This window comes from Ovis canadensis, chromosome 24 (genome assembly GCF_042477335.2).
Source record: "Ovis canadensis isolate MfBH-ARS-UI-01 breed Bighorn chromosome 24, ARS-UI_OviCan_v2, whole genome shotgun sequence".
In the NCBI taxonomy this organism is placed as follows: domain Eukaryota; kingdom Metazoa; phylum Chordata; class Mammalia; order Artiodactyla; family Bovidae; genus Ovis; species Ovis canadensis.
Window position 1 is genome coordinate 33,147,675 of NC_091268.1, and position 60,948 is coordinate 33,208,622.

The 60,948-nt window shown below is 45.9% G+C and overlaps 2 protein-coding genes across 17 annotated transcripts; both read right to left on the minus strand.

Moving 5' to 3' along the window:
- Positions 1-20,408: 20,408 nt before the first annotated feature.
- GP2 (glycoprotein 2) lies at positions 20,409-40,831 on the minus strand. Of its 14 annotated transcripts, none has more exons than XM_069570255.1 (12): positions 40,001-40,831; positions 36,900-36,999; positions 35,561-35,736; positions 32,628-33,068; positions 32,031-32,141; positions 30,631-30,845; positions 29,987-30,135; positions 28,588-28,833; positions 27,554-27,716; positions 25,821-25,905; positions 24,306-24,350; positions 20,409-20,906 (listed from the first exon to the last, which is right to left on the minus strand). In XM_069570255.1, exons 3-12 carry the CDS (start codon positions 35,646-35,648, stop codon positions 20,848-20,850), a joined length of 1,602 nt encoding a protein of 533 aa, XP_069426356.1. In that variant the 5' UTR covers positions 35,649-35,736; positions 36,900-36,999; positions 40,001-40,831; the 3' UTR covers positions 20,409-20,847. The 14 variants fall into 14 exon arrangements, with proteins under 14 accessions (XP_069426356.1, XP_069426365.1, XP_069426352.1 ...); XM_069570264.1 differs by having other exon boundaries at positions 35,561-35,756; positions 40,001-40,830; XM_069570251.1 differs by having other exon boundaries at positions 36,900-37,047; positions 40,001-40,830.
- A 1,307-nt stretch (positions 40,832-42,138) lies between these two features.
- On the minus strand, positions 42,139-59,216 carry UMOD (uromodulin). 3 transcript variants are annotated; one of them, XM_069570248.1, is made up of 12 exons: positions 58,960-59,216; positions 58,134-58,876; positions 56,498-56,691; positions 54,586-55,362; positions 54,383-54,490; positions 52,475-52,683; positions 51,364-51,512; positions 48,569-48,814; positions 45,615-45,777; positions 44,931-45,012; positions 43,725-43,766; positions 42,139-42,667 (listed from the first exon to the last, which is right to left on the minus strand). In XM_069570248.1, exons 3-12 carry the CDS (start codon positions 56,589-56,591, stop codon positions 42,606-42,608), a joined length of 1,932 nt encoding a protein of 643 aa, XP_069426349.1. In that variant the 5' UTR covers positions 56,592-56,691; positions 58,134-58,876; positions 58,960-59,216; the 3' UTR covers positions 42,139-42,605. The 3 variants fall into 3 exon arrangements, with proteins under 3 accessions (XP_069426349.1, XP_069426351.1, XP_069426350.1); XM_069570250.1 differs by lacking the exon at positions 58,960-59,216 and adding an exon at positions 57,664-57,703 and having other exon boundaries at positions 57,968-58,141; XM_069570249.1 differs by lacking the exon at positions 58,960-59,216 and having other exon boundaries at positions 57,968-58,142.
- Between the last annotated feature and the right edge of the window lie 1,732 nt (positions 59,217-60,948).

A 60,948-nucleotide genomic window follows, 5' to 3' on the forward strand; every position in this document is an offset into this window, starting at 1 on the left:
AAGTAGGAGTGACTTCTGGCAGTGGCCAACTTCTCAGCTTTGGAGTGGCAAAGACTCAGCTTCCTCCACTAAAAAAAGAAAAGCATGCTCATCCATCTAAACCAGTTATTATGAAGATAAAAGGGGATACCAATAGTCGCTCACACTGATGAGCCCTGGCTGAGTACCAGGCTCCAGGCTAGGAACCTCACGTGAGTAACTCAATCCCATGAAGAGGCCATATTCACTGTCCTCACTTACAGACAAGGAGCTAGTTCTGTAAGAGATGATGTGACTTACCAAGGTCACCATCTCAGCGGAGTCCTGTAGGCAGCCAGTCTTTGAGCCCAGTGAGACCACCACCACAGTTCTTGCATTCAAATTCTGTACTTTTTGTCCCCAGTATTGAGAAAGCAGCAAGCCAACTGTCTGGCTCACAGTAGGTGGCAGATATATATCACATCCTACCTTGACAGTTAATTAATTAAATCATTTATTATGTGCCCAACATATCTCAGGTGTTAGAAATACAATGAATGATAAATTTCACACAATCCTTGTCCTTGAAAAGTTTAAGAAGCTGTAGCAGGAGACAGGCATGCAGATACAGGCAGTGTGGTGCTGGGGTTTGAGCCCAGGCCCTGGAGCCGCTAAGTCTGAGTGCAAATACGACCTGTCGAAGGTATCAGCAGGCACTCCAAACTTGTGACTACACCTTTCTGGATCCTTATCTCCTCACTCATACGATAGGGCTTTCAATGGAACCTTCCTAGATTTATGAGACATGAAAGAGAAGGTACACTCAACCCAGCACAACACCTAGGATAAATTCATACCCCATAAAAGGGTTAAGTCAGTATGTTTATTATCAGCTCAGTTACATGAGAGCCTGGGGGAGGAGGTGGTCCATAGTCTGGAGGAATCAGGAAAGTCTTCCTCAAGGTGGTGAGATTTGCCGAATCTTGGAGGAACAGCTGTGTGCCAGGCAGTCCTGGAGGGGCAGGTCATTTGAGGCAAAGGATTAAGCCTTGGGATGATGACAGTCTGGGGGTGTGTGAGGAAGGGCAAACGGTGTGAATAACAACAGCAGCATTTATGGAGTATCTACTGTGTGCCTGCTGCTGCTTTACGTCAGTGATTCTTTCTCCTGGCTGCACATTAGAAAGACCTATGGAAGCTTGTGCTTGATCTATTTTAATATGAATGCTGGGCCCTTTTTTCTGAAGACTTTTATTTAAATGGTCTCAGGTGCCCAGCCATCAGCATGCTTGAAAAGCTCCTCAGGTGATCCAGGATTGTGAAGCTCTGGCCTAGGTGTTTTAGAAATTTAATCTCCATGACAGCTCCATCAAGTTGGTACCAAGACTCAGAGATATGAAACAGTTCAAAGTTGTAAAGTTAAAGCAAGGCAGGTCTGACTCTAGGACTCTCATAAACATTAGGGTGACGATGGATAGGAAGTATTAGGGGAATGTTAGGGGGAAGTGGAGACAGCAAGATGGAGGGGCTGGTGGGTGGATGGGTGGGTAATAAGTGCCATGTGGTAGCTATGCTAATTGTCAGCTTTGTGTCCCCATCTCCTTTGGCATCAGGTGGGGTGCCATCTTCCCACAAACATCTGCATGTATTTCCAGGGATCAGAGCCTGGGCCACCTCATTCCTATCCCCAGCCCTTGCTGAGTGAGTTGGGCACTCAAATGTTAACCTCTGTATGCACCACCATGGGGGAATATTATTAAAGTGTGTGGTTTCATTCACTAGGTCTGGTGAAGCCTGAGATTCTGCAGTTCCAACAAAGTCCCTGGTAAAGCAAGTGCTGCTGATCTGCAGACCACACTCTGCATAGCAAGTGGATAAAAAAGCAAGTATAACTGCCTGTTCTGTCTGTGAGAGCCCATGTACCCCTGAACTTGGAGAGAACTCTCTCCTTTCTGTGCTAGGAGTGACTTCTGCACCTCCCCCCCCAACCCCCATCCCACAGAAGCCTCCCCAGGCTGAGATATGATTTGCTTTACTTGTACTTCCCATAAGTTATACACATTATTATCCTGGTAGTGGTTCCCAACCTTTAGAATGCTATAGACTCATTTGGAAGACCTGTGAAAGTATAGCTCAATGGCCCTCATCCCAGAGTTTCTGCTTCAGTAGATCTGTGGTGGGGGTCTGAGAATTTGCAGTTTCAAGTTCCCAGGTGATGTTGATACTGCTTGTCTAGGGGCCAGTTGAGAATGGCTGTATCACAGTAATATCTCTAGGATGGCATTTGCTTATTATGTGCATGTGGTTAGACGCACTGGACTATCCCTATGTACGTGGCATCTGGTATGGAGCTAGGACCCCTGGCTTCGAATCCTGGCTGTGCCACTGGCTCTGTCAGTGACCATATCCATTATGGATTAAGTTAGCTCTGTATAATGGAAAATCCAGATAACAATGGCTTGTACAAAATGGGGGCCTATTTTTGCCTCAAGTGACAAAAAATGCAAAGTGATCCAGGGCTAGGTTCTGGATGTCATCAATATTCCAGACCCCTAACTTTCTGCTCTACTCTTGCTTTTGGCTTCTGTCTCTAAGATTGCCTCTTGGACACAAAATAGTCTCCTTAGCTCTGGCCTTCATCCTTGTGTTACAGAAGAAGAAAGGGGGAAAAGACAAAGGGGATATCTGTTGTCAGACCCTCTTTTAAGAAGATGTTCTAGAAGCCATATCAACAATGTCCATTTACATCGCATTGGTCAGAACCATTACATGACCATATCCCCCTGAAAATGAGGCTGATAAATATAGTATTTATTTGCTTATTTATTCATTTCTGGGCTTATCACCATTGCTACCAAAATCTGGGTTCTGCTTATAAGGACAAAGAAGCAATACCTGATATTGCTCAGGTAACTAGCAATTCCAACTACAGTAACCCCTGGCAAGTGACTTTCACATTTGGGCTCCATCTCTGTAAATTTAAAATGAGATTGCTCTTTCATTTATCATCTTAATGATTCAAAATGATCAAAGAAATTCATTTCAACTCCAAGGTTATTGGATTTCATGATTCTGAACCTAAACTTATTAATACTTATCAGTGATGTTCAGGGGAAAGGAAAGAGGCCCGGGTATTACCCTCATGAAGTCCTCCAAGTGTCCTCAGTCTGATGAAATGCCAGAACATATCCTGTGCCTGTCCATCCATTCACTTACATTACCTATTAAAAGTATTTTCAGGTACCTACCATTTGCTTAGTATTAAGGGTACAGCAGTGAATAAGACAGGTGGTCCCTGTCCTCCTTGTTCTCTTAGAGTTTGCAGCTTAGCTAAGAAGATGTCTATGAAAGTGTAAGTCGGTCAGTCATGTCCAACTCTTTGTAGACCCATGGACTGTAGCCTGCCAGGCTGCTCTGTCCATAGAATTCTTCAAGCAAGAATACTAGAGTGGGTTGCCATTTCCTTCTCCAGGGGGTCTTCCTGACACAGTGTTCAAATCCAGGTCTGCTGTGTTGCAGGCAGATTCTTTATCTTCTGAGCCACCAGGGAAGCCCCCAGCTAAGAAGATAGATATTAACAAATAATGCTGAAAATGTTCACCAAAGTACTATAATGAAAGTGGATGTAACACATGAGTGCCTTAAAGAAGATGCAGGTGGTGCAACTTCAAAGGGGGAGGCAAAGAAAATTTCCCCAAGAGTTTATTTTGAAAGTGAAACCTTAGATAGAAGGAGCCAGCAACGCAAAAAGTCAGAGGAAGGGCATCCCAGTAACAGAGAAAACAGCAAGTTCAGACACAACCGCTGAGGCAGGAAAGAGCTGGGCTCATTCTAGGAAATGAAAGATGGTCAGGGTGTCCAAACGTCATCAGTGAGGAGGAGGCTGACACAGAATGAAGATGGAGTGGTCAGCAGAACCACAGCTTATAGGTCCACCTAGGCCCTGGGAAGGAATTTGGAGTTTATTCTAAGGGCAATGGGAAGTCATTAGCATATTTTAGATAGAGGTTGAGTCAAGGCTGATCAGATATACATCTTTACAGCATTCCTTTGGCTGTTGTATGAATAATGGATTGAGGGGGTGCAAAGTGGAAGTGAAGAGACTTCTAGAAAGCTGCTATGTCTATCTGAATAGGAACTGATGGGGGTAGTGATGAAAAGTGGTCTCTCTGAGAGTTATCTGGTATATTCATCCATCCATCCATCCACCAACCCATCCACCCACCTATGTATTCAACCAATATATATAAAGTTTCTTTAAGTGTCAGGTTCTACACTAAGGGTGTGGAAGATGGTTCTTGGGTGGATAAGATGGTTCATTCTCTGTAGGAGTTCACAAGTTAGAGGAGTAGAGACAGACACATAAACAACCATCACAGTTTGGAACAGGCCATAACAGCAGTGAGTTCCAAGAGGTGTAGGAAGAGACTCTTATCAGTGGTGATCTGTTTGCCTACTGCCAACAGGAGGTGAAAAGCCACAGTATGATTCACCCCTCTGGCTGCTGAGAGTGAAGACTTTTCTAGGCCAGAGTAAAATAAACATATACCGGGGTAAAAGCAAGACAAGGGGAAGTTTAGGGGATAGATAAAAACCCCAGAGGCTATTGAAAGTATACCCACCCAGAAAGTATGGAGACATCCCAAGAATCTATCCTATGGGGTCTTTCTGTACGCTTTTGAAGCCTCCTTGTTGACAGCCCATTGGTAATTTATTGGCTGGACTACACAGGTTGTCAGGGAGAGCCTTCAAAACAAATCCTTCAAACCAGGATGCCAAGGCTCTGGGAGCAGAGAAGCCTTGGGGCTGAAAACATATGGGTTCAGACAGGCACAATGGTTGAATGACGCAGGCTTTACCACCCAACTGCCTGGGTTGAAATCTTACCACTGCAGTCTGCTAGCTGTGTGACTTGGCAGTTGTTTAATGTCTCTGTGACTTAGTTTCCCATCTTACAGGAGAATACAATTGTACTTTCCTTGTTAGGGTTAAAGGACTTAATATTGTTATGATGCTTGGGGCAGTGCCTGCAACATGATAAACACTGTGTGTTTGTTGTTAAGGAGCTTGTCCCTGTCTTAGTTTTTTCAGTTTAGGGCTGAGATCTGGGAACTGCATACCAGGACGTAACCATAGAATGTGCTGATTATCAAGTGTTGTGTTGTGTCTGGGGGGAAATACACATCCTTCGAAATGGTTGTCCCAATGACATTATTTCTTGTTTCTAATAGCTTGTCACTCATGCCCATGACTGTCCATCTGCCTGAACTATGCTCCAGTGGGCAGAAAGTATACTGTAGTGGAACAAACTTGGGTTTGGGAGTCAGACTTGTTTCAGATTGCTCAGCTCTGTGCAAGTAATTTAACCTCTCTGAGCTTCAGCTGGTTTAACTTCAAAATGGTCAAGAGTGCTGAGCTTGAGGAATCCTGGAATAAAGTAGTTGAAGTTTAATGACTGGCCTATAGTAATTGGAGCAGAGAAGCTGAGAGGACAGAAGCAGTGAGGATCAGAAAGGCAAATAACATAACGATTGATAGGGTGGACCCTGAAATATTACCTCCTTGGGTTCAAATCTTCTAATTTTCTTTTCTGTTCCATTTGGGTCTGGAAATCCCTGTGCCCAAAGTTTTGGCTCCCCAGCTGGGTCAACGCTGACACTTTCTCCTTTGATCATTGCTCCTGAACCTTCAGAGCATCTTTTTAGGCTCTTGTCCCACAACAAAGGAAGGGTTAGCACCCTCCCTTAGATGTTGTTACTGGGGCCTAAAAGAGTAACGTGGAACTTGGGCCAACCTGGTGCATTTTGCTACAAAGTCCACCCAAAAAAGACACCCAGTCTTGAAAGAGGGAGAAGTAGATTAATGCTTATATATGGGGGTTTTCATCCCTTTGTCTAATTTTTCTTGAATACAGGGAACATGTTGCAAAGGTGACACAGTCAGAATTTGGGGATCCCTGTGATCCAAGAAACAGAATGAGTGTTGGACCATTCAAGATTTACAACTAGTGATTCCAACCAACTTCCTTGCTGTTCTGTGCCCAAGTAACCCTGGACTCCAGTCCGCTCTCTGCCGCTTTCTAGTTGCACGATCTTGGACAAGTCTCTTAACCCTATATGTAAATGAGCTTAATTAATAACACCTGCTGGGAGGGATTGGGGGCAGGAGGAGAAGGGGACGACCGAGGATGAGATGGCTGGATGGCATCACTGACTCGATGGACGTGAGTCTGAGTGAACTCCGGGAGCTGGTGATGAACAGGGAGGCCTGGCGTGCTGTGATTCATGGGGTCACAAAGAGTCGGACACGACTGAGCGACTGAACTGAACTGAACTGAACCTCACAGGGTTGTGGTGAGGAGCTGATTTGCTTGCCTTTGTCGAAATGCAAAGCCCAATGCCTTGAACTCAGTAGAAACTCAATAAATGTCATGTCCTTTCCAGCAACCACAGGTACAATCTCCAGACTTATCTATTGACAATAGCACATGATGGACATCTTTGTTTAATTCATCCCCAGATTCTCCTTGCCCCAGACACATAAGCATAGCATTTTAATATGACCCTTAACAGCTTTAAGTTTTTGTTTGGCTTGACTGCAGATAGGGCTGGGGTTGCAGAGGAGCCAGTGGTTATGAGAGTCTTATTCAGACAGATCTACATGGTAAAATATTTCCAAATTCAAATACCAGCTGAGCAGTGGGGGCATTCTGGACAGCTAGGCTCAGATAAACCTTAGTTGGAACACACTTCTGCTGTCTGTTTTCTTCTCAATCCTGTCCTCCATCTCTCAACTCTTCTCCCCAGAAACAGACCTTGGGAGTCAGGCAAATCTGAATTTGAATATTGTCTCTGGAAACTACTATCAGATATCAATGAATCTAAGATTACTTTGATTATAAAAGACACCATCATTATATATATTACCAAGAATAAAAGAATCGTACCTAGAAACTATGTCATGCCATCAATTATAGAAACTTCAGATATCATAAGATGTGCTTTTTAGAGTCATTTCCCCCTATCTAAGTAACAAGGTGAGGAAACTAACACTTAGTAAGCACCTGCCAGATGCCATCCGCTTATACACGGTACACAATCTCGCTGCATCCTCATAGCAACCCTGGGAAATGGGTATTATCATCAGCATCTCCACTTTACGGAATAAGAAATTGAGGCTCAGAAAAGTTTTCTGGCTTTTCCAAAGTCACATAGCTATGAATGACCTTGGGATGCCAAAATATGTTGTCTTATTTGGGCTGCCTTTTAGTGAGTTCTCCATCACTAAAGGCAATCAAATATAGGGTGCGTGCTGCACACTCAGTCATGTCTGACTCTTTGCAACCCCATAGACTGTAGCGCACCAGGCTCCTCTTTATATGGAATTTTCCAGACAGGAATACGGAGTGGGTTGCCATTTCCTACTCCAGGGGATCTTCTCGATCCAGGGATTGAACCCATGTCTCCTGCGTCTCCTTTATTTGCAGGCAGATTCTTTACCACTGAGCCACCTGGGAAGCCCCCCAAATACAGGGTTGATGACCACAATATCAGTATTAGAGAGGAGATCTAATCAACAAATGACTGGCACAGCCACCCATATACTTGTACAATACAAGCATGAATCCCTATTTTACAAAAGGAAATAAGGGCCTCAGTTTTAATGACTAATGCAAGGTTGTCATAATGCTTGTAAATTAATGAGTTGAAACTTGAATTCGGGCCTGTCTAGCTCCAGATTTCTTCTTTCACTAAATTCAGAGTCTACTGGGAGGAGGAGAGGAGTTGATACAAACAGTAAATAAGTAGATAAGTAAATAACCAGAATTGTTATAAACATAATTGTTAGAACTGTAAAGGAATAAACCAAGCACTGTGATAGGGAGGAAATGGGTGTGGGAAGAGATCTCTTTCAGTCGGGTGATGATCAGGAAAGGACTCCCAGAAGAGACGGAAAAATTGAACCTGCAAAGCATTCCTGGATTGAGGGTTAAATCTGTAATGCATAGTATTTGGCACCCAGGAAGTTCCCAGTAATTGGTAGCTATTATTAAGAAAAGTTGAATACTTTCTCAGAGATCATTGTGGAATCAAAAGGGCGTTGTGTGCTTTCTCCTGCTTCCAAAATCTAGATCCTTTCTCTGATGCAACACGGGCGAGGAAGGGGAAAGCAAGGAAGGGGCTGTGAGGGGCTTGGCAAAAGGGGCCTCGGCGGCTGAAGGCTGCAGCGCCCACCGGTGGCCGGCTGATTCGGTGCTGGCAGCTTCAGAGCAGAGCGGAGAACGCCAACCGGTGAAGAGTCACCTCTGCTAGCCGAGCAGAAGCAGGGTGACCTTGGGTCAGTCACGTCTCCTATCTAGGCATCTGTTTGCTCAGCTGTAAAATGATGGTTTGGGTCTGCAGAGTGAAGATCCCTTCCGGCTCTAATTCTGACCGCCTCCCTCCTTCTTTGGACATGTTCCCACAGTGCCCTCTACTGGCCATTCTGTAGAGAACAGGCAGTGCGCACCTCCCGGAAGATAGGAGGTACCCCTGGGCCTGTGGAGATCTCCCCTTGCTAATGCCTACCCCTCAACCCCCCGGGGGATTTAGAATCCTTAGCAGGTACATATGGATCGGCACATCGAAATAAGAAGAGTAAGGAAATCTGACTTCCTGGAATCAGAATTTCGGAGAGAGAAACGTGGTCGTCTTTTTCTTTTTGCAAAGAGACTGTTTATTGCAACCACAGCAGTATTAGCTAATATTTGCTTACTGCTGGCTATTTACCAGGCCGGGCTGGTCACAGCGCATGAAGTGGTGAGCATAACAGTCACAGGCTTAAAAGGGGGCACATCAGTAATGAGACCTACAGGGTGAGTGAGCACTTGTCCATCCTTCACCTGGAAAGATCATGACAGGCCAAGAGGACGCGTGTGCAAAGGCCCCGAGGAAGGCAAGGGCCTTGCTGTGCTCAAGGAATGAAAGAAAATAGAGTCAATAGTCACTAGATACTAGAGGATAAAGAATCTTGGGATGTTTTAAAAAATAATTTAAAAGAAGCATGTAGGATATAAGTACAGTCAGCTTGAAAAATGGCCCTAGTTGTTATTACTGTAGTTGAATATACATACTTCATCAGAAATGGGTACGTGTGTTCACCAAAAGCCCTGAGCAAGAAGCAGCACACTTCACGACAGCTGAAAACCGGAAACAACTGACAAGCTTGTCAATAGTAGAAGTGATGAATAATTTAGGTTGCATTCTTTCAATAGAATAATGTCAATCAAACTATAACTAAACACAACAACATGGATTAAGTTCACAAAGATAACACTGACTATAAGAAGCCAGGCTCAAAAGAGACATTGTAGGACTCCTCTTAGATAAAGTTAAAAATCAGACAGAGCTACTCTGTGGTGCTGGAAGCTGGGACAGGTGCTGCATTTGGGAGATGCAGTAACTGGAGAGGCAGGAAGGGGGCTTCTAATTTTGAACTGGGTAGTGCTTACATTGGAGTGCTCGCTTTGTTAAAATTCATCCAGCCATGTACATGAGATATGCATGAAATGTGTATTGTTGTTCAGTCACTCAGTCGTGTCCGATCCTTTGGGACCCCATGGACTGCAGCACGCCAGACCTCCCTGTCCTTCACCATCTCCCGGAGCTTACTCAAACTCATGTCCATCGAGTCGGTGATGCCATCCAACCATCTTGTCTTCTGTCATCCCCCTCTCCTCCTGCCTTCAGTCTTTCCCAGCATCAGGGTCTTTTCTAATGAGTCATATCTTCACATAAGGTGGCTAAAGTATTGGATTTTCAGCTTCAACATCAGTCCTTCCAGTGAACACCCAGGACTGATCTGCTTTAAGATGGACTGGTTGGATCTCCTTGTAGTCCAGGGGACTCTCAAGAATCTTCTCCAACACCACTGTCCAAAAACATCAGTTCTTCAGCACTCAGCCTTCTTTATGGTCCAACTCTCACATCCATACATGACTACTGGAAAAACCATAGCTTTGACTATATGGACTTTTGTTGGCAAAGTGATGTCGCTGCTTTTGAATATACTGTCTAGGTTTGTCATAACTTTTCTTCCAAGGTAAGTGTTAGTTGCTCAGTCGTGTCTGACTCTATGCAACTCCAAGGACTGTAGCCCACCAGGCTCCCCTGTCCATGGAATTCTCCAGGCAAGAATACTGGAGTCGGTTGCCTTTCCATTCTCCATTTCTTCCAAGGAGCAAGAGCCTTTTAATTTAATGGCTGCAGTCACCATCTGCAGTGATTTTGAAGCCCAAGAAAATAAAGTCTGTCACTGTTTCCATTGTTTCCCCATCTATTTGCCGTGAAGCGATGGGACCGGATGCCGTGATCTTAGCTATGTGTATTATACACCAGTAAAAGCATTCTGTGGCTACAAAGTGACATCACCTTTTCAATCACAGTTGCGTTACTATTGTTCACAATGCAACACAGCCACAACTATTTTGAGGACAATAAAAGGCTTTTTGTGCCATTTTTCCACCTGAGAAGTTTCAGCTGGAAGGGACACTTGGCAAAGTAAACCAGTTCCAGTGAGTCCCTGAAAAGCAAAGAAAGACTAACACAAGGGCTGGCCTACTGGACTCTTCAGAAAGAGCTTGAAGGAATCAAGGCAGGGAGCAGTCTCTGAGTTCTGAACCGCCCTCCCGCCTAGCATTTCAGGACCAGAGAAATCTTCTCCCAGGTTCCGAGGCAAATAGAGGCCAAGGACAAGTTTACCACTGAGAATGTGTCTTGAGTCAGCCCCAGGCTAGACAGAGACGGCTGTGCTGGGACTAGAATGTGTGACGGCCACGGCCTGTCAATGGCAGAGTCAAAGATCATTAAGTGCAGCAGAGGAGATATCATTCTTTTCACTTCCTGACGGCCTGAGGGAAGTGATGCGGCATTCTTGAACTCACATCAGCAGATATCAGTCTAAAATCTGAATTTCCGGATTCTTGCCCCAGTGCATTTTGGGTCTCACCTTAGCTGCGGACACAAGCAGGGGTAGGATTAGATCGTCTGTAAAGCTCCTCAGGCCTCCCAGGTCCAAAGAGCCTTCTGAATTCCTACTGAGTGGGAAAGGATTTCAAGGATGTCTCAGGAAAAGTGGTTTTTATGTCATTCAGCTTACAGTTAGTTATCAGTGGCTGCCAGAACACAGCCATACACATGTACATACACGTGTGCATACACCTACAAGTACACGAAAAAGCGTGTGCATGTGTGCGTCTGTGCTCGTCACCTCAGTCATGTCTGACTCCTTGCGACCCTCTGGACTGTAACCTGCCAGGCTCCTGTCTTTGGGATTCTCCAGTGGGTTGCCATGCCCTTGGCCAAGGGATCTTCCCGACCCGGGGATCGAACCCATGTCCCTTGTGTCTTCTGCATTGCAGGCAGATTCTTTACCCACCGAGCCACCTGGGAAGCCCGCGTACTGGCATGCACACACACCCATATGCGTGTGTGCATTTTGCCATAGTTCCGAGGTAGGTTGTTAACTGTCATTGCAGAGCATCAAGGCTCATGTGGGGAGGCCAGCGTGGCATGGAAGCAAGAGCACATATTTTACACTTCAGCAACCCTGAGTTCCAGCCTTGGAGTCTGTCATTTCCTCACTGTGCAACCTTGAACAGGTTACCAGTGTTTCAGAATCTCAGCTTCCTCCTCTGTAATAGGTGAAATGTGAACCGCTGACCCACTGAGCACACACACACAAATGACGGGTGTGTGCTATCCATGTGATGATGAGTCCCTTAAATCTCCCAATACCTCAATTTCTTCCTCTGTTAAGTGGGCATAATAGCACCTATCTCAAAGGATTATTGTGAGGATTAAGTTAGGTACTAAATGTAAAATGCGCAGCACACTGGTTTGTGTGGAGTCCTGCCCCAAGGCCACAGGTGTGAGGTCTTGCACCAAGGCCACAGAAGCAGAGCCCAGAATCAAGGTCACTTTTGAAGCTGACTGAACCCCACTGTAATCACTGTCAAAAGCCCCCTTGATCATCACCAGCAAGCTTCCTGACCCCAAATCAGGCAAAAATGCCCACCCTGGTACTCTCTGTAGTGCTCTAACCATTCACCAAATACCAGCCTGCCAGCAGGACTGTTCTTTGTCTTGTGGCTATAAAAATTAGCAACTAACCCGTGAAAAGCATCCACTCTCTCTGGTCTGTCAGGAGGTTGGCCCACTGCATTTGCAGTGACTTCATTATGTCTGCTCCTGCCCTTAATAAACTCACTCCCTTCTGAACTTCTCTGTGTCAGGAAATTCTTTTTCCCCCTGTGCTCAGACTGCCTCAACAGTTTGTACGTATTCAGTCCAGTTCAGCCACTCAGTCATGTCCAACGCTTTGCGACCCCGTGGACTATAGCACACCAGGCTTCTCCGTCCATCAGCAAATCCTGGAGCCTACTCAAACTCATGTCCATCCCATCAGTGATGCCATCCAATCATCTCATCCTCTGTCATCCCCTTCTCCTCCCGCCTTCAATCTTTCCCAGCATCAGGGTCTTTTCAAATGAGTCAGTTCTTCACATCAGGTGGCCAAAGTATTGGAGGTTCAGCTTCAGCATCAGTCCTTCCAGTGAATATTCAGGACTAATTTCCTGTAAGATTGACTGGTTATATCTCTTTGCAGTCCAAGGGACTCTTAAGAGTCTTCTCCAACACCACAGTTCAAATGCATCAATTCTTCGGTGTTCAGCTTTCTTTATAGTCCAGCTCTCACATCCATACACGACTACTGGAAAAGCCATAGCTTTGACTAGATGGATCTTTGTTGGTAAAGTAATGTCTCTGCTTTTTAATATGCTTTCTAGTTTTGGTCATAGCTTTTCTTCCAAGAAACAAGCATCTTATAATTTCATGGCTGCAGTCACCATCTGCAGTGATTTTGGAGCCCAAAAAATAAAGCCTATCACTGTTTCCATTGTTTCCCCACCCATTTGCCATGATCCAGATGCCATGATCTTCGTTTCCTGAATGTTGAGCTTTAAGCCAACTTTTTCACTCTCCTCTTTCACTTTCATCAAGAGGCTCTTTAGTTCTTCACTTTCTGCCATAAGGGTGGTGTCATCTGCATATCTGAGGTTATTGATATTTCTCCCAGCAATCTTGATTCCAGCTTGTGCTTCATCCAGCCCAGCATTTTGCATATAAGTTAAATAAGCAAGGTGAGAATATACAGCCTTGATATACTCCTTTCCCAATTTGGAACCTGTCTGTTGTTCCATGTCTGGTTCTAACTGTTGCTTCTTGACCTGAATACAGATTTCTCAGGAGGCAGGTCAGGTGGTCTGGTGTTCCCATCTCTTGAAGAATTTTCCACAGTTTGTGGTGACCCACACAGTTAAAGGTTTTGGCATAGTCAATAAAGCAAAAGTATATGTTTTTCTGGAACTCTCTTACTTTTTCCCATGATCCAGCAGATGTTGGCAATTTGATCTCTGGTTCCTCTTCCTTTTCTAAATCCAGCTTGAACATCTGGAAGCCTGGCTTGGAGAATTTTGAGCATTATTAGTTAGCATGTGAGATGAGGGCAATTGTGCAGTAGTTTGAACATTTTTTGCCATTGCCTTTCTTTGGGATTGGAATGAAAACTGACCTTTTCCAGCACTGTTTCCAGGCCACTGCTGAGTTTTCCAGATTTGCTGGCATATTGAATGCAGCACTTTCACAGCATCATCTTTTAGGATTTGAAATAGCTCAACTGGAACTCCATCACCTCCACTCACTTTGTTTGTAATGATGCTTCCTAAAGCCCACTTGACTTCACATTCCAGGATGTCTGACTCTAGATGAGTGATCATACCATCATGATTATCTGGGTCATGATGATCTTTTTTGTATAATTCTTCTGTGTACTCTTGCCACCTCTTCTTAATATCTTCTGCTTCTGTTAGGTCCATACCATTTCTGTCCTTTATTGTGCTCATCTTTTCATGAAATGTTCCCTTGGTATCTCTAATTTTCTTGATGAGATCTTGTACATATTAAGTTCTCATAAAGTATTACCCCATGTCTGAGGGAGGGGGTACTCCCTTCCACACGCTCCCAAGAGTCCTATTTCTGGCAAGCACAAAGATTATGAAAAACAATCTATTTTGGTCCCATCTAGAAGCTAGGAGTACAAACAGAGACATGAGATACAGCTTATTACCCCACAGTGGGGAAATAGCCACGGTGAGGATGATCAGTCATGTTGGTAGTGCTGCAGTCATCATCTGTATGGTTGCAAAGTGACTTCATGGCTTGTATCTTCTTTGATTCTCTGGCAATCTTGAAAATCCCATTTTTACATTTAAGGAGTGGGAGCACTTACATGGGTTGTTTGGGACCCAGAGTCTGAGTGTGCTGCCCTTTAAAGTCGTAGCTCTTCTCAGTGAGTTTGGAAGCAGGTGTGTGCACTGAAATAAAGTATGTACAAACCAGGCCCCTCTGCCTCCTTGCCAACTCAATTCACATGCAAAGTATTGTATGAAGCAAGGCTAATTTTTCTTGAATACAAGAGCTCCCGGAATCCGGTATTGTGGCTGGAGTGCACAATGGACTCTTTCTCTAACACTTGTCTGTTTGAAAGTCCCTCTCTGTGATTTTCTAAGATTTGTTTCCTGATTAGCTGCTAAGAGGGACAGAATTCACCACTCCAAAATATGATTCTTGGACATAAGGATCATTTTGAGCTGTTATTTTTAAGAAATGGCAGACACAGGAGACACTCTGAAACCTGAGTAGAAGTTATCTTTTTAATAAGGTGTTAGAATTTATCTAATGTCTTACAAGAGATGTTCACATCTATGAGGGAAAATTCCATCTGTAAGGGTGTCTCCTTCTCTGTACCAGGAAGAGAAAGATGACTCTAAACCTCTAGAAACCTCTAACAAAAGACCGGCAAAGATTTAAATCTGTATAACAACTTTGCAAAACCACTTGGCCCTTATTTTCCTGGTGACTGTCCATAACTGGCCTCCTCCCCACTCATCTCCCCCAAATTGTCTTTCACCTCTTGTTGGAGATGGTATTTAAGGTGATGGCTTGGACCATTTCAGGGAGTTACACACTTTTCCTGGGCATCTCTCATGTATATAGGAGGTAGGCATGTTATTGGAGAAGGCAATAGCACCCCACTCCAGTACTCTTGCCTGGGAAATCCCATAGACAGAGGAGCCTAGTAGGCTGCAGTCCATGGGGTTGCAAAGAGTCGGAAATGACTGAGCAACTTCACTTTCACTTTTCACTTTCATACACTGGAGAAGGAAATGGCAACCCACTCCAGTGTTCTTGCCTGGAGAATCCCAGGGAGGGGGGAGCCTGGTGGGCTGCCGTCTATGGGGTCACACAGAGTTGGACATGACTGAAGTGACGCAGCAGCAGCAGCAGCAGCAGACATGTTATTAAGTTTCTGTTTGCTCTTCTCCTGTTAGTCTTTCTTTTGTTACAGTGTGTGTGTGTGTGTGTGTGCACGCACATGGAGGATGTGTCTCAACCTCCACCTGTAGGGCTGGTGGTGGTGGTTTAGTCACTAAGTTGTGTCCGACTCTTGCAATCCCATGGACTGTAGCCTGCCAGGCTGATCTGTCCATGGGATTCTCCAGGCCAGAATACTGGAGTGGGTTGCCATTTCCTTCTCCAGGGGATCTTCCTGACCCAAGAGTAGAAGCCAGGTCTAATAAATTGCAGGCAGATTCTTTACCAACTGAGCTACAAGGGAAGCCCTGTAAGGGTAGAGGGAATGCTATTTTTCCACCCAACTGCTGTGTGCATTCAGTTCTGGGCTTAGTCTCCCTAGCATTTATGGGCTTGGTTTTTGTGGGGGTTTGTGTGTATTTACCCCGCTGCTGCTAATTAGTAATCCCTCTTCAGCCCTCTCAGTTTGCTCTCCACCAATAACCACTTTATCAGTTTCATTATAACCCCTCTCAATAAGAAAAAGAGGAAGAAAATACTCAGATTCCCAATCAACTTCCCCTGAAGCAAGAGAAGATGGGAACTAAAGGGAGAGAAAATGGATCTGCAGTGAAACTGGCTGACCCTGGGATGGGGGTGCACGTTTGGAGTTGAACCCAGAATTCCTATTCACATTCTGAGTTGGTTCTTCCATCATAATTATCCAAGTGAGAAGTTCTTCTTTATTTTTGATATAAGCTATTTCTTCCCCTCCTGGAAGATGACAGCATAATGCAGCCTGTGTCTTCATTTATCCAGCCAGTAATGTACGGATATGGCAAAGCCTCTGCCTTCAAAAAACCAGCAGTCCAGGGTGGGGGATGTGGGTGAAGAGTGTAAATAGATCACTTTAGAGGCAGATAACGCACATGAGCATGAGGTTCTGTAGAGAAGGGCTCACAGGGTGGAGTGTGATCAGATCTAGACTGGGAAGCAGGGTCAGGAAGGCTTCTCAGAAGAAATGACCCTAAAGCTGATTAGGATCACAGGATCACATCCCCAGAATGTGAAGGGTCTCCAGGCAGTGAGACCGGCACATGCGAAGGCAGCGCAGGTGAAGTGAAATAGGTCAGAGAACTGGGAAATTCAGAGCAGGCAGAACAAGGGTGTAGGGCAGATGCATCTAAGGCTGGAGAGACAGGCAGGGTTCAGACTGTGGAGGACTTTTCCAGCTAGGAGGCCGATCCCATCCCATAGAAGGTAAAGAGCTGGCGAAGGGGTTGCAAGAGAGAAGTAAAGTTGCTTTAAATGCTGGCTCACTGCAGAGTAGAGAGTGGATGAGGAGGGGTGAGACTGGAGACAGACCACTTGAGGAACTATTAATAGAGGTGAGAGGGGACAGTAACTCAGAGAAGATCTGGGTCAAAGGAGCTGAAGAAAAGTGACTGAATGTAGTAGTGTTTTAGAAGGGAGAATCTACCGTGATGAGAAGGAAAAGAAAAGGGTGATTTCCGGTGGAAGTAGAAGGAGAGGGTGAGAAGAGATTATGAAATGACTTAGGTTGGGTGGAATGTATCCTTTAGGGTCCTCATTCCAATTTCCTTCAGGTGACCCATTTTCAGAGGACCACTTTCTCCCTGCCGCCTCACACCCAGCTGGTTACAATATATCTTCTAGGATCCCTTATAGGATTAAGAATGGATGTGCTCCTTTCTCTTTTGGGGACCTCAGTTTCCACCTGGAAAATAAAGGAACTAAAAATCTTCTGAGATGGGCTCCTTCCCTCTTCTCCCAGGGTAAGTCGAGTCTTCCTTTCTCTCGATGTTGCAGCAGCGTCTGCGCCAGTCTCACACTGCTTGGCTTTAGCCTGTAGTTTGCATGCCTGGCTTCCCCAAGTTGACTCTCAGGTCCTAGAGGGCAGGGCTGCCCTGTTCTCTGCATCCTCAATCGCTGCTACGGGAGATGCTCCCACCCTCAAGGATGGAGACACCGGTGTTCCTGATATGGGTCAAGCTCCTTCTCACTGTCTCTATCATCCTTCTACTCCAGAACTTCCAGATGCTGAGTCTAGAGTCTATTTTCACTGGGTCTTGGGATGGACTTCTTATCTCAGTGCCCAGCTGGGCAGGACTGGGGATGGAGGAGAGGAAAATGAATGAGAGAGGAGATGTGGTTAGAATCCTGGCTCCTGGGGAGCTGGATTCAGGTCCTGTGTGCTGTAGGTACGCATGCATATGCTTATGTATCTATAAGTGTTTGTATGGGCATGTATATAGCATAAGGTCTGTTTCTGGTTTTATTTATTTTTCTGTACTGCGGTGTATGTGTCTGCATCTACAAGGCCACACATAAGTCAGTGTGCGCCTTAGCATCTGTGTGTCCATTAATTTTCATGCCTGTGTATGTGTGAGGGTCTCTGTGTGAGCAAATGTATATGTCTGTCCACATGTGAGTGTTGCTGTGTACGTAGGTGTTCCCATGTGTCTGTATGTGAGTGGGTGCATATACATATGTGGTGATACGCATAGGGGTATATGAGTATGTCTGTGTATGCATATGTGTGTGTGTGTGTGTGTGTGTGCTCTGTGTATAGAGGCAGCATGCAGTGTCTAGTTAAAAGCAAATGCTCCAAATTCAGGCTACCTGGGTTCAAGCCCTGAATACAGCATTTAAAAGCTATAAGCTCTTGAGTAATTCCTTATTCCTTGGTTTACTCATCTCTAAACTAGGGGCAATAAAAGTATGTATCTTCAGTATCTAATGTGAGGGTGGAATGATACAGTGTCCACAGGGCATCTAGAATGATGCAGAGGATACGGTAAACTGTTAGCTGTTACTAAGTTATTCATGGCAATAAATATGTAAGTGATTGAGCTTGAGGGCCCAGGTCAAGTCCTCTGTGTATGAGATGCGTCTTTGAGCACAGAAAGTTGACATGTATACAGTTTCAAGTGCATGTTGGCATGGGTGTGAGGACTAGGCCTGAGGGTCAGTGGTAAGTGTGTGTGTGAGTGTGATACGCATGCGTGTGCCTCTGTGAATGTTTGCATTCCACCAGCTTTTGAATGTCTTAGGGGCAAGGACTGTGTTTCTTTATTATTTTACCCAGGCCCTTAGACTTGGGACATAGCAATTGCTCAGCAGATTAGTGTTGATTGAATGAATGACATAGACTGAATATTCAGTGACTGTTAACTCGTTCAGCATGCCCATTCATAGAAAACAAAAGGTTGTAAGTACATCGGTGATTGGCAGACAGACGGAAAGGGAAAGAGAGAATAGGATCTAGACGGATAGATAGATAGGAGACAGACAGATAGGATTGAGTCTAGTTAAGTAGAATCCCATGTAATTTAAACTGGAAGAGATATTAGAGGTTGTATGTCCCAGGGAATTTCAAAATTTTGCCCCTGGTAACCCTGTGGGTTATCATGGAGTTTCTTTGAGGGGTTGAGGAGGCAAGCACAGAATGGAAGAGGTAAACCTGGCATCAGAAAGAGTCTATTAACTTCTCTATATTGGATGCTCAGGCAGACTTGTATTAAAAAAAAAAAAATGCTCCCCTGTAAATGTTGTGACTCTTGTTATAGCCAAGCCCCTTTTCCCTACAGAAGGGAGATGAGCCTCAGAGAGGGGAAAATTTAGGACCTCCGACCTCCTTTGAGGTCCATTGCTAGCACGCCACCTTCCTTGGCATGTAGTAGCTGTGAATCCTCCAACTTATTGGGAAAAAGAAAGCAATTTCTCCTGGGAATCCCCCTTTCAAAGAAGCCACTATCACAGTGGTCTTTTGGTATATCTGTCCAGGCAACACCCCCATTTATCTGAGACTTGCCCCCTCAGGTCAGCCCTAGGGGCTCTGTTTGTCCTAGATGAGCCCACTCACATGGCCTCAACAAGCCAGGGAAAGCACTCAGACCCACGCAGGGAACTCACCACTCCCTAGGTACAGTTTGGATGTGGGACACCAGAATGCCAGTTGGTCTCTGTGGTCCCTGAAGTGATGTGAAGCTGCAGTGTCCATATGTAGTCAACGATGATGAATGGATGGGAAAACTTAATTTCACAGAGAGGGGAAAATGAAGGGGACACACAAAAATAAGCAGATGTAAAGGCGGTGTGCTTTCAGGAAGACTGACAGGTGGAAAGAGACAAACCTGTTTCTCGTGGTTCTCCTTGTGCAGTCAGGCTGTATCTTTTGTCCTTGGTCTTTGTGCTCCTATATTCTTACAATTAATTCCCCTTTGGTCTGAGTCTGTTGGAGTGGGGTTTTGTTTCCTGCAATCACGTTGTCTCTGACCAATGTGGCGCTTTGCAAAGTCTCCTCCTGGCAGATGAATAGGCTCTGCCCCAGTCAATTATGGGCTTCCAGGTGGCGCAGTGGTAAAGAATCCACCTGCCAATGCAGGAGACGCAAGAGATGCAGGTTTAGGCCCTGGGTTGGGAAGATCCTCTGGACTAGGAAATGGTAACTCACTCCAGTGTTCTTGCCTGGAAAATTCCATGGACAGAGAAACCTGGCAGCTACAATCCATGGGGTCTCAAAGAGTCAGACATGACTGTGCACACACTCCTGCTGATCTCCTAGCATTGATCCTGTCACTTTCCCTGAAGCCAGCTTGGAGGGGCCTCATGCATAGCATTCTCTATCTGAGGCATCTTTGTGGAGTCTTCCTGAAGGTTTATTCAAGGTTTCCAGAAAGGGGTTTTACTCACCCTCCAGGCTCTGCTGCTACATCCTCAGGGCAGAATTGATGCATTATTTTACACTGGGACTCCCTGCTGAACCCTTCAGAGCAAGGGCATCACTATTTACCACTAGAGGTGTGCTCTTGGGAGACAACATCTCTGCACCCAAACTGAGCAGTTCTTCTAGCATCCAGGTCCCAGGGGTAGGAGTTTGTATAGTTCTAGTATGTCAAAGCAGGTCTGCAGTGTGGTGGGGTCAGGGAGCAATGGGGACTAGTCTTCTCTGGTGCAAGGTCTCCAAAAGTGGTCACATTACATGTTTCATAGAAATTGTTGAAACCATGATGGAAGTAACCAGAGGAAGTGGGGTGAAAGCAAACATCAGTCTGTTCAATTTATTGGCAGTCAGAATGGAGGTGCTTCCGAAGATCGTGGAGGGTGCCTCTTTTACAAGCTCTGCCCCTGCTCCTTCTGCTCATTGACATAGCCCCTCTTCCCTGAAGCTGTGAACATGTGTTATACTTGTAGACACACAAGCACCCAGCACGTTTGCTTTCAAGAGCCTGCTAATGAATGAGAAAAGTCAGTCCAGGCCAGGTGTCAGAGCCCCCCCCCACCATGAGAAAAAGAGGAATACAAAGCACTGAGAGTGTTAAACAAGGGAAAGCTCTTCTTTTTCTCCAGAACTAGCCAGGCCTGGAGACAACATGATTTGTTTGAAGACAGAACCAGCAGAGCTGCAGGGTGACTGGAAGCCATCGCCAGAGGGAAGAACACAAGCTTCAAGGCCAGATGCCCAGCCGAGCTCTCAGAACAGCCCAGCCAGGAGGACAGGCAGGAGAACCATGGGCCAGGCCACCAGGAATCCTGAAACACAAGAGAGGACTGTCGGGTGCTGGGCTCTGGAACTCAGCAGCCAACGTGAGGTGGCGTCCCTATCTTCTGCTGGATAAGGATGACAAACACAGAGTATCCTTAATATCTATTTTAGATTTCTGCCCCTGGGAGGTGGCAAAGGGCCATGTCTTAGAGGCAAAGCTGACTCACCACCACCAAACACTGCATTTCCCTGTGGGCACATAGGAAGTTACTTTTTCCTCCATGCATTGCAGTAGGTAGGGCCATATGACTGGATCTGACCAATAGAATGTGGGTAGAAGTCACATGTGCCACTTTCAGGCCTGGTTCTTAAAGCCTCCTACATAATTTTCCATGCTGCCTCACCCAGCATCTAGGGACCAGATGCAGAGCCTCCAAGAGAGGACTTTCAGGGAACAGCAGAGTTGCCAGAATTTACCAGAAGGTAAGAACTCCAGTTTCTAATGACTGTAAAGGGCACTGAGCTGCATCTTCCAGTGATTTTATGGGAAATAAACTGTTGCATAAAAGCACGGAAAGCTGTGGATCACTTGTCACAGTAGCTAGCATTACTCACTCTGATAGTGAAGAGGCAGAAAGACACTGAAGGCAGAAAGAGGCTAAAAAAGCATTACCTCTGAAGCCTGACTACTTAGTTTAGAATTCTAGCTCTGCAACTAGCTATGCAGGCCCAGGTGAGTTATTGAACCTCTCTGTGCCTGAATGTCCCTGTGTGCAGAATAGGATCATTACTAACAGCTATTACTGCATGAGATTTTTGTAAGGCGAGTGAGTGAACTCATAGCAAGCATTTAGAACAGTGCCTGACACATGGTAAACACCATGTAAGTATTGGTTTTGAAAATCGGACTCTAAGATCTGGGAGGTTGGAATCATATCTCTTCTGAACATTACTGTATACTCAGGGTTAAAGAAGGGCTTGTCTCCTGGATCATAGCTGTCTCATATTAGAGGATCTTGGAGAGGCATGTGCAAGCCCCTTCTACCCAACACCAGATTATAGTGGCTCCTCAAGCCCTAAATTTCAAAATAACTTTCTGATGTCCTTAGGAGGGAGAGGGAGATGAATATCACAATTTTCAGATACATATCATTATATGAAAACCAGTTTATAATTATGAAACGTAGGTTGATGTTCAGTTAATTCTAAAAACGTCATAAATGGCTGTGGGAGAGAGCAAACTATGAAACCCATAGGCGCACTCTTGCAGTAGTCTGCCACCGCGTCATGTTGGAGTGATTCCTCCATTTTCAAAAGTCTCCAGAAACCAGTACCCACTAAGAAATTAGTCAATTTAGAAAAGTCCATTGAGAAGCCAGGCGGTTCCAGGCACTATGCTAACCTGAAGGACTGGAAGAAATTAATGAGATTGAGGTCCCTGCTCTCAAGCTGCTTGCAGTCTGAGCTCTAACCACCCTCTCTAATGAGTATTGCTTTTCCGAGCATTGTCTGAATGTTAGCACTGAGGTTATTTGGAAACATTTAGACTGTTATCTAGTTGGAGATTTGAGGATGGGCAGAACTTTCTAATGTCTGGGTTCACCAGTATAGGCCATTTGGGGGGATAGTGAAATCTTAATAGCATTGCTTTACCTTTGGACCAAAATATGTTTCTTAGATTTGTCTCCCTACAGAACTCCATTCATTCATCAAAACCACATTCAGATGTTAACATCAGCTGAAATTCTCTTCTGATCTTATTCAATACAATTAATTACTCTTCTGCACTATCTACTTGCTTGTGATTTATTTGCTTATATGAGTATTTAATTTCACAATTGTTGTTCATTTTTCCTACAGGGCTTGTGCTGCTAATATTTGCATACCTGGCTCCTTTTTCTCATTTAGTTCAAATATTACCTCCTTCAAAAAATTTTCTGACTATTTTTCCATTCTGATATTCATTCTTCCTTCCTATCTTGTTAACAGATCCATCAAACGTTGGTTGGGTGTGTGACCGTCCAGGATAAAGACTGTATTTCCCAACTTCCTTTGCAGCCAGATGTGGCCATGTGACTCAGCACTGATCAATGAGATGTAAGTGAAGATATAAGGTGTCAGCTTCCAGGATTGTTCCTTAAAAGTCATGGACTTCTTCCAAGTTCCCTCCATCCTGGCCTAGATATAAAGATTGGTGTTCTGTCTGCCATCTTGGACCATGAATATGATGGTAACATCCTAAACATGGTAGAGGGGTGAGATGGAAGGAGCCTGGATTCTTTTTTTTTTTAAGAACACAATCTGCGTGGCATGAGTAGTTCCCATCATAAGGTAGCAAAATAATTGCTAAAAAATTTCTTCAGTTAGTGACCCAAGAGAAAGTTACTATTGAGGAGGGGAATTCTCTGTCCAGTGCAATGATTCAGGCCTTTAAGTACAGGGGAAATGGACTTGGTTAATGATTACTGCTTTATCAGTCAGGTCAGTTCAGTTCAGTTCAGTCGCTCAGTCGTGTCCAACTCTTTGCAACCCCATGAATCACAGCACGCCAGGCCTCCCTGTCCATAGTAATGCCCTATTGCAGAAAAGTGAGAAATGGAGGGGTTTTAATAGTTAGGGCCAAGTGAAAGAGCTGGAGTGTCTCTTTGGTAGGTAACTTGTAAGAGGCCCTTATCTCCAGCATTAGAAGAGTGGATACCCCTGAGGAGCAAATTTGGACTCATGGTAGTTGCCAGGTTTAAAAGATGGTTGAATGCTCTGTTTGGGCAGCTTTGTAACAATGTCAGAGCCCTGGTTGGAAAAACCTGGGGACTGAGGAACATGGGGTGGAATCATCTGGATAGAGGCTCCTAAGGATTGTGATTCTTCTGATAGCCTTGAACCAATGCCTTCAGAGCCTTGCTCTCTTTATTAGGAGCTAGCCTTCCCCCACCCAAGAAGACAGTCTGGATTCTTGAAGACCCCATGATACTGGCCTGTTAGTCCTGGATTGCTTGTCTTATTGACTTCATTTGTGTGTGAGAGAAATAAACTTCTGCATTATTGAAGGCAGTATTACCCATGCTAATAATTTTCTATCACATCATTCTCTTCTATTTCTAAATTGCCTTGTGAGCTTTTTTATCATCTATTTTGAAACTGGAACACAATCTCCATTAGGACAGGCACCTGACCTGTACCATTCACCATTATAACCTTAGTGCCAATAACAATGCCTAACCCCAGCTGGTGCTCAATAAACATTTTTTTTTTTTGTCTAATGATGGCCCTCCTGCTGCACTGTGAGCATCTCTAGAGCCAGTCTAGGGTTTGATTCATTTCAGGGTTCACAGATCTTGGCACAGTTCATGGGGCCTGTCACACAGAGGAGACTAAATAAATATGCACTGAATTAAAATGAAGGAGAGTTGGGAGAGCTGTGGGAAAGGCAAGAGAAAATAATGTACCTGCAGTGTTGGGTGTTCCACTCATGACACCAAGAGGCTGGGCACCTAGAGACAAGATCAGAAGGTGAGGATTTCCACAGTCATGCTCCACTGGCTGCGGCACTGTAGCCAGAGTTGCTCCAAGACCTCCTGGATCTGGTCATCACAGTCACTGGCAATCCACATTGTGGAAACATCTATTATTTAGCAAGTACCTTTCTAAACACATTTCATGCATTTGAAACTTAATCCTCCTGAGAGATTTGTGAAGAGTGTTCTCATCCCCATTTGACAGATGAGAAGACTGAGGCTCAGCAATGTCTGCTAATAAGTGGAAGAGTTTCGATTCGAACCCCAGTCTACCTGATTGCAAAGTGGAGTTCTCAATCCCTCCTCCCTCCTCCCCAATGTACTCTGTGACAACACATGAGCTTCTAGTGGAAGATTCAATACAAGAACAAGATAACTAGAGGCAGGGTCTTCTTCATGAGACAGCCTCAGTTTACTTATCTGGAGAATGATAGTGGTAATAGCGCTTATGTCCCTAGACTATTGTGAACATTCCATGTGATAATGCATATAAATATGGTGCCAGGTAGGAGGTATTATTATTGTTACTATTATTAATATTATTGTTGCATGCGTGCTAAGTCGCTTCAGTCATGTCCGACTCTTTGCAACCCTATGGACCGTAGCCCACCAAGCTCCTCTGTCCATGGGAGTCTCCAGGCAAGAATACTGGAGTGGGTTGCCGTGCCCTCCTCCCAGGGGATCTTCCTGTTATAGGAATGGAACCAGAGTCTTTTATGTCTCCTGCATTGGCAGGTGGGTTCTTTCCCACTAGGGTCACCTGGGAAACCCATTATTAATGTTACTTACTGCACCTTAATTTCTCTAGGACAGAAAAAATGCTTTAAGTTTTTTGACTTCTTGATTCTGTCAATTCAGTGCAAGTAAAAGCTATGAGAAAACTGCTAGCCTGCGGGATAGACATAGGAAAATCTAAGGAGCGTTTGGAAAGCTTCTCCTACGTCATGCCCCTGAACACCATAACTGGATTGTGAGAAACATGGTCATTCTCCAGAAACCTAAGCTGGTTTAGCACTTAGACCTCATCTCAAAGGGATCGAGTTATGAGCGCCTGGCAGGAGGGAAAAGACAAAAGACACATGCTTGGGAATCAGCCTGAGCTGGGTTCAATGCTAACTCCAGCTGCTCATGAGTAGGTGATCTTGGGGGAGTCACTTAATCTCTCTGAGCTTCAGTTTCTCACCTGTAAAATGGATGCAGTCGGGGAGGATTGAGTCAGTGGGTTCTGAGACCTTAGCCTGATCTCTAGTACATAGGAAGTCCAGCACAAGTGGCAAATGCTACTATCATTACCCAACACATCTCCTGCAAAGATGCACTTACCACTGGGTTTCCTGAGGAAGCAGAAAAGGACCTGGGCTGTTAAGTTGGTGACCCCAGGCTCCTGAGGTTAACTGTCAGCACTTGGCCAGCTGGAGCTATCACCATGACTTGGCTACTTCTTACCTTTGCGAGTGATGGGTCCCAGGTCTAGAACTCGGGCTGGGTCGATAGCCACTCCTTCACTGCGGAGTTGACTTCTTGAGCAAGACTGTGGGGATGGAGAATTCTCATTATATCAAAATGTAAAGGCATGTTCCTATCCAAATTGCTCCTGCCTTGAGGAGCTCTGGCCCAGGAATGGGCCCCCACCCACAATATGATCCTGACTCTGATGCTGTGGTTTTCTCAGTCTAGAGAATTCTCAGTCATGTCAAATGAACTTGGGTTTGAATCTCCTCTCTTTTCTTTCAGTTGTCTAACTTGGGATAAATGATGACACCTGTCTACTATTATTAAATCATATCTTCTAGGCTGTGAAGGTTAAAAGGAAATATGCGTGCAACACACAGGCACACAGCAAGCACTCAAGAAATGCCAACTCTTAGTAGGCAGTGTTGAATCTGGGTTAAGAGCATGGGCATGTAAGTCACTCCTCAGCCAGGGCATACTCAGCCCTGGTACTTTCTAGCTCTGTGGCCCTTAGGCAAGTAACCTCTCTGAGCTCAGTTTCTTCACCTGGAAGATGCGGTTAATAAAAGAATCTACTTTAAAGTGTGCTGTGAGAATTAAATTGGATAAGGCATATAAAAGTTTTAGAATGGTGCTTGACACAGGCTTAAAACTCAACATTCAAAAAACCAAGATCATGGCATCCGGTCCCATCATTTCATGGCAAATAGATGGGGAAACAATGAAAACAGTGACAGACTTTATTTTCTTGGCCTCCAAAATCACTGCAGATGGTGACTGTAGCCATGAAATTAAAAGGCGTTTGCTCCTTAGAAGAAAAGTTATGACCAACCTAGACAGTATATTAAAAAGCAGAGACATTACTTTGTCAATAAAGGTCCATCTAGTCAAAGCTATGGTTTTTCCAGTAGTCATGTATGGATGTGAGAGTTGGACTGTAAAGAAAGCACAGAAGAATTGATGCTTTTGAACCGTGGTGTTGGAGAAGACTCTTGAGAGTCCCTTGGACTGCAAAGAGATCCAACCAGTCCAGCCTAAAGGAAATCAGTCTTGAATATTCATTGGAAGGACTGATGCTGAAGCTGAAACCCCAATACTTTGGCCACCTGATGCAAAAAACTGACTCATTGGAAAAGACCCTGATGCTGGGAAAGATTGAAGATGGGAAGAGAAGGGGATGATAGAGGATGAGATGGTTGGATGGCACCACCAACTCGATGGACATGAGTTTGAGCAAGCTCTGGGAGTTGGTGATGGACAGGGAGGCCTGCTGTGCTGCAGTCCATGGGGTTGCAAAGAATCGGACATGACTGAGCAACTGAACTGGATTGAACTGACACAGAGTAAGCACTGAAAGAAGTCAACTATTAGTAAAATCGTTCAAAATGTTCTGTACCAAGGAAACATAGTAGACAGGCTCTTTCATCTAATATGCTTCCTGGGGATACTATAATTGCTTACACATGGGCTTTTGGAGACTCAAGTTACATCCATTCATCCTTTCTTTCCTCTCTTTCTCTGTTTCTCCTTCCCTCCCTTCCATTAATTCATCCATCCATCCATCTTTCCATCTCATCATTTATCTGATTTTCTTTCTCTCCCTTTCTCCCTTCTTCTCTCCTTCCCACCCTCCCCTCTTTCAATCCATACAGAATTCCAATAAACGTGTATGGAGGTACCAGGCCCCATGTCAGGCACTGAATAATTTAGCCCAAAGATATACTCACCGGTTGGCACTCTTCTTTAATGAAATCACAGAGAGAAACCTCACAATGCAGGAAAACTAGGTCATAATTTCCAGCAAACATGAACATCTGAACTGAGAACCGGCTTTCTGCTGACACCCCATTCTCTTCCACGGAGATAGTGGAATCACGTTGATTTGGGCAGCTGGGAGGGTGACAGGGACAAGGATCTAACTTCTAGGAAAACTCAGGGGGTCTGAGGCTCTTACTGCATTTCTAATCTGCATCCAGTGTAAAAACAGCACTGGAGAGAATTAAAGAGCCCCCTCACCCCCCCCCCCACCATGGTTCATTCCAACCTATAGCATAGATTTTTATTCCTCCAGGTTTTCTCCACAATGTGACCAATAAACTCACATGGTTTAAATTTGAGGGCCTACAGTCCCCAGAACGAGACAGACTGATTTTAAATTCCAACCCAACCCACTTTCTAACTAAATGATTGTGAGCTGATTACTTAACTTTACTGAACCTCAGTTTTATTTTCTATAAAGTAGGGACAGGAATATGTACTTCCTAGGATTGATGTGAACATTTAATGAGATAATCCTTGTATTCTGCTTAGCACAGTGCTTGGTACACACCTAAACTCTATGCTAAATATTAACTGGTATTTTAACTACAGTTTGAATCATGATCTATAGATATGCGTTTTCCTTTGTTTTTGCCAGTTAACAATTCAATCATATTTTGTCCCATATTTTGTTTTCATGTTGTGTAGTCAGTGTTAACATCAGTATAAAAGTCCCCTTTGATCTATGAACCTACTTCCAAAATGATAAAAGATACTGAAATGAAAAATGACTGGCATTTCTTTACCTTGCCCATCTATTTTGCATTAATCTTTTAAGGCCACAATTTCAGGAGTGATATTTCTGAGTCAAGGGTCATGTCACACCAAATTGTTTTCCAAAAGAGGCAAGCCAATTGACACAACTGCCAGGCAGGGATGAGCTGATCATTGTTCTCTACCCCTCCTCATTTAGGCCAAAGGATAACCCCAGACTGTCCAGTACCTGTTCCTGATGATGAAGTATTTCACAGGGTCAGTCTTGTCTTCAGTGGGTGTGGCATAGCAGTTCTTCAACACCAGGTTAAATCGGGACGTGTCCCCTCTCTCCAAGATGGCGCCCACATAGAGCATGGATTCAACAGACAGCGTGACTGCAGTCCCTTCATAAGGAGACCTGTAGTCCTTGTCTTGAAAGAGGGCCATCCTGACAGTGAACTCGCCCTCCCCTTCCATACTGATGTTCAGGGAACTGAGAGCACAAAAACCACCAGAGTGAGGTTTTGAACAGTGAGAACAAAATCGAGTCCCACACCTGTGTAAGATTATGAAGCCAGAGGCGCACCTTTGATTCCTAAATGAACTAGTCATTTACTTATATCAAGTATCTACTATCTTCTAGGCATTCAACTCAACAAACAGATGTCTGACTTCAGGTTTCCTACCAGTCCTCCCTGCATCAGAGAGCACACATACCGCCTTCACTCAAAGAGCACCTCCGTCTTCTCACCTGCAGAACTGGGCTTGGGACCAGTTCTGTGGGCTCACAATTTTTAGCAGCACATCTCTTCCCTCTATCCCATAATTTTCAGTGAAACATCAGTTTTAATAAGATAAATAAAATAGCTTTAATATTTATATTTTTATGAACCTTGGGCCCCAACACATTACAGACTGAAAACTAGAAATGGAACTATAAAATTTCTAATCCTGATTATGCCATTCTGTGAACCCAGGAGGCAAAAAGGTAATGGGGACAGGTACTCTGGATTTCGAATACCTCAGAAAGTCTCCTAAGCACATCTAGGAATGTCGAGGAATTCCTTCAGCAGGGACCATTCCAGGCACACTTAGATAGCAGTGAACAAATGACCAGACCCCCTGCCCTAATTGAATTCTACCCAAATTGCTATTTGGTTCTATATCTGATGAGTTTATCCAATCAGATCTGGTCTGGCTTAAATCCCACATGTGCAGGAAAGCTTTCCTGCCTCCAGCTTTCCTCCCCAGCCAAGATTAGGTCAGGGACCCTTGTTTCTGCTCCCACAGCACCCTGTGCCTCCCCTACATTGCCTGCATTGCACTTGTAAATAATTTTTGATATAATGAGTTGTTTAATGCCTTTCTACCTCAAGATAAATGAAATTGTCATGCTCTTCTGTTCCTCAGCTTATTTAATTAACACTGTTTCATGTCGTTGCATTGCTTCATAGTAATAATCTTCAATATCCACAAAATATTCTATGCCTGCTTTGTTCATGCTGAACATCCTAATACATAATCAACAAATATTTGTGGAATGAATGGAAGTTCCTGAGGGCGGTGGGTAGCATCCTGTGGACATGATAAAATGTGCACGAAGTCAGTCAGGGTTATAGGTCAAAGGGTAAAGATCAGTGCCATACCTTACAATGGGCTGCAGGGCCGTTTGAAGGCTTACTTTCATGTCCAGTGGGTAGGCACACTGGAAGCTGATGCTGAGGATGGTGTCTCTGATGATGAAATCGTTGACTAAGGAGAGGGTGTTTTTGTAGATGGCATGGGTCTGGTTTCTCTTTGGCATAAAAACAAGACCACATATATGTCGACATGGATGCAGGTACAAGTGTATCTGGGATTCAGGTCTGTGTGACTCCAGAGTTGATGCTGTCAATCAAGCGGACAACCCTGTCCTCTGATCTCACGGAGGCAATGGGTCTCCTCCCCGAGTGGCACTGGCACTTTATTGGAAGGGGAATGAGGATCCCAGATCGAAAACTAGAACAATAAACTGTTGACTCTTGGGAACAGTCAGGAACTGCCATGCTTGCTCCTTTGTGAACCCCTCCCACATTATCCCTAAGTGAAAGAATCATAATCATAGGTTTCATTTACTGAGCTTAAGCATCAAGCCTATTCTAAGCTGCCTCCTGGACCAACATGTGTAATCTCACATGCCCTTAGAGGTCCATGGAGGCTAAGTTACTTGTCCAAGGACTCATAGTTACTGAGTTACACCTCGCCTGCCCAGCTCCTGCACTCTGGCAGCAGGGGTATAAACATCACTCACCTCCAGAATGTTTCCGCAGGCACCAGCCTGGGTGGGATCGGTCACAGATATCCAGTTCTCTTCACTCTGCCCGAGGCTGCTGCAGTTCCAGTTCCCGTCCTGCAGGTAGGCGTGGACCTCATCTCCAAAACCCAGGCTTCCCAGCAGACACTTGTCCAGTGACACTTTGATCTCCTTGTCCCCACAGTCCAGCTGAGGCTGCAAACTGTGTACATCTGGAAAGTCGAGAGGAAGGCAGGTAGAGTGGATAGGGGTCTGGAAGGAGAGGGCAGAGCTCACATATTGTGCCCTTTGGCAAACCGCCTTGCCCAGCAGGAGTCTGGGGAGACTAGAGGGGCCTGAGGCCCATGTGGGATTTACACTCAGGCTTGCGGTAGGTGAGGCTAGCCAAGATGCCCCCGTCCAAGATTTCCAAGCATGCTGTCTGCAGGCTTGGCGAAGGCTCTCATGTCTGGTCCCTCCTGGGACCCAGAGCAGATCATCCCCAAATATGCCAAATAGTATATTGATTATTTTGAATTAAAGTTACTTAAGTTGCAGCTAATGCAAGAGCCACGCTCTGACACACCTCTCTGTTTCCCTGAAAACAGGAAATGATTCTCCCATGTGAAAGGTGCTCTCCCTGCATGTGGAGTAGAAGGACACGCTTGCCACCACAGATAGGGACCTCAAGCTCCTTCTTGTCCCTCAACATAGAACGCTCTCTCCTCCACAGGGGCGAGGAGTATGCACAGAGGAAAGCGGGCTTGTGCCCAAAGCAAGAATTAAAGGCTCTCGTTAGAGTCTAGGAGGGAAGAAGATCTCACTGGGAAGCCCCTCCAACTCCCAGCCAGGGCTTAGGGCTCATCTGTATCCATGGGTCACCTGCCTGTGCTTGCTTACCTGCTGGGATGACAAGAACATCACCTCCAGAGCCTGCCCATTTGGACTGGTCTTATTGAATTCTCATCAAAGCCCTGCTTGGTGGGTTTTGTTTTATTATTATTATCTCACCCACATTTTACAGATAAGGATGTTAAGGTTCAGAGAGGGTAAGCAGCTGGTCCCAGGTCCCAGACCCCACCCGACAAATCCAAGACCGACACAGGAGTCTGCCCTTGTTCCTCACGTGGAGACCATGCCAACACCTGAACACAACTTCCAACACTGGCAGAGTCCTCATCCTCAGTATTTTTGTCCCTCATGAGTCAAGCCCACCCATTCCCAAGGCCACAGTCCAGTGGCTGACCCGGAAATGTGTCTGACCGCTGGCCCCATCCTTGCAAACTCGCTGGCTTGGCACGTCTCTTCCACTGACCTCGGTTCCATCACCACTGACTGTGGTCCACACCTAGTCCTGACCCTCTGGAGCTCCCTCCCTCCTGCCCTGCCCGCTGAGTCAGCACAGTCCCAGTGCTCACCGGAGACGTTGAGGTCCTGTCTGCAGAAGCAGCCCCAGGTGCCACTGACGAGGCGACACTCCTCCTCAGGGCGGCAGGTCCTGTCACACTTGTGCTCCGAGGTGGCAGGGTCTGGGGTGAGGCATGGAGGAAGAGGATCAGGGTGCACAGCAGGGTGGACTTGAGGTCACCAAGGCCAACCTTATTCTACAGAAGAGGTGCCATGTTTGACAAGGGTTGTGCCATATTTGGTGGAAGCATCAGGCCTCGAACTTGAATTTCCCAACTCCTGATCCGGTGGGGTGAGAACCTTGGAGCTGCCATCTTGGTGCTTTTACTACAGGGCAAATGCTATTCCCAGAACTTTCCATGCCTTAATTCTTTCAGTTCACATGTAGACCTCGTGGGGGTGGGGGTAGCATTTGGATCGTCTAGCTGGGATGCTAGGTTCAAATTGGCTCTGCCACATTCCAGCTCTGTGATGTTGGGAGAATTGCTTAACCTGTCTGTGCCCACTGCAGGCACTGAACCGAGGCTGTTCTGTTCAGTCTCCTCCTGACCCGCTGCACCCACTCTACTGACCCTGGGCACTTCACCGGGTTGCCCTGCCCCGCTCACCTGTGCAGTATCTCAGACTACACTGAGGGGTGCCCTCCAACCGGTACACGTGGTATGAGCCCGGGCAGGCCTTCACCAGCACCTCTGTCTTCCAGAGGCAGCAGTTGCCACTCCAGTGGGCACAGGCGGTGCGGTTGACGATGCCCTCCCCAAGGCCGGGATGGGTGCCATTCAGCCACAGGGGTGCAGACGTCTGGCATCGGAACGTGGGGACACAGTCCTCCGGCATCCTCACTCCTCCGTCCCCCACAAATCGGTACCAGCCGTATTTGTCGCTGTCACAGCCCTGGACATCCTCTGTGTTCTCTGTGCTTCGAAAGGGTTCATTCAGGAGGGTGTAATTCTGGCAGGGGTCAAAACAGAGCTGGGCCTCTGGGGTGCCAGGGGCTCCGCAATCCAAGTCCTCTTCATAGGAACCGCTGTTGGTGGAGTTTCTGTAACCTGGAGAATAACGGTATGCTCGGGTTTACGGAGCAGACCCTGGGCCTACAGGGTTTTCGTGCCCTGCACACTCTGTTTTGGGAAGGCTAGGGAACCCAGTGAAGGCAAGAGGCACACAACCCATTGGTTGCACATCAGCCTTCATCACCTCGGGGTCAGAATAACAATGAGGGCTTTGTGTGGTATATTGCGGGCATTAAGAACATCAGAGTCCCCACACTCTCTGCGTAGCCTCAGAGGTGTCACTCATACTGAGCCTGAGTGGTGAAGAGGGCTCTGGATTGTTGCAGGGCTCCCCTGAGCCACCACACACTGTGGTTCTGCCTGCCAGTATTTGTTTTTCTCATTGTAAATGTAGCATAGGCTCATGGGAGAAAACTCAAAGGTTGTTACAATGAATAAAGTAGAAATGACACCTGTCATAGCTCATTCCATTCCCAGACGTAACCATAAATTTGTCATACAGTTTTCAGACCCTTCCTGTGCATATATTTAAAATAGTTTTTTTAAAAATGTGTTTAATGCTGTACAGCTTTCTTTCCACTTGCATTGATTATTTAGAATATCATAGAGATTTTTCCTTTATCAGTAGATGACGATTTCTCAGCCCCAGCACTACTGATGTTTGGGCTGGATAATTATATTGGGGGACGGGCTCTGTCCTGTGCACTGTAGGATGTTTAGCAGCTTCCTTGAGTTTTCTCACTAAATGCCAAGAGTACTCCTCCCTGAAGTTCTTTCCAGACATTGCCAAGTGTCCCCTGAAAAGCAAAATCACCACCCCACCCCCATTGAGAACCACTGGGTCTAATAGGGCCATTTCCTATTGCTGGTCTCTGGTTTTTAACAGATTCAAGGACTGTGATGTGTGAAGATATGGAGAAGTAAAGCAGGGGTGGGGTGGAGGGTGGAGGAAGTCACAGGCCAGACAGTCTGGGTTTAAATCCAGCTCTGCACCTGCTGACTGGCTGACCTTGGCAGATGGTTTAATTCCCCTGAGACTCTTCTGCAAAATGCCACCTGTAAGCTAATGCAAATATCATCCATTCCTATACTTCAGGTCATGGTTGCCACACAGGTATCCATCTGTCCTTGTATTTGTCTCATGTGTTTTTTCTCTTTATTTATACACTTAAATTTTGTACATTTATTGTATTTTAAGTTTATCTCAAAAAAAAAGCAAGTGAAAGCAACATTGAACTGAGACTAATCATTTGCATGCTGAAATATTTACAGATAAAATGCACTGATGTCTGTAGTTTACTCTTTAGATTTTTAAAAAACCTTTTATTTTGTATTTTATTTTGTATTGAGTGATTAACAAGGTCATTATATATTTCATATGTTTCTTTCAGTGATTCTCTTTATAGATTCATTTCATCCTAAGGAATAGTATTTGTGATACCATAGGTATGATGTATTAGTTATATGGTTTAATACCCATGAAGTCTCTCTCTCTCTCTCTCTTTTTTTTTTTTTTTGGCTATTCCCTGAAGCATGTGGGATCTTAGTTTCCTAACCAAGGAGTGAACTCTTGCCCCTGCAGTTAAGAGTTTGCCGTGCAACCTCATTTCAGGATATGCATGCCCCATTTGGGAGAATAAACCTTTCAAGGAGTGTTAGAAGGTTAAATGAGGTACTAGGTGCGAAATGGCAAGCACAGCACCTGGAGCCTAGTAGTTCAAGCTAGTTCTCTCCTCTAGTTCTGATATGCTGAAATGCCCCAATGATGACTTAAGTACATTCTACCAGGGTCGCATTCCTTTCCTTTCTTTTGATCTATTAAACTATTTAATGGGTGATCATGTGCCCAGCGCTGATGCACTGATTACTGGGGCTCTCAGTCCATCCCCACAAAGCTGAATCACATTAGAGGAACTTTTTAGGAAAAAGATTTTCAAGCCTTGCTTTTGTACATGTTTGTTTTAAGGAAAGGAGTCACTGCACTTATTATTCTTGGACTGGTTATTGCACACACTATTTTCCCAAGGGAGGCCATGAGCTAAGTGCCTCCAGCTCCCTCCACAGGGACGTAAGCAGAATTTTTCACCCTTGTGCAAAGCCTGAGAATCCTTCCTACAAGCATCTAAGATGCCCTATCCATGGATCTTTGGAAGGACCACAGAGAGATCACTAAGCCTGGTCTCTTCATTTTACAGATGAGCAAACTGATCTGGAGGAAAGAGAGATGATTGCCAAAACAAGGCACAGAGCGACTGGGAGCTTCACATCCTCATGAACCCCCAGCCCTCTGATTGCCACCATATCCAGGCATAGGAGGTTTTAACTGGCTCCCACTGCCCTTGAGGGGGAATTTTTGATTTGGCTCTTTGAGAGATTGTGACTAGATTCCGGGTTCTCGCATCTTGTTTCCCTTGAGTTTTTATCATGCCTCTGTTTTCTTGCTGACCCTGAACCAATTTTCTGCTCTCCCCTGCTGCCTCTCCAGGTATCACGGGTTATCTGAGATGCCAGGTGAGCAGAGTACTCACCTTGCTGCTCTGTAGATGACAGGGTCAGAATGTAGGAGGCCAGGGCCAGCCACAGGACAGAAGTCATCCTTTCCAGGAGCTGAGACATGTGGGTCACTCAGCAACCTGCAGATTCTCCATGCAGTGGTCGTGGGGAGACCCAGATATGATTAGGGAGACAGAGGTTGCTCCCCTGACTGCAGGGGTAAGAAAAAAACTAGAGAACTCACATCAGTTAGCACATGACTCGTACCAAGCACCTTGCATACCTTAGCTCATTTAAGACACCAAACCACCCTCCAGGGAAGGTGTATTTATCGTTTCCATTTTACAGATGAAATAGCGGAGACTCAGAGTAAATTAATCCCAGAAATATTTATTGAATCCCTCCTATGTGCAAGTACTATGCTGGAAGTGAAATAGCTTGCTTAGGCCCATTTTCTCAGAATTGTTCTGATGGTTTCTTTCATGAAGGATGTATTGCTTTGAAGTCCTTTCTGTGACTTACAGAAAAGAGATGTTATAACAGGAGCAGGAGATTTGTCAAGTGGGTGAGGTTCACAGCAAGAGAACCAAAGGCAAGCAAGACTAGCGAATGTCCTCGAAGGTCTCAGGGCAGGTCCTGCTCGGGTCAAGGTAGAGGCTCCTGGAGCGTGGATGGAAGGGAGGGTGGCAAAGCTATGAGTGTCTACAGACAAAAGTAGCAGCTTCCCTTTCTCGGTTCTGTGCATCACACACTGTGCAGAGAGAGCCCGAAGCATCCTTTCTGTATGCACACGTCTGTGAGGGTGAGACCATGTCAGACTGAGCCCGTCATGGCCTCCTCGCACTGTGCCCAGAGCACAAGAGGTGCTCAGGAGACATTTGGGGGAGCTGTGCATAACGAGCAAGGAGGGAGTGGATAGGAACAAGGAACTGTGAAGAGCCTGCCAACACTCAAATAAATAACACCGCCTCTTCTGGGAAAATCTTTTCTCAAATGGGAGAATCTTTGGATAATGTTCTACAGCCTCTGAAAGACTGCCATTGAAGACAGAAGTTTGTTTCTGGAAGGGATATTGTGGCTATGTTATGAGAGAGTGCCCAGGACTGGTAATTCTTAGAGGTGAAATCCTAAGTAGACGCCTGTCTTCCTGAGGGGTGGAGGGGACAGTGTTCAGAGACAAGGGAAGGGGGCATTTTTTGCCCTGGAGCAGCCAGCACGTAGTTGGAGTCACGGTCGAACTGGAAATACAGTGATATCTGGAGTCATCAATAAAGGCCAGGCTCCAAACTCCTTGTTGGGTTCTGAAAGGGTCAAGTATCAGAGGAGGCCCCCAGGCTCAGGAGAAAGCCTTCCCGGGCTTGAAGCAGGACTTACCTGGTGGCGAGAACACTGAATGTTCTTCCTTCTCTGGCTGTGGAAATGCACGTCTGCTGTGGACCGTCCTTTTATTGCCGTTTCCCACCGATGTGGCTCTCTGGGATTGGTGCAGAGATGTGACTGGAGTTACCTTCCCAGGCATACACTGGGTTGGTTGGGTGCAGGTAAGATAAACAATTTACCAGAAAGGGCGGTGAAGGGAAGGCCCCTTTGTTCCCACACCCCCTGCCCATCACCCCCCTGCATGTAACCCTTCCAGCAGTCTCTCCTTCATGCAAATGCTTCTCTATAAACAAGAGCAACATGTACTGAACGCTGAACATAACTGGGCACTGCTTTGCACCCATTATTTCTCACATTTAATCCTCACAATGAACGCATGAAGTAGCACCATATTTATTACTGGAAACCAAACACTAATCAAAAGGAAGCTTAATATCCAAAGGGAAGTGGAGAGAAATCAAACAGACACTTGTTTGCACAATAGATTTCCAATTGTTTTTTGCGTTCCTAGCTAATCACCTTAGAACACTTCTGCTTCTGTCTGGAAGCCATTCAACTTGAAGTCAGTTAGGACAAGGGACTAAATAAGGAAGGGCAGATGGGTGTTTCTCATTTTTGGCCTATAGAATCTACCCAACTTCAGATGCTCCACGAGCAGTCTGGGAAAGGCCAATCTGGGGACGTGTGAATCACAGACCAGCAAAGGATAGCCTAGACCCTTGGACAAAATAAGCATCTGAAGAGCCTGTCGATATGTGGGCTACCGCAGAGACTGGGAGGTAGAGAACTGAGAGGAACTTGAAGATCTTGGACTTTTAAATTTCAGGTTGAACCTGGCTTTGTGGCAAAGTGGATATTACGGAATTAACAAAAGAGTCAAAGCTTCAGCAGAATAAATGGCCATTGCCTTTCTGTGTTACACAGGGACTCTTCAAGGAGCCAAGGCTACAAGGAGCCTGGAGGTCCTGCCTTGATAACACCTTCCAGCAAAAACTCAGCATGGACAAAGAAGAGGTGGTACAAGCCACCTTCTTAACCATAGTGCATTTGGAGAAGAATCCCCTAAATGTGGAACTTATAACAACTACAAACGCTGGATTCAGAAATCCATCTGAGCCCACAAAATAGCCCACGTGTCTGTTCCTTTTAGCCAGGTACCCACCCTAGTCTCCCCAGTGGCCACTCTCAACCTTCTCCTTTCAAGTCTCTGCAGCCATTACTACTCACTTCACTCTCCCGCTGCCTCCATTCTCAGCAGGCGTCTTACATTCCACCTCAAGAAGATTTAGGCCATCACACTTGACCTTTGTGTCCCCTTCCTCTAGAAACATAAACATCTACTTCCACTTTCCACTTCCTCCCCAGCTTCTGATAAGGTGATCTTTCCTCTTTTCAAAATCAGTTCCTCCACCTGTCTCTGACTTCTCCATTCCAATCTGAGGCATATGGCTAAGACTGCCTTGCAAACATCCCCTCTTATGCAAGTCCACTGGGCATTTTTTCTGGCCTCTTGTCAATGGATTTTTTGCTGCTTTCTTTAGGCACTTTGCATTTCCTTGACTGCCCTGCACCAACTGCTTTCTTTATTCTCCTCTATCTGGATACTTGTGCTCTAAAATTATCCTGATGATTGTCATGATAATCACCTTCTTCCTCCAGTTGTCCTTGAGAGGGCTGCTGGGTCTTATCTTTCTTTGTTATTCCATGGACTCTCCCTAGGACCTGTCAAGTTATCTCATGGTTTCAAGTACCAGCTACAGGCTGATGAGTTCCAAATCTGAACCTCCATCCCTGAATACTTCCTTAATTTCAGATTCACCTTCCCAGGTGCCTGCTGGACTGCTTTACTCGGACTGAGATGCTCAAGGCACCTTGAACCTTCAGTTCAGTTCAGTTCAGTCACTCAGTCATGTCTGACTGTGACCCCATGAACTGCAGCACGCCAGGCCTCCCTGTCCATCACCAACTCCCAGAGTTCACACAAACTCATGTCCATCAAGTCAGTGATGCCATCCAGCCATCTCATCCTCTGTCGTCCCCTTCTCCTCCTGCCCTCAATCCCTCCCAGCATAAGGGTCTTTTCCAATAAGTCAACTCTTCGCATCAGGTAGCCAAAGTATTGGAGTTTCAGCTTCAGCATCAGTCCTTCCAAAGAACACCCAGGACAGATTTCCTTTAGAATGGACTGGTTGGATCTCCTTGCAGTCCAAGGGACTCTCAAGAGTCTTTTCCAACACCGCAGTTCAAAAGCATCAATTCTTCAGCACTCAGCTTTCTTCACAGTCCAACTTTCACATTTATACATGACCACTGGAAAAACCATAGCCTTGACTAGACAGACCTTTGTCGGCAAAGTAATGTCTCTGCTTCTGAGCAGGTCCAAATCCTAACTCATGATTTCCACTATTTCCCTCCCTCCTCATTGCATCCCTGGTTGGGGATCCCTCATTGGGCTTCCCTGGTGGCTCAGATGGTAAAGAATCTGCCTGCAATGTGGGATACCCGGGTTCAATCCCTGGGTCAGGAAGATCCTCTGGAGAAGGAAATGGCAACCCACTCCAGTATTCTTGCTTGGAAAATTCCATGGACAGAGGAGCCTGGTGGGCTGCACAGTTGATGGGGTTGCAAAGAGTCGGACACGACTGAGCAGCTTCACTTTCACCTTCCTCATTGCATCATCCCTCTTAATCATTGGCACCACTGCTCACCTGGTCACCTGCGCTGGAAACCTGTTTACTTCCTTTACTCCTCAGTCTAACATTTCCAATAATCGCTAATATCTCAAATATTTGTGAACCTATCTTTCCTTCTTCATGCCCATTTCATCAACCTTAAGTAAGGCCACCACCATCTCTTAGAAGAGTGATTTTAACAGCTGCCTAGTGGATCTCTTTCATTCTTGTCCCCTTTGATTCTGTTATTTCCCTGCAGTCAGATGTCACGGCATCACCTCTCTGCATTATTCCCCACGACTTGCATGCGAAGTATCCTGGGATCTGACCCTTGTTCACAGCTCCCACCTCATCTACGGCTTCTCCCAACATACTATATGCTTGCTTGGATCACTCTGTGCCCAGCCTCTTCCTACTGCTTACCATTCAGGCTTGCCTCTTCCAGGAAGTCTTTCCTAAATTCCACAGGCTTGCTGGTGCTGCTCTTCCATGCTCCTGCACCTCTTGGGGCTGATTGCAGTCACACTCAATTACCCACTAGCATATCTGTATCCCTCTGAAGGTTGTAAGATCTTTGCAGACATCAATCTTATCTTTGCAGTTCTAAGGAGCACCTAGTAAGTACTAGTTAACAAATGGACAAAAATGACAGTATGTATGTTTAAGACCCTTTCCTGTGAGTGATGCCTCAAACTTTGGGTGTCCAAGTCTTAGTGAAAGTTTGGTAGAAAGACACAAGGCCTCAAGGCATTTGCGTTTGCTGGCCCACCACTGGTAGTCTTCCTCAGATATTCATTTTCTTTTTTCAGTTTCTACATCTCAGCAAGACCTTTCCCCAGTCTTATGTAAACTAACACCTTCATCACCTTATTACTGCTGTTTCCCTCTGCCCCCCTGTCCTTTGCTTCAGTCATGTCTGAATCTTTATGATCCTATGGGCTATGGCCCACCAGGCTCCTCTGCCCATGGGGGTTCTCCAAGCAAGAATACTGGAGTGGGTTGCCATGCCCTCCTCCAGGAGACCTTCCTGACCCAGGGATTGAATCCATGTTTCTTTATGTTTCCTGCACTGGCAGGCAGGTTCTTTACCACTAGCACCATCTGGGATACCCCAGGTGGCTTATAACATAGCTATTAAGTTGCTTCAGTCGTGTCTGACTCTCTGCGACCCCATAGACAGCAGCTCAACAGGCTCCCCTGTCCCTGGGATTCTCGAGGCAAGAACACTGGAGTGGGTTGCCATTTCCTTCTCCAATGCATGAAAGTGAAAAGTGAAAGTGAAGTCACTTAGTCATACCCGACTCTTAGTGACCCCATGGACTGCAGCCTACCAGGCTCCTCTGTCCATGGGATTTTCCAGGCAAGGGTACTGGAGTGGGGTGCCATTGCCTTCTCCAATTGTTTAAACATATCACCCCTTTAAACATAAGGTCCTTATCAGCAAGGGCTCTGTTCTGATCACTGGCAATTTCCCTGCTGCCTATAAAAGAATCAAGTCTTGAATTTATTTTCAAAATATTTGTTGAATATTGAGTTGAACAACTGTCTGATAGCAAACAAGAATAACACGTAAAGGGAAGGGGAAAAAAAGGAACAGAGAGATAAAGGGATAAATTCTGATATATTTTTTCCTCCTGGCCTTTGACCCTTGTTTTAATTTTTTTTATGTTCTCTTGTACCTGAATCAAAGTATAGATTGTGCAGACATCTAGCAGGTGCATCTGACCATGGACATCCTCCCATAGCTCTGACATAAAGGCAGCAGGCATGGGGATTCAGTGCATGTCTGTTTCTGATAAGAGGTTTCTTAACTTGAGATATGCTGACCTCACAGCCCCCTGTTTGCTGATACACATGTGTGGTTTTCCCTGGGATCAGAGGTTCTAAAAATGGGTCAGGGCCTTGGTCTCTCTGAAAGCCACGGCTGGGGTCCAGGGAAGCAGCTGACATCAAGATGGACATTTCCCATGAGAATCAACTTCCTTTGGTCCACTTGTCAAAGAAGTCTAGAGCCCCTTGAGATATCTGGGTCTCCTGGGTGGTCTCCAGTTGTGCCTCCAAGGAACCTCCTAGAGGTCTCCCTTGCAAGACATCCTCTCTAAATGGAGTTAATGGTCTGCTTTCCATTTCTGCTGCCAAAGCCTTGTAAACAGGTCTACATCTCCTGCATTGGGCAGGGAGAGAAGTGCAAAGGATGGTGGGACATGCCATCTAAGTCCTTTATATAAGGACTGTGACACTCCAGAGCCTGGAGCTGTGACTATCTTTTCCCAGCACCTAGCATAGTGCCTGGCACATACTGGGTGCCAAATAAATGTTTCTGGAAAGCTGAATGAACCCTGTGAGGGTATCATGATTATCCCCATACGATAGAAGCAGCAGCCTCCTGTTATACTCTCCATTTCTGCAATGCCTGACAGACTTATAATGACTTGTACTTTTCCCCTTCCAGACCTTAAGCTCTGGGAAGGCAGAGATTGCTGTATCCCCAGTACATTGCCTGGATCATAGAAGGTGACCAGCAAATATTTCTTGACAGACTGAAAGGATAGATGGATGGATAAAGTTCAGAGACGGTGTGCATTTTATTTAAGCTCATAAAACCAGAGTTGAACCCAGTCTGTGACCAGACCATGAAGTCCATGAGGGCAGGAATGGAGTCTGGTTTTTCTCACCATCAGATCCTTGGCACCACGGACAGTGCCTACACAGAGCAGGTGCTCAATAAATAATTGTTGAATGAATGAATGACTCACGGACTGAGCTTTTTTTAGTTATTATTTTGCAATACCCTTTAAGGAGATAGGGGCCTCGTGAACAGACACATCACAAGCCCCATTTTGAGAGAAAGCAGCATTTATAGACATAGGCTGTTTTTTGGTAGCAAGGATTAAAGGGGAGAAAAATAGGAGCAGAGTGACTGAAGTGTGGGCTCCTTTTTCTATGAGTGGAGTGCTAGCCTGCATTGCCTCGCCAGTCAGTAGAAAGTGAGTTGGTAGCCACAGAGTACAGGATTTCCAGCCACTGATCACGGAGACGTCAGGGTCAAAGTGGCCGACAGAAGCAGAGGCAGCCAGACCTGTAGGAGCTCTGAAAAGAAAGAGATTACAGGGTTGTTGCTAGTACTGACATGCACATTTTATGTGCAAAACTAACATAAAATTCCTCCTCTAAATTGACCAATTAGGAAAGGACATGTTCTCTGAGCAGATCAGTTAGAAAAAGGAAGTTTTTCCTTTACCTGACCAGAAAACCAGTTAGGAAAAGGTGCCCTCCCAGATGGGCCAATCTGAAAAAGGCAGCTTTTCTGCAGGCACTAGCTAGTAGCCACTCAAAAGGGTACTCCTGTGAAGTGACCAACCTACTCAACCTTGGTGACCTTGAGGGATAGTCACAAAGGGCAAGCCTCTTGGGGGCACCTTGGTCTCCAGGACTGAGCTCACTGATACTGGAATGAACTAACTCATGTCAAACACTAGGTTGGTGTAACAACCCACTCAGATCTAGATGCCAAGAGCCAAAGAGAGCAACAATTACACAGATTCACTTTTCATCCAGATTTTCAGACAATTTAGCAGCCATAAAAGTCAAGGGCCATTAAAATGCTGCCAGTCTCCGGTCTTTGTGGTCAGAGGAGCAGAGAAGCAGAAAGCAGAGAATTTTGTTTGTCTGCCATGTTCATCCTGGCACCAAGCATCCTGACAAAGGTGTTGGAGATGCCTCTTGAAGCTTCAGGAAATGCCCAAGGTGCAGATCACAGTGCAGTGTGCTTGTCCCCTGCGCACAGGCGTGTTCAAGCATGCGCACGTCTGCATATGCAGATTCACACACAAGCAGCTGCAGCTGTCATGGCATTTTGTGTGTGAGTATGAATATGTGCATATGACCTCGTGGGTGTGTGTGAAAAGTCTAGGCGATGTTTGCTCTTGTGCACCTGTGTGTGCCTGCGTCTATGTACACTGTCCTGGGACAACACAGGTATGTGTGCGCATGTGCAGCCCCAGGCCCAACACTTTCCACAAATGCAGTCACCTCTTCAGCGCTCAGGCCAAGCAGATGCGGCATTCCAGCACACCCTAGGCCAACAGATAAAAGCCCCAGATGAAGGTTTTGGTTAAGTCCCTGTGCAAAGAGGATCTGAACTTACCCAAGCTACTGGGAGCAGCCCTTGACACTGCAGCCTGGCCCCCTGTGGGAGGAAACAGAAGGATCAGTGTACGGGAAGTCTGGAAGAAGCCCCTTCCATCTGCTCTTCCTTGCAGCCAGAGTGTGGTCTTTTAAAAACCCCAATCTGGTCATCTCACTCCCCTGCTTTGGACCCCTCAGAGGCTGTCGTCTGCTTTCAGGAAAAAGGGCCCAAAACCTTAGCAAGAACTACATGCTATTTATATTTCAATTAGAAGAAGGAGAAAGGGAAGGGGAAGGAGAAGAAGAAAAAAGAGAAGTACTATCATTGGAAGGACTGATGTTGAAGCTGAAACTCCAATACTTTGGCCACCTGATGCAAAGAGCTGACTCATTTGAAAAGACCCTGATGCTGGGAAAGACTGAAGGTTGGAGGAGAAGGGGATTATAGAGGATGAGATGGTTGGATGGCATCACCGACTCAATGGACATAAATTTGAGTGAACTCTGGGAGTTGGTGATGGACAGGGAGGCCTGGCATGCTGTGGTTCATAGGGTTGCAAAGAGTTGGACATGACTGAGCGACTGAACTAAACTGATAAGGCCTTACATGGTCTGGTCCCCCACTTCCATCAGCTCACCCACACCAACCTCTCTTCCTCCTTTCAGCCCACCTGGCCAGTTCCTCTGACACCCTGGGTTCCCTCCTGCACAGGTCTTTTGCTCATTCTCCACTCTCTCCCTGGGATTCCACCCTCTTTTCCATTTCCCCTGACCCCTGTTACTTAATCCTTTCTCAGTTTTCAAACCTCATTTCCTTTCTTCCCCAATCCTCCAGACTAGGTTTGCTTCCCCTGTGGGAAGAGCTCAGAGTTCCTGATCCATGTTCAAGCCTGCACTTATCACAACTCCAGAGACACATGATTATTTAAATGATGTCTCCTCTACTGGTCCATAAGTGGCACACGAGCCAGGCTTGTACCCATTGCTGCTCATCCTGAGCCCCCAGCCACTAACACAAGCCCTGGCACAAGGCAGGCATGAGAAGACAGCTGTGCAATGAGTGAGAACCTGCAGGAGGAAGGCAGCTTATAGTCTACCTCACAGGATTCACTTGCTCCAGCTCTTCGGACCCCAGTAAGATCCCAAGTGCCAGGTTCTCTCACCTCTCCTCATCTCCAGAGAACATTTCTCACCAGGAACATGGAGAGGGGAGTACCCTTCTTACCCTTCCGAGTGATGGGACCCAAGTTCAGGACACGGGTTTGGTCTATGATGCTCCCACTGCGGAATCTGGTCTCAGGGCAGGTCTGCAGGGAGATGGTGACAAAGAAAGCTTTCCACAAGAGAGACTGAATGAGGCCCTGCCGTGGGGAGCTGGGTGCACCCTTCATAGGAGCAACCTCTTGCCTCAGGCTGGGACTTGAGGATGGTAGAGGTAGGGGTTGTTAGGAGATCTGTATACATGGGTTCGTGTCCCCACTCTGCCACTTGTTAGATGTGTGATCTTAGGCAAGTCACTTACATTTTCTAAGCCTCTCTCCCCATATGGAAAAAGGGGCTAGTAAAATACCTCCCTTATAGAGTTGCTGCAAAGTATCAAAAAGTTAACACACACAAGTTGCACACAGTGCTTAAAAATGTCAGTTTCTGCTATCAGAACACAAGCTTGCAGATAAGTGAGAGGTTTACCAGCCTACTGCAGCGCCCTGACCGCACCCAGCTTCCCCACAGCCTAGTCTCCTGCCTGGCCATGGCAGCCTCGTCCTATAGCTCTGACTACCCCAGTACTAAAATGGAAATATGGCAGAGACGTTCGTTTTCTTTTAACCTTGTGGCCAAGTGTCCTTGGTTACGGGAGTTGGGTGTGAGGGTGCGGCAACCAGACTGAGGGAAGGGAGGTCTGACTCACGGGTCTGCACTTTTCATTCACGGAATCACAGAGATACACTTCACAATGCAGGTACACCAGGTCATAGTTTCCAGCAAAACGGAACATCTGGACAGAAAACCGGCCCTGAGGGGACTCCCCATTCTCCTCCACTTGGATGGTTGAGTCCGCAGCGCGTGGACATCTGGGAAGCGTACATCATATAACACGATTGGTTATGCAAACATTCTGGGGCCAGACTTCCTGGGTTCCGATCTCACTCTGTCACTTACTAGCTGTGTGACTATGGGCAATTTACGCAATCCCTCTGAGCCTGTTGCCCTATCCATGTGCGAGGAATAATTTACCTTACATCGTGAGATAATTGCGACAATCAAATGAGTTAAAATTACAAAGTAAACAGCATCTGCCGTACAATAGGTGCTACATGTATGTAACTCTAAAATACAAATGTGAACAGTTCAGAGCTTAAGGACAGTCACTTAAGGATAGTAAGTAAGCACTTAAGTAAGTGTATCCTTAAGTAAGCACTTTTTGATTTCCCAGGAAATGGCATTCAGGAGTCATTACCTACCATTTATTGGCTATCTACTAGTGTCTGGTGTTAATTCTAACATTGGAAACATCTGAGCACTGAAGGCTGCTGGCCAAATTGGGGTGTGTATGTGTGCTCATCAGCACACATTACTACCCAGCACACCCAAACACACAGAAACTCGAAACTGCACGTCCAGAGACTCACGTGGGTGCTGGGCTGGATCAGGGTATGCAGGCTCTTTGAGCAGGCAAATCGGGCATCCCTTCTGCTCTTTGACACTATCCACTCAAAACGGACTTCGAAAAGGGGCTGAAGGCTGACTGCACAGGAGGACCGAGAAAGGAACTTCTCGGGATGGCATTCACTTTGCTCTGTGTCCCCTACAATTCAAATCTGACTCCACTTGGAGAAAGAAAAGCCCTGAGGTTAAAGGGACCCACCTTACAAAAAGCAGAGGGAGAGGCAGCCAGCACTGCCCTTGGCAGCTCCAGGCAGTCAACCCAAGTAAGGCGCCTACGCGTCTCCTCCAGCCCCTAAGCACCTCCCCAGCTCATCTCCTCCTTACACCCCTGTGATATTCTGAGCATCTCACAGACTGGCAGTCCTCAGCCAAGCTCCCACCCATGCCATGGCAGAAACACAGGGCCACAGCCAACACTTGTGCATGCTTTGTTTTCAAGACTTTTTAAGCTTTTCACAATATGTATGCTTTACCTTTATACTCAGATACACACACACACACACACACACACACACACACACACAAAGCTTAAAAATCCCTGCACAGTAGATTTTCTTCATGCCTGTTTCGCATATGAGAACATGAATATCCAGATAGATGAGCTGACTTGTATGTTGAACTAAGAAACAGCAAACCCATGCTATAAGCCCAAGTCTCCATGATGTCCCAGGCAAAGTCATGTCAGGATTTTTCAAATTCCAGTTCTTTTTTGCCTAATGCAGAAACCACCTCCCTGAATGTTTTCCTGTTTACCAATATCTGTACTATTATTTCATATTATTATATTATTATTACTATTTTTCTTTAAATCTACAAATGTTTTTGTTGAAATACATTTATTTTTAAAAAAGATCATGACCACAAATAGCAAACCAAGGGCTTCCCAGGTGGCAAAATGAAGAATCTCCACCTGCCAATGCAGGAGATGCAAGAGATGAGGGTTCCATCCTGAGGTCAGGAAGATCCCCTGGAGTAGGAAACGGCAACCCACTTCAGTACTCTTGCCTGCAGACTTACGTGGACAGAGGAGCCTGGCAGGCTACAGTCCTCGGGGTCACAAAGAACTGAGCTACTGGGAACACAACACATTACTTGCCATATATAAAACACGACCATACATACACAGTCAGACACTGCTATGACATTGTACTTCAACACTGTTGATTGTAAAAGACCCCCAAAAGACTTCTGCTCTCCTTTCTTTTTGTTGTAAAGGGAGATTAGCAAATAACAGAAGTGTAAACACCAGATGAGCACCCAATTGAGCCCTTTCCCCTTGACGCGACCAGGCGGATTCTAAGAGAGCTGAGACAGAAATAGGCCAGGGTCTCCTGGGAGCACTTTCTCTGACTGCACTGTTAAAACAGCAATTCCCCTCCCTTTTTTGTACTTCACTTTTTTCTCTATAGCGCCGTCATCATTAACATGCCATGGATGGCACTTTCATTTAATTGTTGATCTCCCCACTTAGAATATCAGCGATAAGGGTGCAGAGACTTTTGTCTCTTCTATTCACTGTTATCCACATAGCCTGGCACACAATAAGCCTCCAAAAATATCTGTTCATTTTATGAATGAAAATGTGAGCTACTTTCTCACAGTGTGGTTACTGTTTCTCTAATGTGTTTGAGTCAAAAGCAGTCCATCTGTGTCCTCCCTGTTTCAACTGACCCTTGTCTAACCATGCCTCTACCGTACTCCTCCCAGCCAAGTGCCAGCCTGCTCCTGTCCAGGGCCTACCTTTCCATACGTTCCTCATCCTTTTCTGAATCCTAGACCCCCTCTGCCATCTGATGAAGCCCATGCATTCCTCATCAAAAGTAATGCTTTCAATGCATACACTAAATTACATAAGTTAATTTTAAAAAATTAAATATAATTCTTAAAATATTAAACTTAATACATCATATATTTACATATCTGGATATAAATATATATTTACAAGTGCATGTATTTGATATATATCAAATAATAAGATCTAGTTGAAATTCTAATACTACAATATAGTAACTAAAAATATTGACTTGTGTAAATGTCTTCAAATGTCCTGCTAATACTTTTCTGGTTTGTTGCCTATATCATAATGAATGACAGTGCTAAATTTCAGCTACAGGTGAATGAATGTGAAGATGTACTCTGTATCCATCCAACTCTAAAGACCCTCCCTGGCCCCAGATTCCATCCAACAGGCCTTACCTGTCCTGGATGATGAAGTATTTCAAGGGGTCTGTAGCATTGCTGCTGGGCGTGGCATAGCAGTTGGTCATGAGCAGTACAAACCGGGACAAGTCGCCCCCATCCAGCATGGTGCCGACGTAGAGAAACGCCTCGGTGGACAGGGTCACAGAGGAGCCTTGGTAGGGCTGTGTGTAGGCAGGGCTCTGGAAGAGCGCCATTCGCACGGTGAATGTGCCAGTCCCGCCCATGCTGATGTTGAGGGCGCTGCAGGGGGAGAGAGGCTGGTGAGAGAACCAGAACCAAGAGCAGCAACAGATAGGCCACTCTTTCTGATCTGCGTTCCTGGGCAGTCCCTGGCAGTTCTTTGGATTTTAATCCAGCAAGAGGACTGGAATCCACCAACCATTGCTCTGCAAAATACAATAGTCACACACAGGTCACTTAGGGATCTTGTTGAAATGTAGATTCTGGATCTGTAGCTTTGGGATAGGGCTCAAGGTTCTGCATTTCTAATAAGCTCCCAGGTGACGCTGCTCCTTCTGATCCAGAGATCATATTTTTCTGTAACACATCCACCCCCTCATATGGTGGCCCTTGCATTTAAGTGTGGCAAACACATTCTCAAGGGAATCACCTAGATTCCTCTTTTGATCTTAATATAGAACAGTTTTAAAAGATGGGCTATGAGTCCTACAGGCCTTAGTCAGAGTTCTGGTTCCACCTAGAGCGGAAGATTGGGATTTTAAAAATGTATTATTTTAAATCACATTAAAAACAGCCACACTGATGGTAACTCCGTGGGGATTATCCTACAAAGGACACTGAAAAACTGATGCCCCAGGAAAGGGAGTACATGAGAAATAGTAATGCAGAAGTCCATTTTAGAGGTGAGTACTGGGTTATTTGTTCGGACTTGGTGTTCGACTGGGATGAGATTCCTAGCTTAAGCCAGAGAGAGATCTGCATACAGCTGTTTTGTTCCCTAGAACCTAGCAGGCCTGGGACATGGCCACATTGTCCAGGTGATGTTCCACACAGAGGCAGACAAGGAGCAACTGTCTTCCTTCAAGTCAGCCAAGCACCTTCATCAGTGGCAGGTGCCCTTCCCTAAGGCTGGTTGGCCCAGAAAACATGTGACCATGGAGAAGCTTCAAAAAAAAGGTCACGGTAGAGTGGAGGCTCTATGCCTGATGGCCTGGGTTTGAATCACCGCTCTGTAACTTACTGTCCTCTACCACTTTGGACAAGTTCCTAAGCTTTCTTTGAACTTCAATTTCAATAATAATAATACTTACACCTTCTAGGCCACGCTAAGATTTCAATGAGGTGTTCCAACTAGAGCACTTAGCACAATGCCTGACATATGGTCAGCTCTTGATAAACACTTGTTATGAACACAGCTCTAATTTTTTTTCCCAGTATCTGCATCACTGGCTTGTGATTCATCCTATTCAGAAATGTTCAAGTTTCTTTAGCAACAGGATCCTTTTATTTTTTAAGTAATAAAATTGATAAAGAAGATGTGGTACGTATACACGATGGAATACTACTCAGCTATAAAAAAGGATGAAATAATGCCATTTGCAGCAACATGGAAGAAACTAGAGATTATCATACTAAGTAAAGTCAGAAAGAGAAAGATGCATATCATATGATGTCACTTACATGTAGAATCTAAAATATGGCACAACTGAAGCAACCTATGAAGCAGAAATAGACTCACAGATATATAGAACAGAGCTGTGGCTGTCAGGGGAAGGGGGGTGGAAAGGGGGGTGGAAAGGGGGGTTGGGATTAGCAGATTTAAGCTACTATACACAGAATGGATAAACAGCAAGGTCCTACTGTACAGCACTGGAAACTAGAATCAATAATCTATGATAAACCATAATGGAAAAGAATATAAAAAAAGAATGTATAGAAATTAACACAACATTGTAAATCAACTATACTTCAATTGAAAAAATAAAATTAAAATTAAAAACGTTCTCTGGTTCACATCCCCAAATCACCTCCTTAAAGACCTTTATACTCCATGAAGCATAATTTGTAAACCCCTCTTTATTCAAATTTCTCCTATTTACAGAGAAAGAAACTGAGGTCCAAATGTGGGGTACAATTTGCCCAGTCCCATAGCAGGTCTGAACTGAGACCCCTCGCTTCTTTCCTCTGGTCCAATCACCCTGCTGCTGCTGCTGCTGCTAAGTCACTTCAGTCATATCCGACTCTGTGCGACCCCATAGACAGCAACCCACCAGGCTCCCTCGTCCCTGGGATTCTCCAGGTAAGAACACTGAAGTGGGTTGCCATTTCCTTCTCCAATGATGAAAGTGAAAAGTGAAAGGGAAGCCGCTCAGTCATGTCCAACTCACAGCGACCCCAGGGACTGCAACACCAGGCTCCTCTGTCCATGGGATTTTCCAGGCAAGAGTACTGGAGTGGGGTGCCATTGCCTTCTCCCGACCACCCTACCCCTCAGGTAAACCAGGGACCCTAATATGGGTTTTACCTCTGTGGAGCACTTTTGTACATTACTGCTAAATCCATTTCACATACAAGAAGACTGACACCTAGAATAAGGCTATCAATTTCCCAAAGTCATTTGTGTGATAGAGCCAGGATTTGAAAGTGGGCTCCAGATTTCTTAGCTGGGCTCCTCATGGACTCTTTTTGGAGTCCAACACTGCCTCCCAGCTAACCACCTCCAATCAGCTTCTTATTGATGGCAACTGACAGAGAAGCTGAGGTCCTGGTGGCCAAGGATTTGTGGGGTGGAGTTGGCCAGGGACACTGGGGACCCTCTCTGGCCGCACCTGACCATTGGCTGCAGGGAGGTCTTCAGGCTGACTTTCATGTCCAGGGGATAGGAGCACGCAAAGTTGATTCTGATGTTGAGGTCACGGATGATGATCTCATCTGCCAGGTAGAGAGTGTTGCTGTATGTGGCGTGGGTCTCATTCCTCTGTATTGGGGTAGGAAGGTGGGGGGAGGAAGGGCAGAAAAGGCATAGAATTTGAGTAGGATTCAAAACCAAAGGCATTGTAACTGCTGAAACTACCCTCCCACTTTCAATGAGCACAAGTCATGAGCTAGGCACCCCCTGCCCAAGCTGAATGTCCCTACTGCATCTTTGCATGGATCCTTCAATGACCCTGAGAGGCAGGATGACCACCTCCCTAATACAGATAGAAGTTCATGGGAACTGGGCAACTTATCCATGGTACAGGGGGTCTAAGAAGCCTGGGACTCTTCCCATCACCTCATACCTCCTCTCGCACATGCCAAAAGACTAAACATCACATACTGGGTCATCATTAATGGCAGATTGTCAAAAGGTCATATTTGGCAAATGACAGTTATTTCCTTGTTTCTTATGGTTTGGTTTTGTTTTGTTTTGGTTTGGTTTTGGTCTGTGGAGGATGAGGGAGATGTGAGGAAGCAGAACCCACTCACACAAATGTTTACCTCTGGGTCCCTTTGGAGGAGGCTTCTGTAGCTGAGGCCCTGGTTCTTTGAACACTGAAAGTGCAGACTCTGCCTCCCAGGAACCATCAGAGACAAACAGATCTGCTTCTGAACTCAGTGCTGATACCTGCTGGCTTAGAATAGTCATTGCCCTGTTGGGGCACTACATTTCCCATCTGTCAAATGGGGGACTGTCACTATGGATTGTCCTCTTTATTTGACACTGACATTTATTGAGCATTTACTTTGTGCCAGTCATTTGTCCTAATCACTTCGCACACAGTAACACCTTTAACTCTCCTAACCCTATGAAGGAGTTACTATTACTCCATTTTCAGTGGAGGAAGCTGAGCCACATCCAGGTTAAATAACTCACCCAGTTCACACAACTAGTAAGTGGTGGGGCTGGGCTTGAACCAGGCAGCGCTCCGACCCCGTCCCACACCGGCCAGAACGTACCGTCATCACTGTCCCACAGCGGCCATCCCTGGCTGGGGTCACCACGGACATCCAGTCCCGGTCGCCCCTCTCGGTGAAGCCTGAGCACTGGCTGTCACGCAGGTACATGAAGACCTTCTCAAACCCCAGATTCTTCAGCTGGCACTTGCTCAGGGACAACTTAATGTCATCAACCCCACATTCCAGCCTGCGCTCCAGGAGGGAGACATCTGAAATGGTCAGGGAAGGCAGGATTGGAGGCCTGTGACCACAATTCAAGGTTCAGCACATCCCCAAGACCCAGGTCCAGCTAGCCAGGTTGGCCACCAGCTGGAAGTACTCAGAGTCATGCTGTGGTCTCCCCTCTCAGAGAGGTGGAGACGTGAGACTGGGTTCCCAGTATCACTGGATGGATCCATGTGACTAACCACCAGCCCATGTTACCCTAAGCGTAGGCTGTACACAAAGAAAAGTAATACATTTGGGTCATTCACTGCTCTCTCTGTGTGCTCAGACGTGTCCAGCTCTTTGCAACTCTATAGACAGACTGTAGCCTGCCAGACTCCACAGCCCCAGCACTAAATAACATTGAATCCTAGTAAAACAAAACAAATAGCAAGCAAACAGAGCTAACAAGTTAATGGTAGTTTCTTTCCATCCTTTCTGTATCAAGGGGACAATCTTCAAGATTTGCTAATGTTTTTATTATTAACACCATCAGTTCAGTTCAGTTCAGTTCAGTCACTCAGTCGTGTCCGACTTTTTGCGACCCCATGAATCGCAGCATGCCAGGCCTCCCTGTCCATCACCAACTCCCGGAGTTCACTCAGATTCACGTCCATCGAGTCAGTGATGCCATCCAGCCATCTCATCCTCTGTCGACCCCTTCTCCTCCTGCCCCCAATCCCTCCCAGCATCCATACACTTGCTAATTTTCCTTGAAACCACAGAGAGCAGAACTCTGGTTAAGTATTTGCAGCATATAAAGAGATCCAGTTAGATTTTTTAAATTAAAGCATTACATAGTTGCTGAAATTTAACAACTTTCTTTCATTGTATTCATTATTACTGCTGCTGCTGCTGCTGCTGCTGCTAAGTCACTTCAGTCGTGTCCGACTCTAGGGGACCCCATAGACAGCAGCCCACCAGGCTTCCCCATCCCTGGGATTCTCCAGGCAAGAATACTGGAGTGGGTTGCCATTTCCTTCTCCAATGAATGAGAGTGAAAAGTGAAAGTGAAGTCGCTCAGTCGTGTCCGACTCTTAGCAGCCTACCAGGCTCCTCCATCCATGGGATTTTCCAGGCAAGAGTACCAGAGTGAGGTGCCATTGCCTTCTCCTTATTACTGCTACTACAGACCTAAGATGTTACTTGCCACAGATAAGACACAGTAGTGAACTTCAGCGTCCCAAGTTTACTTAAAAGCAGGTTGTGACTAAAACCAAGACTGGAATTTGGGAAACACTAGCCTGCTTCAATCATTATGTATACAGAAAACAGGTTTAGAGATGGCCAGGGCCCTGCTCAGGGTCTTCAGCTGGTCAGTGGAGGGCCCAGTCCAAGAAACCACAGACTGCTGGCCAGGCCTGTGTTCTTGTGCTCTGGGAATACAGCTCAGTTTAGCCTTTGGCCAACAGGTGGCAACCTCCTGCTTATCCATCAGGATTTTGGGGGCCTCCGAAAGAAGCCTGGGGGCGGGGTTGTTTCTCAAGCTCTGGGAGCTTATGAATCAACTAAGGGGAGACTCCAGGAATCCAGAGAGCTTCTTGCTGATTTTAATGGGTATTACTGGGACTGACTTGCCACTCCGACTGGATAATATGCACACCCTGGGTCATCCCCACAGGCCCCCAATTCACACACGGGAATGTATCCCTCCCCAGGTCCCTGGCATTTCTGAGTACCACCCCACCTCCCCACCGGCCTCACCGGTGACGTTGAAGTCCTGTTTGCACTGGCAGTGCCATTCGCCATTATCCGATTTGCAGTCCTCATCCACACGGCACTCCTCACACGTCCCCTCTACAGAGCTGGGGTCTGCAGGGCCACATATACAGTCAACAAGGATGAGCTCCAGTCTCTCGGGGCGCCCATAGGGCCCAGGGCGGGGTTGCTGGGAGACACCCACTCACCTGTGCAGTAAGCCAGATGGCACTCAGGGGGCGCCGTCAGGTTGTACACGTAGTAGCCGCCGGCACAGGCCTTCACTTGGACAGGGGCGTCCCACAGGCAGCAGTCGCCGCTCCAGTGCGCACAGGCCACGCGGTTCACGATGCCCTCGTCGCTCGATGGGTGCGTGCCGTTGAGCCACATAGGTGCGGCCGTGTTGCAGTGCAGGACCGGCACGCAGGTCTCGGGCAGGCGCACGCCGCCCTGGCCCACGAAGCGGTACCAGCCGCCCAGACTGACATCACAGACGTAGCCGGAGCCGTACTCTGTGCTGCGCCAGTATTCGTCCAGGATGTGGTGCGCCTGGCACGGGTCAGCGCACACTAGCGCGTCACCCTCCCGCACGCAGTCTAGCCCAGGCCCGCAGGAGCCCGGGTAACACTCACAGTGCCTCCCGTCCCCCACGTAGCCCGCGGGACACACGCATGAGTAGTTGCCCTCGCCATTGATGCAGGTGGCCAGGGCGTGGCAGCGGCTGAGCCCTGGCTCTGCACACTCGTCCACATCCTCACAGCCGAGCTCCGAGCTTAGGAGGAAACCTTCAGGGCAGACGCATGTGTAGGAGCCCAGCGTGTTCACGCAGCTGTTGGTGGCGGAACAGTTGTGCGCCCCCAGAATGGCGCATTCATCCAGATCCGCACACTCGAGGCCGTCGCCAGTGAAGCCCTCCTGGCAGGCGCAGGTCGTGGCAGCCCCGTCCACCGTACAAGTGGCATTGGCGTGACATTCAGAGCAGCTTTCTGCAGGCAGAGAAGCCCAGAGTGGGGACCGCTTGGCCACTGTTCACCAAGAGACTCTTTCCATGGTCCTTAGGGTTCTTTGAGACATAGCAGACCCCCTTTGAAAGAAACAAATAAACCTCCCCCGACGTCTAAACACCCACCTGCATTCTTGTGTTAAGCACTGCATTCAAGCTGTATCATCTTTTCACCACCTTTCCACCTTTCACCTTTCCACCACCAGAGGAATAATGCAGAGTTCTTGACACTTCGTTAAGGATTTAGGGAACCCTGTCACCCCTTCCCCAACTTGATATATTCTATGCCTTTTGCTCAGATCTCCTTCCCTGCCTCCCCTCTCTACCTAGCAGGGGCACTGACACTTTGTGTGTTTCTCTGTGACAATAATAACAGTAAAGATGGTGAGCTCTCATGTATTAAGCACTTAGGATATGCCAAACACTGGGATAGGCATTTTCTATCCATTATCTGATAGAATCCTCTCCAGTGGCCCTGGGGAATGACTTTTGTATTTAGCCATATTTTGAGGGTGAGGAAACTTGAGATTCAGAAGGTTTAAGCTACTTGCTTCATTGGTAAGCAGCAGAGCCAGGACACAAATCGAGGTTGCAGGACCACAGTGTGTGTGTGCTCCACGATGATATGATGGTATTTACTGTTCCAGAGAACTCCAGTTGGGGGTTGTGTAGAGGTGTCTAGCTCCCTTCTCCAACAAAAAGCTAACAGCAATGTGCAACCCAATGGAAGGGTCACGTATGTGTGAAAGGGGATGTCTTTGGGTACCACACAGGTATGTTCACATCTCTTGTGTGGTTGAGTGTGTTCTTGACCTTCCAATAAAGTGCCAGGACAGGGGGGCTTAGTGATGTTCTAAACTTTTGTCTCTCCATATGTGATCCAAGGATCACACCATCAGCATCATCTGGGAGCTCGTTAGAATGCAGAGTCTCAGGCCCCACCCCAGGCCTACCAAATCAGAATCTCCGTTTTAGTAAAATTCCTGGGTGAGTCCTATGTACATTAAAGTATAAGAAATGAATTTAGAATAGACTATGCAAATCCCAAGCATAAAAGGAGAGGGACTGAGACCTCTTCTGCTGACGGTGACACTGCTCTCTGCACACACAGCACTTACTTGCTGATGAGGTGTCAGTTGCTGCAGGTATGATGACCCAAGAGGTCACCACCACTGCCATCCACATCAAGGTTGGAGAGAAAAGACACTTCATCCTTTCTGCTCCTCACAGCTTCTGGTCTAGGAAGACTTTCCCAAAGGCAAAGAAAGGCTGGCCTCTTGAGATTTCCTTTCTGTCTCTGATCCCTGAAGTCCTGTGAACAGAGTCAGATGAGATAAACACATGATGGAACTCCCTTCCCCACAGTTGGGAAAAGTGCTTTGTTTGTGTACTGTGCAAATCCAGGAGATGCCATTTATATGAACCACAAAAAATGTGTAGTGCTGTGGTCCTTGCTTTGGTAGAGTTTTCCCCTCTGTGGCCTTATTCTTAATTCCCACCACATCCCAGCCTCAGTTCCCCAAGCCTCAGTGCATTTGAAAGAGCTGAGTCTCTCATCTGGAGCAGGAACCTGCAAGATATGGGGGTGGGTGTTCTGGACTCACCATGTTATTGGAGGCACCCTCCTGATCCCCTCATGGAAAACTCTGAACTTTCCTAGATGCATTTATTCTTTCAACAGAAATTTATTAAGTAGTTACTATGTGCCAAACAGGAAGCTAAGCACCAAATGACAGACAAGGTCCCCAACTTCATGCAATTCACATAGTATAAGGAAGTGACTTGAAATAAGTAGTTTGAGAGGTGATTAATCTTCATAAGGTATTTTAATGTTTCCAGAGTGCTCAGATATTATTTCACTCACCTGGCAAAATAGTCTAATACTATTAGTCTAATACTAATAGCAGCATAATAAGGTGGCATGGTGGTTAAAGGCATAGGACCTGGAAGCTGCAACAAGGATTTGAACTCCTATTTTACCAATCACTATGATTGGTAAACTCACATGTGACATTGGGCAATATATTTCAATTCACTAAGACTCAGTTTCCTCATCTATGAAACAGAGATTATTGCTTGCACAATCTGAGTGGCTACAATGCATTAGGTTCAGTGTGAAGTCTCCTGTTAGTAAAGAACCTGCTTCATAGGAAAGTGTTTTACAAACCTTAGTGACCATGATCTGCTATAAGGAAAATATTTTATGCCATGATCCAGTACAGTTGCTAATACACATATACACACATGCACACAAGAAATAAATGTTTTATAAAACAATTCTTACCATTACTATGTGCATTCATTGCTGATATATCCTACTGTCTCTAATTAAAAGAAAATTCTGAATGTAACCCACAAATGATGTGAACTATAGTTTGGCTAATAACAGACTGCATATTATCATCCCGGTATTAACAAAGATGATACGTGCAAAGCAGGTTCAGAGCAGATGCTCTTGTTCACTGCTCTATCCATCCCCAATGCCTGGTATATAATAGGAACTTCACTAATATGGATTGAACAAGTGCAAAAATTGTAGTCATTGTTGTTAGGGAAGTGCAAGATCAAAGAGAGGGGAGTTGATTTACCAAAGCCCTTAAAGTCAATAGTCAGCAGAGTAATGACTTATCCTAGGTTTGATTCAAGTGTCCAATCTCTTCATTTCCAGACCCCCATCCCTCAAACAGAATGGGAGCCAGCAAAGACTAGATGGGAGAAGCGGCTAGGAGAAGTGAGAGCTGCAGATAGCCTTACCTGAAACCAGAAAGGTAGAATTAATCCTTTTACAAGTAGGTGACTTTCATATCTATATATATACATCTGTCCCCCACTGGCAATCTCTCCTCCAATGATCCTCTGGTTCTGTTTCTTAATTATTTTAATGGGGGTGGAATATTTTTCCCTTTTGACACAGTGTTTTCCTTTTCTAGGCTGTGAGGTGGTTGTTGTTCTTTTCCCTAATAGGTAGAGACCCCAAATGATTGACATTGGGGGTCACAGTTGTGCCCACAGTTACAAGGGCTCTGTTTTATACCTTTTGGCAACAAGAGGTTCTTTAGTTAGAAATTAACTGAGTAAACAATTCCAAGGGCCTGGGCTTTTCTTGGTCATTGAAAAGCACAAAGTGGAGCCAAGCAGAGGCCAGAATCTGAAGCCAGGCTGCTCCAGGAGAAAAGGGGTGCTCATTGTCCCCACCCGGGTGTGTACTTGTGGCCACTCAATTCCAAAGCAAATGCCATCCTCACGGGCTCAGCCAGCTCCCCTGGGATCCCAATGTGATCAGGAAAGGAGCTGAGAATGGCTGAAGGTCAGAGACAGCAGACATCTTTGGACCAGATGCTCTGTGAATCAAGACATTTGAATTCCCATGAAGGAAGGTCCTTGAGAAGTAGATAATTTTGTAGATGAACAGACTGACTTTGGAGTCAGTCTATCTGAATCCTGGTCAGCGTTTTTTGTGCGCCAGTAATTTTCCTTCCAGAGGTAATTTTCATCATCTGTAAAACAAGAATACCCGTGTCCTAGAATTGTTATGGCCATTAAAGGAGATGATGCAAGCTAAGGCATATAGCAATGGTACCGTCTGTGGACATCACTGCCGATGCTGTTTTGGTGATGTGCAGTCATGGGGCAGAGAATGACAGGGCTTGGTTCAGCCTTAGGTCTCCAGACCTAATTCCACGTTAATGGCAATGCCATACTGAGAAAAATCAGGCGCATGTGAACTCAGGCTGAGCAGGAAATATGACAGTGATCCACAGCATTGCCTCTTTGAGGGCTTTCTTCTTCTGTCTGGCCTAGTGCTCGGGTGATGATCAGCAGCGGCTCACTCACCTCCTCAGGGGAATTTCATAGGAAAAGAGGTAGCACAGTTTTCAGCGATGTTTCTTCCCAAACAGCACCCCAGAGAGATCTATAACAGTTAGTTCACAATCCCAGCACAGTACTCAGCCACCCTGGGCATTAACTTTCATCTTTGTGGAAAAGTGAGAAATATCTTATCATTATTTACTTTTGCAGTTCTTTGATGAAAAAGGAAGTTATCTTTTCATTTGCTTACTATTTATTCTTTTCTGAACTGTTTGTATCCTTTGCCCGTTTTTCCCCCATAAGAATGTTTTTTTTTCCCCTTTCTTTGCTATAACTTCAGAAGAAAATAAAAGTTCTTAATATTTTTTTTCTCAATCCTAGACGGTGAATGTCATTTCTGGTTGGTGAACATGAGGCTCTGTCAAAACCTAAGTCTGGGTGTCTTTAAAGGATTAAAGATGGAGCTCCAGGTAGCTCCTGAAGTTGTCTGGGGAGAGATCTTGGGTAGGAAAATAGGGAGTTTGGGCTGAGACTATTCTGAAGTCTAATAACCAACCACATTATTCAAGTTTTTGTGTTTGATGCTTTTACATCTTGATACTGGTGATTCTGGAGGGACTGCCCCACTGAGGGTGAACTAATGCCTTGGAGATAGGTAGCACTGGAGATATACCTCGCCATCTCTAGGAATATCATATTCCTGAGAGCATGCCTTTCACATGCAAAGCAGCCAGTCTAGAGCCCACCGCCCAAGCTCTCCCCTGTCAGGCTCACACTCAGGACCAGGTACCAGGTAACTAGGGACAATTTCCAAGTCCCAGAGCCTACTGACATTATTCCAACTAGCCAATCCTAAACCTGCTTACCTTGCCTCTTCTGTCCCTTCCTATGGAAACCACAATAAAGGCTACATTTTCAATTATAGTCAGATTTTCCCCTTGCTTCCTCTGCCTTCTGACAAACTCTAGCACTTTCCTGTGTGGCCCCTCATGGCATGATATATACCCTCCTCTTAGGACCTGAGAGTATACTAAACTATCTTTTGATGACAGTTATCTCCTGATCTGTTGCCTTTGTCAGGCCTGAATTATAATAAAATCTGTATTTTAAAACAGTAAACATCACCTTGATTCAACATAGCTAGATCACCTTGTGGTATATTTCTCTAACTGGCTATTTTTCCACTCTTTGTTCTTCCCACCCTTCCCCGCCCCCACCAGCCTCACATACTTGATGAGGATATGGCAACTTCATTGGAGTCATTAAGCCATGCCTCCCACATCTCCATCTACCTGCCTCTGGCCTCATCTTCCACATCCACTCTCCTTTCATAGAGACAAAGTCCTTCTGTTAAAGGTCTTTCTCTCCCTGTATGCTCTAATGACCTCCCAACAGAGAGTCATCACCTGCCCCACCTACCCGTACTGTATTCACCAATCTGAGCCCCCACTTCCTAAGGCCCCAGTTGCATCTGGGGGACAGGCAAGTAGCACACCCATTTTCTGGCTCATGGCCAGTCAGGAGCTCTGTTCCATGTGATTTAGTTCCACGTGATTTCCTAGAAGCCCCCGGGGACCCCTCCTTCAACTGGCAGCCACATGGCTTTAAGGCTGAAGCAGGTGAGCTTTGAATCGTGTCTTGAATACTAATACCTGCTCCTGCCAGGGCAACTGGTTCAGGTGAGTTCCAGGGCCGCAGGCTGTTCCCTGCTTAGTCTGGATGTGGACAGGCTTGGGTTTGGGGAAGGAGAGACTGGGGC

Excerpts from the sequence above, each read along its gene's own strand:
- GP2 (XM_069570255.1), bottom strand. The coding sequence starts at position 35,648 with ATGTCTCAGCTCCTGGAAAGGATGACTTCTGTCCTGTGGCTGGCCCTG. Across the intron at positions 33,069-35,560 it reads GTCATCTACAGAGCAGCAAG|GTTACAGAAACTCCACCAAC; the intron begins GTGAGTACTCTG and ends GTTATTCTCCAG. Across the intron at positions 24,351-25,820 it reads GGGACCCATCACTCGCAAAG|GTGCCCAGCCTCTTGGTGTC; the intron begins GTAAGAAGTAGC and ends TCTTGTCTCTAG.
- UMOD (XM_069570248.1), bottom strand. The coding sequence starts at position 56,591 with ATGAAGTGTCTTTTCTCTCCAACCTTGATGTGGATGGCAGTGGTGGTG. Across the intron at positions 55,363-56,497 it reads AACTGACACCTCATCAGCAA|AAAGCTGCTCTGAATGTCAC; the intron begins GTAAGTGCTGTG and ends CTCTGCCTGCAG. Across the intron at positions 51,513-52,474 it reads GCTGTGGGACAGTGATGACG|AGGAATGAGACCCACGCCAC; the intron begins GTACGTTCTGGC and ends ACCCCAATACAG.